General features: G+C 36.2%; 3 protein-coding genes across 3 annotated transcripts; all 3 read left to right on the top strand.

Annotated features, from left to right (window-relative positions):
- Positions 1-1,224: 1,224 nt before the first annotated feature.
- Positions 1,225-4,452, top strand: LOC129000686 (uncharacterized). Its single transcript, XM_054427650.1, has one exon. The coding sequence runs from the start codon at positions 1,225-1,227 to the stop codon at positions 4,450-4,452; it is 3,228 nt and encodes a 1,075-aa protein (XP_054283625.1).
- Positions 4,453-31,172: 26,720 nt separating this feature from the next.
- Positions 31,173-31,643, top strand: LOC129000678 (uncharacterized). Its single transcript, XM_054427642.1, has one exon. It carries the CDS (start codon positions 31,173-31,175, stop codon positions 31,641-31,643), a length of 471 nt encoding a protein of 156 aa, XP_054283617.1.
- Positions 31,644-42,450: 10,807 nt separating this feature from the next.
- On the top strand, positions 42,451-70,228 carry LOC128985100 (phosphoglycerate mutase 2). Its single transcript, XM_054404484.1, has 4 exons — positions 42,451-42,685; positions 51,460-51,692; positions 54,653-54,917; positions 69,307-70,228. The coding sequence occupies exons 1-4, from the start codon at positions 42,586-42,588 to the stop codon at positions 69,471-69,473; spliced, it is 765 nt and encodes a 254-aa protein (XP_054260459.1). The 5' UTR covers positions 42,451-42,585; the 3' UTR covers positions 69,474-70,228.
- Positions 70,229-72,089: the final 1,861 nt, after the last annotated feature.

The following is a 72,089-nucleotide window of genomic DNA, read 5'->3' as shown; positions in this document are numbered from 1 at the left end:
GGTATTATACTAAGTTTGATAAAACTGAACAAAAGGAGGTATTTAACTACTTCATGCCAAATACTACTAAAATCAGGCGATTAGGGACTTAAAAGAGTTGCAGGTCGAGTCTCACAGTCATTCATTCTCTTGGCTGTTGTTTGACTGTTGAGGAGTGAATATTATTTACCGATCAATAATTGGCTTTTCAAGCCAAAACTATACCAATTATTCATGATTTGTGAATTTGTCTCCTTAATATAAAATCCTATCGAAATCTGAATAACCGAGGGTATAAATAGAACCGCAGGAGCCTCTCAGTCATTGAGTCTTTGACTGTTGAGGAGTAAAGATCATTATACTACCTTTTCAAACCAAACCAAAACTCTACCAATTATTCATAATTTGTGAATTCGTCTCTTTAATACCACATTTTATCGGAATCTGAATATCCGAGGGTATAAATAGAGCCGCAGGAGTCTCTCAGTCACTAAGTCTTCGACTGCCAAGGAGTTAAGATCATTTGCACTACAGTTTCTGTACTCCAAATATATAATCGTTTGAGGATTTGTCTCTTTAATATTTTTTTAATAGTTTTTTGTATTTACATTACTTTTGTCTGGTTTATGAAATTTTGTTAGAAAATTGTTTTTACTTGCAGGAAAACAGAATTATTGAAAAAAACATGAAGAGAAAAACTTGTGACAAGTGTAAAAAGACTATTTCATCAAAAAACTTTTCGCGTCACTTGAAAAAATGTTCCGGGGAACAAGTAAACACCATCGAACCCCAGAGGCCATGTGATTTTTGTGGAACATTGATTACACTGTCAAATAGGACACGTCATCTTAAGCGTTGCACAGTGAAAAGTGAAAGTGAATATGCACCAGCTCCAAAGAAACTACGTCCATCGGATATACAACCTTCGACCAGCATCAACCAACCTACTGCCAGCTCCAATATTGACAACATCAGATCATCATTACTCATCGAGGACCATATCAACGCAAAACCGAAAATCCTAAACAAAGTTTGAAAATAATTGAGGTGGAAACAGCGTTCAAGAACAGGATGAAAACATATTTAATTGAAAATAAATCACCCATTAAAGATACAAAGCAGTTTTTTCAACTTTCAAGAAACTTACTAAGTGATAAGGTGCGTGAAAACTTGCAAAAGCACAACATTAAAATAAACTTTGTACTCTTGACTGAATACAAAAAAATAAGTAACGATGAAGAAATTATGCAAGAAATGAACTTCAAAACAAAAAACGTAACGTTATATCCTACTGATGACATCGAAGAACAGCTGCGAAGAAAGGAAGAAAAGGTTTTGAAAGAGATGGAGGAATTTCAATCGAAAGGCTCGGGCTGGACTCTAAGTAAAATTATTAACATTGAACTACGAATCAACCGCTATGTTCCTCTGAGAGGATCGTCCTACATCGATTTACCGACACCATTAAAACTAAAGAAAGCTATCATCAATATTCAAAACAACGACTATAAATGTTTCCTGTGGTCAGTGCTCGCAGCCATTCATCCAGTAGGGTTTAACGAGAACCCACATAGAGTACATAACTACAGACAATATGAACACGAGTTTGATAGTGTTCTACAAGGGATTGAATTTCCGATGGATTTAAACAATGTGAAGTTGTTTGAAAAGCGATCTGGGATATCTATCAATGTATACAGCTATGATGAAAAATTTACAGTGTACCCCCTACTTACAACCAACGAAGAAAAGGAGCTACATGTAGACTTGCTTTACTTAAAAGACGGAAGCAATTCACATTACTGTCTAATTAATGACCTTTGTAGACTCGTGCGCTCACAAAAAACAAAACACAAGAATAGTATTTGGCTATGTAGGAGATGTTTATTACACTTTGGAACAGAAGATTTGTTGGAGATGCACAAGGAATATTGCAAAAAGCATGAACCAGTAAAAATTATAATGCCAAATGAAGGAGAAGTATTAAAGTTTAAGGATTACAACAGAAGTATGAGAGTGCCATTCACAATTTATGCTGACTTCGAGTGTATGCTCAGCCCAATACAGTCTACCAGCAAAGAAGAAGAAGACATGGCAGGATCGTACACGAAGAAATACCAGAAACATGATGCAATTAGTTTTTCTTATTATATAGTAAATGAAGAACACAATTATGGAACGCCAGTAACATACTTTGGTGAGGATGCACCCCGCATGTTTGTAGATAGGATGCTCGAAGAGACGAAGAAAATACGACATCTATATTCTAAAGAAGCTGTCAAACCCATTATACTTTCAGAGGAGAATCTTAATACTATTTCAATGGCTACTCAATGTCACATTTGTGGAGGAGAGTTTACAACACAAGATCCATTAGTTAGGGATCATGATCATCTGTCAGGAAAATTCAGAGGTCCTGCACACAATAGCTGTAACTTAAACTTTAAAAAACCATCATTTATCCCAATATTTATCCATAACCTTTCTGGTTACGATACTCACATATTTATTAAAATGTTTGGATTAAACAATGAGACCATCGATGTTATCCCTAACAACGAAGAACGATATATTTCATATACTATTCATGTGAAAGGAGGTATTGATCTGAGATTCGTAGATTCATTGAAATTCATGTCGAGTAGCTTGGGGGAACTAGTCAAAAACTTGACACCCTCTCAGTTCAAACATACATCAAAATACTACTCAGGTAAACAGCTACAACTCCTGCTTCAAAAGGGTGTGTATCCGTATGATGCAATGGACTCATTAGATAAATATGAGCGTACATCATTACTACCAAAAACGGACTTTTACAACAAGTTGACCATGTCTGAAATTAAAGAAGAAGATTACCAGCATGCAAGTGAGATATGGAGGACTTTTGATATAAAGAATATGAAGGAATATACTCTCTTGTACAACAAGTCAGATGTACTGCAGTTAGCCGACGTCATGGAAAATTTTAGGAACGTGTGTATGCAGACCTACAAACTCGACCCTGCATGGTATTATACAGCTCCCGGTCTAGCGTGGAGTGCCATGTTCAAGACTACCAGGATAGAACTAGAACTTTTGACTGATTACAACATGATTTTGATGATTGGCAACGGAATTCGGGGAGGTCTATCACAAGTTTCAAACCGCTACGCAGCCGCCAACAATAAATATATGGATGAGAATAATTATGATAAAGATACTCCTTCATCATACCTAACATATCTTGATGCCAACAACTTATATGGATGGGCAATGTGTCAACACATGCCATATGCAGAATTCAAATGGGTTGAAGATGCCCACCTTATTGACGTAACAAAGGTTCCCGATGATAGTGACATTGGATATATCTTAGAAGTGGACTTGGAGTATCCAAAAGAATTGCACGATCTACACTCTGATTTCCCCCTAGCACCTGAACGCCAAGTTCCTCCAGGATCCAGACAAGAGAAATTGCTAGCAACATTATACGATAAAGAAAAATACGTCACACACTACAGAAACCTTAAACAATATGTGTCTCTCGGTTTGAAAGTAAAGAAAATCCATAGAGCAATCAGCTTTAAACAAAAGAACTGGCTCAAACCCTACATAGATTTAAATACCAACAAGAGAACAAGTGCTACAAACCAATTTGACAAGGACTTTTACAAACTAATGAATAATAGTGTTTTTGGAAAGACGATGGAAAATGTTAGAAATCGAGTAGACGTCCGGTTGGCAACGAAAGAAAAACAAGTGGACAAGTGGTTGGCACAACCCAACTTCAAGAGGAGGACGATTTTTACAAATCAACTGGCAGCTCTTCATATGAGCAAAACAAAACTATTATTTAACAAACCTATTTATTTGGGTATGAGTATCTTAGATATATCAAAGACGCTAATGTACGATTTCCACTACAATGTAATAAAAGCTCGATACAAGGACAAAGCTCAATTACAATATACTGATACAGACAGTCTGACCTATCACATACAAACCGAGGATTTCTATGATGACATGAAGAAGATGATAGATTACTTTGACACTAGCGATTATCCACCGAATCACCCCTGCTTCAGCACCGCAAACAAGAAGGTTATTGGAAAATTCAAAGATGAACTCAAAGGAAAAATCATGTATGAACACGCAGGGTTAAGATCAAAGATGTATGCAAGCAGATCTGAAGATGAACATCTCGTAAAAAAATTTAAAGGTATAACCAAATCAGTAGTGGAAAATACCATATCTTTTCAAGACTACAAGGACTGTTTAAAAACACGTGTTGACCGGTATTGCAAGATGAATATGATAAGAAGCTACAAGCATGATTTATACAGTGTTGAGCTAAACAAGATTGCATTATCAGCTAATGATAATAAAAGATACATCTTATCCAATGGGATAAGCTCTTTACCGTGGGGACACTCAAAAATCCCACAAGAAGAGTTCGTAGAGATAGAAGAAGAAGAATCACTTTCGACAGACTAAGCTTGAAGTAATTTTGCATAAGGGGGGTCTCCATAGCACAGGGTTATTTGGTCTAGACCTGTGTGAACCTCTTCCCCCCAATAAATAACTGGAATTATTAATAAAAAGAAGAAAATGTATATGAGAAAAATGTAAAAAAGAAGAAAAACAAGAAAGAAAAAGGGGAAAAAAATAATAAAAGAAGAAAAAGAGGGACCTCTAGCATGGATGTGAGGTTGACGTTTCTCTAGAGGCTTTTTAACTAACGAACCACCGACCAATAAACACAACAGGAAGAGTGTTTTTTTTTCTGAATTATTAAAACTTACAGTTTGAGATTTAAGATCTTAATTCTAAGTTTTTTGGGTTAAGTTTACTATAAAAAAAATGGGTGTGAAGAATGTAGGTTGTATTACTAAACCCTGCCATAGACACGATACTTCTAGCAATACCCCCACCGCAGCAAACCTGCATACTTAGCGAATTTCCATTTGCCTGATTGGATTTACACTAAAATGCCTCCTTCAAATTATCACATTTATTACCTACTTATTTAAATTGGATGATTTAAACGAGTTCTTAGGTTTACTGCAACAGGGAAGGTGAAAGAGTGTTATAATTTTATTTTTTATTAATAGTTTAGTACTAAATGAATGCATTTTCCAAATTTGATCAAAATATGTTCATAAACATGCAAACTATATCAGTTGGCTTTTTCTCCCTATAAATAACATAAGAATTATAAATTTAAACATTTTTGGACTTTTCTCCGTAACCAATAGGTGCATAATAATGCTTCAATATACTAAATTATTAGTTTTTAAGCTCAACAAAATGGTTTGGAAAGATATTTTGAAATTTTGGGTTTTTAGGGTCAAAAATAGGAAAACCTATTTTTACAACTTATCTGCTATATTGCCAGAAGAAAAACATTTTGGTGATTGGTAAGGATCAAACCCGTGAACCTCTGGCTCATACACAGCCAACTGTTAGGAAAAAACATTATTCAGATTATCCATCATCCCACGAAAACATAACATCTATGAAATGTCCATTTAACATTCAACAATTGGTGGCCTTTAGAAAGGCCGTTTTTAAGCTCCGTTTAAGTTTAAGTTCCGTTTAAACCTTCTTTCAGCCGTTTTTAACAGCGGATACCATAATTATCATTTGTTTGGCATTTGTAATGGACTACAGCATATAGATATATTAAATAGAATAAAAGTATAATGTTTTTAAGTATATTATACACTCGGTATCTATGTACATTAGGAAATTGAGGTTGTCATTTACCACTATAAACACAGGACCTGTAACTGGCATCGTGGCCCAATGGATATGACTTCAAACCCTCATCTAGGAGACCGGGGTTCGATACCTAGTCGAGGCACACTTTTTACCCATAATTTAACAAATAAACAAATATAGTTTAATAATTGATTTAATTTACAAAGGTACCTACGTATAAGTACGTAAAGTGAGGTTATGGCGTGAAAGCAAACAACCTACGTATGCAGTACATTAAGTAAGGTTAGTACTACACAGTACATACTAAACCGCACCCGCATACCACCTGCCCCCACCTCTCCACCAATCCCTCACCTCGTCCAAAGAGGGTCCTCTTCGGACGATGTAGAATCCCCGTATTCCATCTACTTATAACAATCAAAGTAAGGTGTACCTTTTGACACGCACCTGTACTAAAACATATAATGAACACATTTTGCATACAAAAGTTGAGTTATTATTAATTAAGTAATAGAATACTTTTTAATGAATAATTATTTAACACTAAGAAACAAGTTTTATGTTCATTCACTACTTATATAACACTGTATTTTATATGATCTGTTCGACGCTTTTAATTACTCTAGCGGTGATCAAATACTAATATAATACCTACGAGGTGTTAGCCCGTCCTACGTACGGGAATTTAGTAGTCAGTTAAAACCGTGTACAATTCAGATCAGCTAGTTTACACATATAAAGACAAAGTTTCTTGCAGTTTTAATGTGAAAAATCATCTTGTAGGCTAAACAAATGTTGTGTGACCAAATATGTTTTTATTCCATCATAGGCCTATACGATAGGGCCTATGCATTTTAAATCCGATAATTCTACAATAAAACAGCAATTCTGCAATGTTTACGATGTGAAAAGCGTTTAAGTGAGATTTGCAGCCGATTCGCACAGACGCACACTGATTATAAGTAGCCTACAGAAGAGAGAGTAATAGTCAATTGAGAAGTGTATAGACCTAGTCAACGATACCACCTTCCATATCATACCTGCCTCTTCCATAATTATTATCACTACAATACAACTACTATACACAATTTCCAGTAGATCTGAATAGAAACGGCCAAAAATAAAACGATAATATCCATTAAAATTCACAGTACACATAAATCGTCACACCTATCCTTTTATATCAATTTCACTGCATTAATTGCTAAATAAATAAGTGTAAACAAAGAAAAGTAAAAACAATAACAGTTTGTTTTGACTCAGCTGTTTGGTTCAAATAACATTCATTTGAAAAAAAAATAGGGGCCCATTTCATAATAAACTACAAGTTACAAGTTACAACTTGTAACTTGTAATTTCCATTAGATTTGCATTGGGCGATCAGCTGATTTACTAATAATATTAGTTTGTACTTTATTATGAAATGGCCCCAGGTCACATGTAACAGGAATATAAAAAGTAAACACTCTAATAAAGCTACTGACTTAATTGTCAATGTTTATTATCATACCGTTATCAGTTATATCCTTCATAATTACCCACCCTCATTGAATAAATGTACATAGTAATTTCCCATATTAGTTAATTTAAACTAATTGCAGTATCCTAGCTCAATGTTGACGTTGTGTTAATCTATGTCAACCATCTGTTTATCTTTGTATAAAACCCGGCTGAGGTTGTGGTGGTATTTTAAAATCGTGATTCCTGATTATTCTTGATCTTATTTTTATGACATCAATATTTCCGGGCCTAATCCAAACAAAGTTAAAACAGACAAACATTAATTGTAAACAAAAAGCTACCATGTAAACATTTTTATTTTTCTATTCTTTCCTTGAAAAGTGGAGCAGTAAAATAATTTGCATTCATCCTTTTTTATTAAGACTCGTGTACAGAGCCTCGATTTGTACTGTGGTTTAATTAATTTTGGTCTAAATTATTTTAAACTGTGGTCTAGTTATCTCTACTAATCGTACTTATTTCCTATAATCAATGACAAAATAAGAGTAAATAAAATAACCTCATAGTTCCATAGTTTATATTTAACCAGCTGTTGGTTAAAACAAATTATATTGCTCTAAAACAAATCGAAGATTACAAAGATTGCTTTAGAAAATAATTTGAACATCCTAGTATTTTACTAGGTATAATTTAATTAATCTGTCATCCTCTTACAGAAGAATTGAGCGTATCAATGATTAGCATTACACATAGTATAAATAAGTCAACCCTAAGTATGTCTTTACATTTTTATCCAAATGCTGAATTTGTGACACAAAAGCCGAATGTTTACAGCTGTTATGTTAAGCAAATTATTTTATGCCAAAAGCTAGTTTAGAATCTTAGCGTCGGCTGCTAGACTTTTTAAAAATTAAAACTTAATTTCTAAAAAACTGGGACTCTAAACTAAAATTATGGCTTCGACATTCCCTAGTTCTCAAAATTATCTTTCTTGCAACACAAAAATCATGAAAATCCGTCGAGTGGTTGATTCAGAATCGTGAAATAAAAAAACACTGTTTCGTTTTAATATTATATAGAAGATAATACTGTAAAACTGTAATATTCAAAAATATTTTTATCCATCCAAGACGCTCTCAACAGTTTTGTGCTATACTTCAGAGAGTTATGTAGTAAGCGTGTTGGTGTGTTAGTTATACTTAGTTGATGGTCTTCCAATGGAGGATAAGATATTTGAACCGAATAGAGATTGTGCGGCGTTGTTAGTAGACGTAATAATAAGTGGTTTTGCAAGAGACGGGGAGGATGTCGAGCAAAATGCTTGACAGATTATATATAACAACGAGTAACAGTAACTGAAACGATTAGGCCGGGCGTATGCTGAGACGCACGCGGCGCAACGCACGCAACGCAGCACAAGGCAGAAAACTGTGCCGTCATGTTATCTTACGGCGCCGCGTAGGCCTGTTTCACATCTACCCGGCTGCCGGGTGCCGGGTGTCGTTTAACCGGCAATGGGGTGGAGAAGTATATGGCACCGTTCACACATGCACGGCATGTGTCGTGACCGGTTAATCACTTGCCCGGCTGCCGGGTACTAGTCGAGGGATGCCGGGTGCCCCCTCGGCGAAGGCCGGCTGCCGGTGCCAGGTAAACAAGCCGGCTGGAGTAGTGGGTATAGCGGCCCAATGTGACTGTTCACATACAACCGGCACTGCCGTCTGTCGGATGCACCAAGAGTACTTTTAGTTCAGTTCTTTGTAGTTAATGTGTATTAATTTTGGGTATTTGTTCGCAAAGTTTTGGTCATGTCCATGAATAGACCATGAACTACTCACTAATTTAGTTCAAGAGCAGAATTATTTGAATTAAATATAATTTTTGCTAAATTTATTTTTTTATTTTATTTTATTACATAACATTGAATTAAATTTTACTCAAATTCAAACTGAATCAAATAAAAAAAATCAAATATAAATACAATTGCAATAAAGTTATTTCAAAGTACCTAACATTACAATTGCTCTATTACGTTCTATTTCCATCCCTACGACACACAAGTTTCACAAGCTGGAGTACAACTGCCGGAGTGCCGGTGTCGGCGTAATGTGAAAGGTGCACCCGTGCCGGTGCCGGCTAGAAGTCGGGTTAACGGCATGCCGGGGTAGAAGCCGGGTAGATGTGAAACGAGCCTAAGCTAAGACGCACGCGTGTATGTATCCGACACACGCGTGGGTCGGCATGTCAGTTGACGACGCATGTGACACAACTTGGTGCAGGCACGAATTTTAGAGTAAACAAATGTAAGGATCATAGACGACAACTAGCAAATAACGTCATTGGATCGATTGTAAACATATAATCGTAACATATGGTATTATTTATATTTTAGCTGTGAAATATATTGTTTAATAACAAACTTTGTTTATGTTTATTCTTTTGTTTTTTGTTTTCATTCAACATCAAAATGGCAACAAACGAGCGTCTTATCGGTGGGGCACACGGAAGATTTCTCAGGTGCCGTTTGACGTCACTAACTGCTGCGTCTGAAGAAACAGACAATTTTATAATTTTTCTATTATTAAATAAAACTGTCATAACCTAACCAAACTAACCAAACGTGCTGATAATGGAAAAATCCAATAAAGGTTTACTAATCTAAAAAATAGTTTTGTTCATAAAATAAAATTATAAATGCCTAAAATTCAATTTTAAATTTTTTTAATTATAAAATTAAACTGTCATAACCTAACCAAACCAACCAAACTTGTTGATATGAAACAAATTTTTGATAAAACGTAAGTGCTGTCGGTGGGATTCGAACCTGGTACATTCGGATTATCAGCCCACCACGCTATCCACTGCACCACCGAAGCCGATGGCTCAAAACCGTATCGTTGCGGTATTGGTGTTCCCTCAAAGTGACGTCAGCAGTTAGTGACGTCAAACGGCACCTGAGAAATCTTCCGTGTGCCGTTTCGGCGTCCTATTGAGTTGGTGCGCATTTTACCCGTGCTTATGATGTTAATCATACAGATTATAGCAAAAAAACGTACAAAGATGCTCTATGGACTAACATAGCCCAGGACATCATACGATAGGCTAAGGAAGCAAGATTCGAGTTTGGTTTATAAAATGCAGTAGACAAAATACTGTGAATGTTTTCTAATAAATCAGACAATTACATAATACTGTAACGGTTATAATATTACGAGATCAGAAAGAGAGCGTTCAGACGATTTCAAATGTCCCGCGCAAGGTCATTAGTTCTCCGAGCGGCCACGTACTGCGCTAGCGTCGCGACCCCTATAAAAGCGGCGCAGGACAAGGCTCAGGCGGACTTGAGTGCTGGGCGAATAGCTAGCAACATCTCCCTGGTAGGGCGAGGGCGGAATAGCCCGGTAATAACCAGTGGTGGAATAACCCTGAAAGCGTCGAATACTAGGATTAGGCTGTTGGCGGAATAGCTCTCGGACTCGGACCGCGTATATTGTGAGACGATAGGTCGAGGGCGGAATAGCCCGGTAAATAAACCAGTGGTGAAATAACCCTGGTAGCGTCGAATACGGGTCGCCGGAATAGTCGCCCCCGGAAACATCACCCCCCAGGCTAAACGTGACGTCACGAAACCAGACAACCAGCTGGTATAAAATCTATGTCCGCGACCGGAATCGTTCCCCCCCAAGGGCTTGACAAGTAATTTATCAAAATCTAGTTGATATGAACTAATTATGTTATTAATTTTAATTCAAACAAGTAGAAACGGAAAGGTCTTCCCCGGCAAGGCATCCCCTATGTACACCCCGGAATCGTCCCCCCCTGAAACGCTACCCCTAGTAGGGCTGGGCTGCTCGGCAGCCTACCTGCTGCCCGTCCTCCTCAGTCCATTGTTCTGAGGGTCGGCCGCTCGTTCATTATTATTGTCGCTTGGACAACAGCTTTTCCACAGAAGAAAATTGCAGACGCTGTGGTGGAATATCAATCAGTAGATTTAGATGTGTATGAACTTCTAAGACAACTAAATAATGCGGGCAAAGATTGACTTTAAAAAATGATTCTTTTATACTTAATTCATAACCAACGATAATGTGTAAAGTATACAATTTTTTCTGTTGCATTAAATGGTAGTTATACTTATCAACATCAGTAAACTTACCTTACACCCTATGGTAATTGTTAAGCAACACATTTGTTAAAAAATAGAATAATTTCTAATTATATTAAAAATGAATCGCATTGCTTCAGGTTTGGCCCCGAATTAATTAATAATTTGAAAATTAGAAACAGATTATTAAATAAGAATAAACATAATAATATCTTTTAGGGGATTAATCCCTTAAACTTATCGAAATAATTAATTGTTAGTAATTACAAATATGTAAATGATACTATTCTAAAGGTTATGCCAAAAAGTACCTTAATTCGGAAACAGCCTAGGCTAGTTTCATATCACTGGAATAGAGTCAAAATATAATGAAAGTATAATCAAAATATCAGAATCATTTTAAATCGAGAAGAGGACTTGCAATCAGTGTTGATATACCAATAAATTAGTTTTGTTATAAGATGTATATGTTTAGAAAACCTTTTTGCTACTGAAGTTTGCAAAATTATGTTTCATAATTACTAAGGGGAAAATATACGTGAGTTCAAATTTTTAATGTGTAATCAAAATTTGAAATGTTGAGCTGTAAACTTGTATTACATCGCTTAAACGATAGTAACATTCGTATATACTCCAATTAATGTATCACAAATTAAGTTTTTAGTGTCAAAAATGGGAAAACCCAATTTTTACCCCATAAAACCCCCCATAAACCCCCGTTCCCTTGGTTCGATCATGCTGGTTCGCGAACTCGTACGAATAAACGTAGGTTTACACGCTTGTACCAAATTTCATCAAATTTATGAATTTGAACGGATGGTGTTTTTGGCATCTAGGGACCTCAAAACGAAAAAGTAAATCGGTCCCGGGTCCAGGTCTCACCATGAGTACTACGGTAATAGCTTATTCCCTATAGGGGAAATTCGCTAACACAAATTTAGGATTTTGTAACAAAGTTTGGAAGACAGGTACTTAAATTGAGAAATAAATACACACAATGAGTACTAAATCGTCTATTAGGCCTATACATTTTTATTATGGAAAGAAAATACAAAAATATAACTGAATAACAATTTAATATTCTACAAAGTGTCAAGGAATTTATACAGTACCGGTACAAACTTCATTTACAATATAATTTAAAATAATAAAATATATCAAAATCAAAATCAAGAGCACAAAAAGAAGAAAAAAGCATAAAGATAAATTTTTTGTGTTACGCACTTTAAATTTGTGTGTTTCGTTTCTTATTCTTATTTTTATTTCTTTTTATAAATACACATTTTGCTACTGTAGTACCTTTACCTATTTGGTAGTGTTTGGACACCTTCTTATATGGGAAAAGGTTGAAAAATATGTTGATAATATTTCAAATTATCAAATCAAATACTTAGTCATTTTAACTACGTAAAAAATAATGTAAGTAAATAATTAAATATATTTTCTTAAATTGTTTTTTGGCAACAAATAAATCATTAAAAACCTGATAAACATTAAAGACCAAGAGCACAACAAATAAAGAAAGCAAAAAGAAAAATCATTTGTGTCCTAAATGAAAAATGGCTTTAATACAAAAAATAACGTTTTACTAAGTTGTAGAATATGCCTACGGTTATCTGTAAATATCAACCTATGCTCTTATTTAAGATTTCCTTCTGACTCCTTGAAGGATGTCCCCATTATATGACAGAAAACTGACAGTCTTTAAAACGTTGTTTTTAGGTGTGGTGTTTATGTACCAAATCTTATTGATTTATCTATTGCCGTTTTGAAAATATTAAGCCCATGCGGGACTTTATAAATACACCCTGTATATGTTGTTCAAAGGTTTATTGCGGACATTTTCCATCACGAATGTAAAAAACAATACACAACGTTTCGGAATCTGGAATCTGATCCCGTCCTCAGGTGAAAAAAACTTAACTAACACATTACAACTAACAATACACAAACGCCCAACCTAAGTTGGTCACCCTGTATATGTGACCGTGAGCGCGGTAACTCAGGCAACAACGCTGCGAGTTTAATGAGATTTGTTACAAACGTGTATTGTAATTTATGTAAGATTTAATACAATTGTTTTAAATGTAATGTTTTAAGACTTGACTTGGCATGTACAAAAACGCAAAGAGTGGAAATTAAACGGATAAGCAAGAATTCATGGGGGGGGGGTGGGTTTCATCGATTTCCACTAGAGTGTGCAATTAATTGTGATATATTATATTTTTAAACGTGACAGAGTTTTTTTTTTCATTTCAGGATTCTGAATCAACCACTTTCGCGATTTCGTGATTTTTGTGTTGAAATAAATATAATTTTCTAAGGAAGGGAATGTCAATGCCATGATTTAATTTTTTTAAGTTTAATTTTTTTTTGTCTAGCAGCCGACGCTAATAATTTAAAGTCGTTTCAGTGCTGTTTTAACTAACAGCTGGTTTCAAACTGTCATTGACGTTTTTATGTTACAAGTAGTTTACTTAAATATTGATCGTCGGTGTTTGCCCGCATACTGTTTCAATTTTAAATGTTGTTTTTCCTACCGTAACGGATCTTCGTATTCAGGAAATCTGTAGATTTGATTTGAACTATACATCTCTAATACTTCTACCCTTGGGTAAAATCAAGATTTGTCTGAAATCAAATCTGTGTAAGTAGGCCTATAAGCTTATGCCATGAAAGTTATGTCATGTTTGTAGAATGTGTGTAGTCTATATCGATATACCAAAATTTCGAGGGTTATAAAAATGTGAACCGGTGTAGCAGGTCTCTAGAAAACACTGGGGAAAATCCCCTACCATATTTTGAGCTGATTTTATTGTTAGTGCAACTTCAGAGTATACTTTTTACAAATTACATTAACATTTTCAAAATCTGTTTACAACTTAATGAAGCGTTCTGTTCACAAATCAACCCCTTCCAAATTAATTAAGTACATAGGCTAGATAACACTGATAATTATGAATTATGTTAATGTACGAATTATGGTAAAAAGATGAAACTGACTTTAGTAAATAACTAACTAAACTTTCCCTTGACTATGTTAAACAAACGTATTTGGCTCAGGTATTCTTGGGAGGGATACCTGAAGTGGGGAAGTCTAAGCTATTTTACAAAAAAATACTTCCCGCTATAAATACAGTTGTACTCTACGAATTAATAGTCTGCAAATTACAGACGAATTCCATAAATCAATACTCTGAGAATAGTGGATACTATACTTAGGATGTTCTCTTGCAAACTTTTATGTTATACGTATTAATATTCTGCGAACTACAGGTAGATTTAAATGTGTAACTTTCAAAACAATTGGCGACCGTTCATGGAATAACTGTACTACTTCAATGTCAATTTAGTTATTTAATATCAGCAGTGTGAAATCATGAAATAAAGTGAATGTGACACTGTTGCTTGCTTCTCTGTCAACGCAAACGTAAACAGTGTGAGCTTTTTCCTGTTTATTGCCGAAGAAACTAACCAATATTTACTTTCTAAATTCTTTTTACGGGAAAGAGTCCTTCACCAATATCAAATCAGGAATATTCTCAATGCATTTATTTTACCATAAAATCCAGACAATTATTTAAATGTATAAAAATTATATACAGCATTTATTGCTCAATGTTTACAATTTAAGAATTAGGAAATGTGAAAATATGTTTGTCAAAGTGTGTACTGTATTATGATGTTGAGTGGTTGAAGCATGCTCATATTAATACGAGTTGATTCCTTACTTAATTGTCACTATTACTATAAACATTTTATTTCATTTCCACGTGTTTCAAATACATTTTATACGTTGACGGAAAAAAAACTATATGTAATTTATACATCATTTGATGTATAAAATTAAGGAGAAATGTCTAGAGAAAGCACAATATCAAAGTGTTAATTTGTATTTATCTTAATATCCACAACATTTGCGTAATAATACCAAATCCTTTCCATTCTTGCGAGTTCAGTCGAGCGGTGGTAATATGGGACAGTCTCTACCCTTGTGAACAATAGCTGGCTCGAGTCACGAGCCCAAGCCCTACAGCAGGTATACCGGGGGAGATCATGGCAGGGGGGGACCTTTCCGGGGTGTGCATTTTGAAAACGATCGGGGTTAACGTATCCGGTTAACATCAATTCTAATCAGAACATCTGGTAATTGTATATGATAAGTGAATATAATTATCTAATTAATACGCAAACTCAAAAATAACTCGTCATATCGACGAGTGCATGCTGCAACTGAAATTGAGTGTCCGCGGCCGGAAACATCACCCCCCGGTCTCTGACGTCAATATGACGTAGGGGGGTGATGTTTCCGGGGGCGACCTTTCCGCGTCCCCGTCGAATACTAGGTGTTAGGCCGAGGGCGGAATAGCTCTCGGATCCGCGCATATACATCGCGAAACCGTAGGTCGAGGGCGGAATAGCCCGGTAATTAGCCAGTGGTGAAATAACTCTGGTGTCGTCGAAAAGTAGGTGTTAGGCCAGGGCGAAATAGCTCGTGGACCCGCGACAATCGATTCGGTTAGTTGTAAGTATAGTTGGTTTTAATTCCAAAAGTGAAACACGGTATATCCATTAAGTAGAGGTTTGTTTTTATTTTCGAAGTTAAGATTTTAGTTAATTACGACCAGTGTTTCACTCACGGAATTAACGCCAAATTAATAATTTGTTTAAATTAAGGCCTAACCCGGGCAGTGATGAATGTGTCATTTACTGAAAGCTGATGCTTTAACGACCATATCTGAGCCCATATTTTAAAACAAAATACTATTATTATTACCACTAACCCTGGACTAACTCAATTAGATTAGCTATCCGAGGCCGACAGTACAATTTTGTCCCAGGACGAAATTGCACCGTCACAAATGGCGCTGCGAACAGGGACTTGGTAATTATATAGTTGTCGATCGTTAATTTTTGCCATTTTTGGCTGGCGCCCGAACGATTTGCTTTTCAGTGAGTAAGAACGGTAAAAATCGAAAATGCGAGTTTTACAATTGTTCTTAAACATTTGGTCTTATCTTCTCTGGCCCGTATACTACGTAGTTACTCCGAGTAAAACTATTGCGGAAAAAACTCTCAGGACTACGTCGAGCACCGTGAGTAGTGCTACAAGTACGGGTGCAATATCGAAAACGACCAAATCGACCGAAACGACTAGTACTTCAACGGTTACTACTACTACGAGTACTGGGGCGATATCGAACACAACCAAACCGATTGAAACGACTACTACGACAGACGCAATGTTAGCTTTGCCGATAACGACACAAGCTGTAGAATTAAGTTCGAAAACTCCGCCGGAAGAAGATCCTAGGACGAGTTGGATAAGGTCGTTAAATAAAGACGAGCTTAAGCGAGAGATGGATAGGTATGGGTTAGATCACAGCCACCTCTAATACAGATTCGTCGGGAACAATGGACGAATTAAGACGCCGATTCTCGAAGTTTTGGAAAGAGGGAATTCCCCGAGGAAACCAGCAAACTCCAACTAATGAGTCGGAAGGAGAGACGATTTCTGTAGCGGGAAATCAGTTGTACGTTAGGCCTAACTCGATTGATGTGCCTAATAAAATACCAGGTCACGTGACCACGAGCGAGGTTAATAAAATTAAAGAAATTTTAGGAATGCCAGAATATGTACCGTTCGAGGAATTGTGTAAATCAATTGCAAATTTAACACGACGATCGACTACTTACGATACTAACTATCCAACACAACCAATGCGAGGCACGGGCGGAGTAACTTACAGCTCGGTGCCTATTATGAGTACGCAAACAGTTACGTCAAAAAAGGCCTACTGTTAGCAAGATGCGACATTTGACGGACGAATATAATACTACGCCATCAGTTTGTAGTATTGTTAGAAAATGGAATGTGAAGTTTGACGGACATAAAGATCCCATATCATTTCTCGAACGACTTGACGAGCTAATCGAAGCATACGGGATTAACGATAACGACATACTTAAAGCACTTCCCGAATTGCTTACCGGTACTGCACTTTTGTGGTATAGAAATGGAAAAGATTTCTGGCCAACATTCGCGACATTTAGAGATAGTTTCGCTCTACAATTTTTGCCACATGGCTATCACCGAAACCTTGATGAAGAGATAAGACGGCGAACACAGGGCGAAAAGGAGCCTTTTAGGGACTTTGTAGTTGCGATAACGACGTTAATGAGAAGGAAAGGCGGGCTTTCGTTACAACAAAAGCTTGACATTATTTTTACCAATATGCGACCGGACTACAAATTAACGATGAGGAGAGGAGAAATATTCTCTCTTGAGGAGATGATTACGCAGGCGACGCATGTTGAAAGTTATATGCGCGACAAAGCGTTATTATATCGTCCGCCACCGCCACCGTCGATGGCCCTGGTACCGGAAACAGCTTATCAGCCACGAAAGCAAATGGAAAAACATTTTGCCCAATCCGTCGTTAACGTATCAGAAATAATTACACACGAACGCGAGAATGAAAGAATGCGGGACGATGTAAATAAATCATTACATCAATTACAGAATAAAGCTTCTCATCGAAAATACGATTTTAACCAGCGGTGGAATAACCGCATGGTTAATCAAAATAGCGATAACTAAAATACACGTAGGCCGAATGCCGCGCATACCGCAAATATCGCGAGTATAGGAGAATGTAGATAGGTGAAACAAACTGCACGACGACCGATCACATGCTGGAATTGCGATAAAATAGGGCATTTATACCGAGATTGCCGACGCCCAAAAGTTTTAAAATGTTTTAACTGTAAAACTGTGGATATTAAAACAGTCAATTGTAGGTGCAATCTGGGAAACGAAACTCGGACTCTGGTGGTAGGAGCTCATACCCAGGTTACACAAAAACCCTCTAGTTGGAACGATTGGTTGGAGCGTATTAACATATTTCCGATGGGTTTTGGGTCAGTCAAAGATCCCACGGACAATCGGCCGTACGTTGCGATTTCTATTTATGGGGAAAACTATTTGGCTCTTTTGGATTCTGGGGCAGCTGTGAGCCTAATTAGTTCCAAAGTGGCGAAACACTTGGTAAGTTGTGAAATTAGGCCTAAGCCAGTTTCTATTGAGACTCGATTTGCGGACGGTACTACAGCGAAACAAACTGAGCTTTTCGAGTTTGAGGCTACGATTGACGATAGGAAAAACGTTTTAAATGCAGTCCATCTACCTTCGCTGACTAGCGATGCTGTTTTGGGGGTAGATACGCTACATAAACTAAGCTTGATCACGTACAACGTTAAAACTTGTCATTTGAAACAAGATGACGAATTTGAGGTCACGAATCGTAAAGAGACTGATAACAGAGTTGCCGATGCTTTGTTGCAAAATCCCGTTAAGCAACCTCTAGCTGAAGATGTACGAGTCACAATCTGTCCCGTAGTCGCGCATTTCAAGCCTTCGCTACAAACCTCAAAGGTCACCGAGCAACCAAACCCAGATCGTGGGTATCATACTTCGTTTGCAAAAGTAAGTAAATATCCGTCCTCATACGGAAAATATACTTCGGAATTAGGAGAGCCAGAGCGTGAGGCAAAACACGCCAAACGGATACGACGTTTTACGAAATTGTACGATGACACCCAAAAGAACCTCCGAACTGCCTTAAATAGACAGGCTAGCCTACGGAGAAGGGATGTGCGGAACAATGTTGGTCGGTCCGTTCTAAAGCGAACTCGCGTGCTCTCGTCGAAAACCGAAGCTATTACGAGTCGATTGGTGCCAAAATATGAAGGACCCTGTTATTGTCATAGGTATCGGTACAAAGTAAGCCCCCCGAATGGAAATAGAAAACAAGTATTTCACGTTAAGGATCTAAAACCGTTTCTAGAAAAGCATGAAGATTAATAGGAATCGATTAAATACGTATTTGACGGTAGAGAAAGAGTCTTTAACATCAAAAGAATATTGTTTTAGCGAATTTCCCATATAGGGAATAAGCTATTACCGTAGTACTCACGGTAAGACCTGGACCCGGGACCGATTTTTTTTTTCGTTTTGAGGTCCCTAGAGGTCAAAAACACCATCCGTTCAAATTCATATATATATATATATTTATATATATATATATATATATATATATATATATGTCCGTTAGCGCGATAACTCGAGCAAAAATGATCCGATTTTGATGAAATTTGGTACAAACGTGTAAACCTACGTTTATTCGAACGAGTTCGCGCACCAGCATGATCGGACCATGGGAACGGGGGTTTATGGGGGCTTTTATGGGGTAAAAATGGGTTTTTCCCATTTTTGACCCAAAAAACATAAAATTTTGCAATTTCTTTCGAAACTATTTTGTAGAGCTTAAAAAAACAAATAATTTAGTATATTGAAGCGTTATAATGCGCCTAATGGTTACGGAGAAAATTCCAAAAAATTGTAAATTTAAAATTCCCATGTTATTCTTATGGAGAATAAGTAAACTGTTGTAGTTTGCTTGTTTATAAACATATTTTGCCCAAATTTGGAAAATGTTTTTATTTCTTACTAACTATTAACATTTTACATAAAAAAACACTTTTACCCTCCCTGTTGCAGCAAACCTAAGTATGTTTAAACTGATTCTATTTAAATAGGGAATAAATGTGATATTTTTAAGGAGACATTTTAGTGTAAATCCATTTAGGGAAATGGAAATTCGCTTAGTCTGCAGGTTTGCTGCGGCGGGGGTATTATTTTATACGAGAGTTTTCCTTAATTAAGAATTAACTATGGAAGTGCGTGATAGTAGTTAATCTGGAATGCTCTAGAAAGAATATTCCAGATTTGTCTAGATTGTACTAAAATTATCGATGATCTTAGAGCATTTTACATCATTCAGGAGTGTTTTTTATTAATATACACACCAAACAAGGTAGTTATGTAGGTCTTGAACAGTATAAAATATTCCCCCCACTAATAATTTTATAATCGCCATTGTATTTTAAAACAATTTGTATTTTGTACTTGGTATGGGTATCGCGTAGTTCGCCGCTAGTATTTTAACACATTGTCAATAAAATATAGACAACTAGGGGTCCATAGCAGCAATTACTGCTTTATACGTACTCGTAGTTATGTGTACAAATTTAAAATAAATGCACACCTTTTTACACATTTAGTCGCGGTCTTCGCCCAACACGATACATTCAAACACCGCATAAACCTCTTATATACTAAAAAATCTTTTGCCAAACTTATGACAGACGAAATAACAACAAAATATAAACAGAAAACTAAAACATATGGAAGAAATTCCAACCACATGTTTTATTTAAAGCGTGGGGTTAAAATCACTGAGCTATAATTCTAACTGGAGGTAGCACTGAATGTCAACGATGCGTGTCGCCAGTCGCCATGTTTGCGTGAGGTGTGAGTTATAAAGAAGCCATGTTATTGGATGAAAAAACTCACTGCTATGCAAACCTAGTTATAGAAGCCATGTTATTGGATGAAAAAACCTGCTGCTATACCAACCTAACAAAATCAGCGACACGCTTTTGACAGATTTCTGCCATGGCAGTGCTACCTCCAGTTATAATTTTAGCTCAGTGGTTAAAATAGAGAAGTTTGCACAATACAGTACATACTTTTGGTCAAGTTTTTACCACGGGGTGAGCTCTCGTTTTTACCTAAAAACAGAACACTAAAAACAATGAACATACAAATACGCAATGTTTTCATCAGCTGGTATGTTTAAAATAGCTTATAGAAAAACAGTAGCAGTACTTCCATTAGAAAATGACCGGATCTCTGACGGCCTGTGGTGTAGAGCAGGGTTTTGACACTTCTGATATTCTGATATAATTTTTTCCCACCGTCCTTGGACCTTAAGCTTTCAAATGAGTCCTCAACAGCCTTTTACGTAGCTCGAGATATTGAATGGGGACCGATTCACTTACGGAATTAAATTGACAGATATTATATCTTTTACGTAATATGACTCAAATTAAATGCAAGCATTGACTATTGGATACGGAAGTAGATCCATATGGACCAGCTGTAGCATTTTTTTTTTTTTTAAAGAACGTAGTTGTGTGAGCCAGCCACAGAATGCGCTAGTGACTATATAAAATTATATTTTATACTTTATTTTTTGTTTTATTTATAGTCAAAGATATAAGACAATTATATACTTTGTAGTGAACCTATTTGTTGAATTATGAATCAAGAAACATGAATTTGTACTGAATACTTGTACGTAAATACATAACTTTCATTGTGCGCAAGGGATTTAATAGAATTTGTTTTTTTTATTTTTGTATGATTACAAAGTAATTCGATAGCTTGTGTATTAAAAATTACAATATTATAAATCATATTACTAATCGTCCCCATCATTATTATCAAATTACTTTCTGGAAGTATCAAACGTACCAATTTAATAACAAATATATTGTTATCATAAAAAGCTTACAAGACCTAAGAAATACATAGCCATATCCTAATCTTAAATAAAAAAACTACATTTTTAAATTTTAAAAAGCAACAAGAGACAAAACAAATGGCACCAACAATAATTTACAACAAACGATGTATTATTTTTAAGGATAGTATAAAGAACACTGTAACAAATAGAGTAAACACGTGAAATCTCACGTAAATGTTATTCTATAGGATTAACATAGATGCTTTGAGAGCCCTGGTCCTGGGGCGAAGCACTCACCACACACTGAGCTCAGCTTAAATAACATACAAAGATTAAAATGACAAAAAACGTTTAAAACATAGGGTGAGTTATAATCACTCAATAGAACTATATAGCAATAAAAATGATCATTGATGTATTTCTGTTGGTTTTTACTAAATAACCATTAGTTTTTACTAAGTGACAGATTTAAAAATACGATAGCAATATTTAAGCCAAATCAACTAAATTGCTAAGATAAGCTATTAGGCTAAATCATATTAGTGGTTGTATGAGGAAATACTTAGTCTCTTGCTCAAATTATTTATCCCGTAGAAGCCTGGAGAATTTCCCGTCCTCCTTCAACGACTCGCGGGTCAGATCACATGTTTCAAGGGGAGGTGGTAAGCTGCTCCCCCGTGCCTGGGACGCCAGCGAGTGCGTCGTGCGGGAAACGGACAGAGGAGCGCAAGTCGTAAAACTGTCAACCCCTCGGCCGAAGAATTCGTCGGGGTAGGACCAAGGAGCGCAGAGGTGCTTGCGCTCCTTGGTCCTACCCGTGCAAGGAACTAATCCCCTACTTACGAGGGTTGAACAAGACAATGCTTGAGTCGACCCTGTGAGTATATCCCATTAGTCGCGCCTCACTGACTACACCATTGATTCAGGCATATTTTTCTAGTGCAACTTATTACCAAACTAATGTATCAACAAATTACCAGGCCGTACACTTTCACTTTCGAATTTAAATTGCAATATAAAAGCTGATCCTTCAGTTGAATGTTAAACCACATTTAGATTTTTTTTTATTTTATAAAAATGGATTTTAAATAGGCTACTTTTTAATAATTGCGACTTGATCTTGTAGGTGCCTTTAGTCTTCATGGTGTAGATCTAAAATCAATGAATGGAAATTATTGTAAATTAGTAAGTTTATTCACTTTTAATAACTGCTTTAAACAAACATAATCTTTGAAAATAAAGGGGTATTGCACCGTTAGTTTTACCTTAGAAAAGGTGTTGAACCCTATTAAAATGTGCAAATTTGCAATGGGACCCCTCGCTATGAAATATACTAATTTTTATGCAGGAATGGTTTGTAAAATCCTTAGCTAATTTAAATCCACGAATACAATTAAATGCTTTCAACGTGTACCCACCATTGATTAAAAAACCTGAATTTTACATCTTAGTTTTATAGGTAAATTCAACAGACAGAAACCATCTCTTCTTTATGATATGTAAAATGCGCATATCCATTGAAGTACTTTATTTTTCCATCGATTGGTAAAAAGAAAAGGTAATACAAAACATACGTACCAATACAGTATATAGTTGATATACTTTGCAGTTTCTCAGACTCGAGAGCAAGGATCGGAGTCAGAATTTTACTATGTATATTGTATTTGTGTCAAAATGATGACTTTTTATGTAGACAAATTTTGTACTATTTCGAATCCCATATATTTTTTCCAAAAATACAATACGGGCCATTCTCAATTCATTTCACATTTCTTAGGAGGTAAGCTTTACTTTTTAATGTCAACAGTGATAACATAATATTACAAAAACAAGATTTTACAAAGGAACAATTTTTTTAAGTTACTTAGCCAACACTTTATATGGTGACATGAATCAAATTCCATATAATTTTAAAGTTATTGCAATTCCAAATCATCTTCCTAATTTAAACTCAATTTGTATTACTTTCTTTTAGTTTTCGAATTATCATCTATATTTGGCGTTTATGTTGTCACCATGTAAAACGTTTGTTAAATGACACAAATGATGTATAATATAACATTGTCAACACAATGTCTAAATAGCAACATGTCACAACGTCAAACAACATAATTCATTGTTACTGATGTTTGTATAGGCCTAAAAAATGTTTAAGGTTTGATGTTTTTCAAAAATAACTTTGTTCTCGCTGGATAAATAAGTTTGATTATGTTGCCCTGAAATTATCAGTTAGCCTTATTTAGATGAAACAGTTATTGTTAATTTAAAGAAAAATCACAGTATATTACCATAGATAAAACATACTCCCTTAGTAGATTAGTCATACTAATGGAACAGCTGAAGCCAATTTTATTGTTAGTTCTGTACGTCCAACTATAGAGGTTATGTTTTGTTTACAATTTGCTTCTTGTTATTGCAGTCATTTAAAACCTCGTTTAACCTAATAAAACGATATAATCATAAACAATAACTCGTCTCTTAGTTATATAACCAAATAGTAAAGCACAAATCATGAAAATAACCCTAAAATAATAGAAACAAAATGTTGTCTACACTAGCGATCAGTGTGGACGTACATGAACTAGACGCAAAAAACAAGCTTCAAAATTTACAATGGGATGAGGAGTCTACTTGTGTTGCTTAGTCTATGATATTACATTGTGGATGCTGACTAATGGTGCACTCTGATTAGGATTTATTTGCCCCAATGAAGTATTTTTACCCACGAATCTGTGACATTAGTTAGAAAATGTACCAATTGCACCGTTAACATTAACCGAGAATAGAACTTTCTTTAGGAATCTGCACCGGTAACGAATTTGTAAAATTGGTCACCTTATTAGATGTACAGCAAGAAATTAAAAAAAAACCCACGTCACTGATTGTAAGTTACTCATTACTTATTATCTCTTATTTGATTCTAGACTCAAAAGTTTATTTTTTTATAATAGATAATTTACTTTGTAACTGGTAACACTACTTGAATAAAGACAAGTTTTAATTTTTGTAGTTTACTCTTTTTTTTTAGAATTCCTTTTAGAGTATGTGCCGGTTATTGTTATTTGAATTTAGCATTAAAATAGAGTAATTATGTTTATATTCATTGGTAATCCGGAGGCTATAAAATCTACTTAAACGATGCTTAAACCATTACTTTGGAAATAGCCAAGTAAATTCTGATTAAACAAATTTGTGCTTGTCTAAACAGTTGGGAATAATTATAGGATCTTGAGGAGTAAATGTTTTCATTAGATACACTTTTTTGTCGGCAATACAACAGTTAAAAAAGTAAACGAAACAAAATAATCGATTTATTTTCAGACATTTCTAACTACATACTTTCAGAAAAACCTAAGTAATTCTTATACAAAAAGTATTTTTAAATTTAAACAAAGCCTATGTAAACAACACAACTTTTTGAAGTAAATTTAGCCCAGGCACATTGTCATTTGGCAAATATAACTTTCAGCAGTAGGCTCACCCACCTAATCTGGAAATGCACAACATAATATAATGTTGTTCTTAAGAATTAGTTTCAAGAATGGTATGCGTTGCTCCTAAATAGTACGAACGTCCGGTAATATTAAGTCATTCAATATCCTAACCTTTATCACGAGAGAAAATGTCAGGTGTTTCCACAGGACGGAGACGAAGGTTGAATCACGGGTCGATGATCAAAACAAATCACGTAGAATCATGCATGCTATAAGCAATTAATAGTCGTCATGCCTTCAAAGCTATTTCAAAATTGTATAAACTATACCTGCAAAACAAAATAATGTAAACATTTGATAGTTCTGAAACGCAGAGAGAAAGTTTAGCTGTCTCGAATAATCTAATATGATTTTAATTATAATAGAATAATGCAAATTTAGTTCCGTACTATTTAGTGATAAATATTTAATTTTTATTAAACTGCACTTAGAAAAATATGCAGTTTGTCTGCATTGAAAATGGGCTGATTAACGTAGGACAAAAACCAACTGTTTTTAAGATAACTACTTCGAATGCATAATACAGTATCTTGCATTGTCTCTGTTAACATATTTATAGTTTCAAAATTACTCCTTACATTTTCATTTTAAAGTAGTGTATTCAATGAGGCACGACTAATGGGATTTACTTGCAGGGTTGACCCAGCCATTGTCTCTTTTAATCCGTATAATTAGGGGATTAGTTCCTTGCATGGGTAGGACCGAGGCGCGCAAGGTACCTCTGCGCTCCTTGGTCCTACCCCTACGGATTTTATTTATGACCTCCCATTAGAGCAGGTATTGTGCGCTCCTTGGTCCGCGAATCGCGTCGTGCAAATTGCTTGTCTTGACTGTACTCTTCCATTCTCTTAAACCCTTCCTTGCGGGTGTGAGTAACTGTTCTCCCTTGGCTGTTGCATACATTTGATATACGTTCACTAAACTATTGAGTTACAGACTAGTTAGAGTTCAATTGTGTAATAGAATGTAAGTAATAAGTTGAGGTAAGAAATAAATTACAGCAACCCATTCTAGTTTACAAACACTATGCTACAATGATTGTCGTACCACTACGCAAATAGTGCATTATCAAATTTGGTTTTTGAGCCATGCCACACCGAAAGTACCATGCCCTGGGCGGGAGTTTTAGGATGATTTTTATCACAATTTGTTTTACATAATAATTACATCTTACCTAGGACATGTAAAGTTTCTGTAGCAAACTGTTTTAAGAAGTAATTTAATTTTTTTAATAGGGTTGAGACTACAGTAAACTATCCACTTTCACTTTTGTTTTCAACGTTATTTTTCGGTACACTACAAAGACTAATTACTTTTTAAATAAAAACATTCATTGGAATACTGAATTTCTTTAATCCAGTTACGAAAACTTCAAAACTAATGACATTTTTTACCTAGGCTTTATATAACGAGTCCAAATTTACATTGATTGTACAGTTTTGGTTGTTGCAAATTGAAACTGTTTATACAATAATTACAAATAATGTTTGTTTGTTTACGTCGACAACATAAAAAAATATGATAGCAAACATTAAATTTGCACCGTAAACATTCTTTTCGCACGGAAAAAAATCATGCATATTTCTGGTGATAACATAATACGAAAACAATTGATTTTGTGTGGTATGTCTGAGGTAAAACGTCCGTGCGCGGTACTCCCGCGGAAACAACTGATATACTAGAGCACAATCTACAGCATAATCATGACCCCGACGAAAGCAAATATTCAGTCCAAGCGATATCAAATAGCTGCAAAAGAAAAGCAACAGAACAGTTGTTTGAGAAACCCGAGAAAATCATTAAATTGGAATTAGAATTAAGTAGTGGAAAGGAAACAGTCAATGAAAAAGATATCTCGAAGGTCAGGAAGAATATTTACAATGCGAGAAGAAAATCTTTGCCTCCTCTACCTAAAACTTTACTTCAAACTCAACTGGCGCTGGATAGTATGAACATTGAAACCGGCCGGGGAGAGAACTTTCTATTAGACAACGATAAGTAAAATAAAATTGTGATATTGGGAACAGAGAGAAATATAGAAATGCTAAAAGACAGTGACTTTGCTAATGGATGGAACCTTCGACTATTGCTGTGACAATTTCAAGCAGATGTTTACAATTTTTGCAGCGAAGAATGGACACTACATCCCACTTCTGTTTACCCTACTTCCTGATTAGAAGGAAACAACATATGAAGTTCTTTTTAAGAAGATTCAATCTGCAATGGGTGACCACTGTACTTACCTTTGGTTGCAGATTTCATCTGACCCAGAGTTGGTAACTTGTTTACAAATTTCCTTAATGGATCTAAAGTATTATGACCGTACTAACGGTAGTAGGACCGTAGATGCTGTGTTAACAGTTACTGTAAGTACGCGTGTATAACCTTTAATTTTGGTATACTTAAAGGCAAAATTATTAATAACATTGATAAACACTATTGATTTTTATATCTACAAGATAATGAGTTACTATTATGATATACTCGGTATTTTGTTATAGAATATTTATATGTGTTTACCCTTTGTGAGTGAGCTGGTGTCATTCCTAGTATGTTAAGATCAATAGTGTGCAAGACAAGCCACGGGAGAATGGAGGGAAACAGTACAGGAAGAGAAAAAACTAAGTAAACCTTGCAAGAGAACGTTATTTGAGTGGTGCGATTTCGCGGAAATACTTCGTTCAAATTGCTAAAAATTTCGCAAATTTGCTATTCGCAAAAAAATGACGGACTTCGTTCATGCTTCGTACATGTGACAAACCTTAATCATTTTCAAGAGTTTATTTTGATATTTTACCTACAACCGTTTTTTTTTAAATGCCGTTACAGTTCAGTTCTTAAAATTAAAAAGTTTCACATAATAGCATTGTTTACTTACATAACATCATAGTTTTAGTTAACTACACGGGCAATGTATCAGTTTATTTTAGTTAACTACACGGGAACATTACTTGACCAATGAGGGTCAAGTATTAAGAGAAAAATTAAAATAATTTAAAAAAAGTTAAACAATTATTGTAATGCTTCGAACTTTAACTAACCATCTCTTTACCAATTGAAATGTTAACGATAGGTGTATTTAGTGATTGGTACAACGAGTCGTCGCATCTCTGTCAGTGGCATTGAGAGATTATACATAAACGAAAATATAACCTCTTCTGGAAATCGGGTTTAGTGATTATTAGTAATTAAAAACCGGTCGTAGGTAAAGTATTCCAAGAAACTCGAGTAAATAGTATTATTTCTATATTGATACAGTAACTAGTACGTGTTTTTAAAATGAGTTTTTATTTTTTTCATTTAGTATTATTGATTATAAAGAGGGTTTAATTATTTTCAAGGGTTTATTATAATGTTTGCTTTGGAAAGTACAGTGTTGATTTTAAATGGAGAATATCGACTTTTCTATATTGTTAACTAGTATATTTTATTTTTTATAATGAACATATTTTTTATAGTGAACAATCAAATGTATGCAACAGCCAAGGGAGAACAGTTTACTCACACCCTCAAGGAAGGGATTAAGAGATTAGGTAAGGAATGGAAGAGTACAGTCAAGACAAGCATTTTGCACGACGCACTCGCTGGCGTCCCAGGCACGGGGGAGCAGCTTACCTACGCCCGTTTCAAGCGACCCTATTATCTACCTACCAGACCCCCGGGTCAGTTTGAATAATCCAAAACTACCCTCTGACCGCGGATCAGTCTGTATGCAGCCGGGAGTTCGTGAGATGCGTTTCACAAACTAACAATACCACATGTTGGTATTGTTTAAATAAATAAACCCAGTTAATACAACTCAACGTCAACAACAGCCTTAATCCTCATATCAATACGATAGTACAATTTAATACTACAAAATTAACCAACAACCTAATAATTGCTTTAGTATAATTTTAGGTTTTACTTTCATATCTTTAACTATTTTAAAACCTATATATTGCCCCTAAACATTAATTTTTCATAAATTTACTAATATGAAAATCCTAAATTCACATTAGGCCTACATACAAAATACCCCCGCCGCAGCTACAACTAAACAGCCTTTTTAATTTACTCCTTGTATTTCCATTCACTATACATTATGTAACTTACTAAATAATAGAGTCTATATTTAAGTCATTATTTGATGGATCTAACAACTGTAAGGGTGATAGTATTTTGACCAATTAAACATTTTAGTCTTGAACTGGAAAAAAAATATGCCGCACAGTCAAGTTCTCTCAAAAACACGACGCAGCAATTAGGTGAACGATTCCATGAGGTGATGCGTTCTTAGCGACCTAGTGAACGACTCCATTAGGTGATTAGTTCTCTTGCGGTCTGTGAGGGTAAAAACTGCCAGATCTGTGAGGGTAGGGAGAACGGGAAGAAACCGACGCGGCGAGGGAGATCTCCCTCAGTCCTAATGTCGCACCCCTGAAATCATCCGCATGGCTGCGCCTGCGGACCCTGAACGGACCAGGTTAAATTCAGTCCTGTTGTCACACCACCGGGATTGGTGGGGATTGGGGATTTTTAATGACTCATCCACTTTTCTACAGGATAAACATTGAAATTAACATACTATCATGACTGAAGACATTTCAACAATTTTATCGACGTTTGTTCAACAACAGGCTATGCTTTTGAACAAGTTTAATGAAATCATACAAACCCATGCACAGAATCCAAAACCTTCAACACCCCAGAACGGAATCACATAATTCAATTTCGATTCATTTGATGAAAATCTTGAAGATTTCAATTCATATAGACAACGACTTGAAAATTACTTTCATTTGAAAAACATTACAGGAAACGAAGATGAAGTACAACAAATCAAAGAATTAATATTGATTAATTGTATTGGACCAAAACATTATCAGCTACTAGGTAGTCTTGTATCTCCAGACCTACCATCAAACAAAAGCTACGACGAATTGATTAAAATAGCTGAAAAACATTCATGTCCAAAACCCAATGTTTTTGTGCAACAACATACTTTTCTATCACGTGTTCAATGTCCGACAGAGTCCATATCTGAGTTTGTAGCTGCACTAAGAAGACTTACATTCACATACAATTTCAACTGCCCTTCTTGTGAATCTTCAGTGGTCGATTTGTTTTTACGTGCACAATTCATTCGAGGATTACGAGATGAAACAATCAGTGAAAAGATTCTTCAGCATCCAGAATTGACTTTTGAAGGTGCGTATGAACAGGCTCTGACTCTTGAAGCATCAAAAAAAGGTTGCAAAACATTTCATGGAACTGATTCAATTAATAATCAGTTCATAAGTTTCTAGAGTTTTTCGTACAAAAAACTATGATTGTGATAACTCATCAGCAAAACAAAGTCAAAATAATCGTAAGAACTTGTATGAGCGCCTAGGAATTGCAGGACTATGTGTGCGTTGTGGTGAGAGTAACCACTTGGCAAAATCGTGTGACAGGGACATTAACACCTTATTTTGTAGTTAATGCCATAAGCGTGGTCATATCTCTAAAGTTTGCATATCAACCTTAACAAGATCAAATCATCGCAAGGTAAATACCATAATTCAAGAAAACATAGAACATGATGAGTTTTCTATTGGAAGAATTGTTCCTGTCCGTATTGCGTCCACTACTTCACCAACGGAAAAATTCACGACGACACTGAACATTTAAAATGGTAAACTTACCTTTGAAATCGACACTGGGTGTCCAGTAACGATAATTAATAACAAAGACATTCTAAGAGTTTGCCCCAACAGAACTCTTCAGCCAACATCGACAAAATTTGAAACAGTTACCGGTGAAATCTTTAAACCTCTGGGTGTCGTCGAAGTTGAGGTATGGTACAACAACAAATCTACAAACCTGAACTTGTTTGTAGTTGATTACATTATTAATCCATTACTAGGTCGAGATTGGTTGCAAAAACTGAAAATTCCCATAGATTCTCAACTATCCACTTCCACCCTAGCTCCTCCAACAGTGAAGCCTGCTGTAACATGCTCCTCGCCACCTCCACCACCCTCTGTCAAACCTGTGAGCTACGGCTACTCCGCAGTTCCAGTTTAACTAATAACCTACGAAATGCCATTGAGACCAGTAACTTACACACCACCCGCCTCTGCTGTCTTCTACGAGTACTCTTACCCAGCTGTGAAACCTGTAGTGCCGATAGTTCTCAAAACACCAATTGTAGGCCTACCACTGAAACCAGTCCAGTACATGACTTTTGCTCCCCCATACTCTGAACATTCTACTCCAACTCCACTGAAGACTCTTAAGTATACAACAACAGTGCCTGCAGTTAGCTGTGAATATGTACCTCCTGCGCCGGTAAAACCATTGAAGCCCAATGTGTACTCAACTCCTTCTCCCCCGACAGTGAGCTACGAGTATTCCATTCCAAACTGTTACAAATCGACCACGTCAATTCTAAAACCCCTAGTTGATTTCCCTCCTGTTCAGTATTTAACTCCCGCTCCTGGTCATTTTGAATACTCTACTCCAGTTCCAGACAAAACCTACTACTTTTCAATGACTCCAGTAAGCTATTAAGCTATACACCTCACAAGTATCAGTTATGAGTTTTCCACACCAAGACTTCAACCTCTTGTTCTCTTTTTAGAGGGGAAGACTGTAACATATTTCAATTATACCTGGCTTATAATTTAATATTAACAATTATCTGAAACATCTGTCAAATGTTTATGTTTTCATTTTCTAACATAATAAATATACAGTTTTGTTCTAACATTTAAAGAATCACTTTTATTACTGAAATAATTTTTACTTTCCTTGCCTTGTAAAATGCCACTTAGAACTTGGAACAAAGAATTAAGGAATGGATAGTTAAACATAAATAGTTTGCCATGTTGGCTATGGCTGTTTCCAAATTGTTTGGACAAAGTTTGTGAACTTGTTCCTTGGGTCAAGACAAACATTAAATGCCATATAAGTATGGGTCTAAAATGCCCAGATTTCTGTTTATCGGTCTATTTGTGATTTTTAAGAATTATTTTATATCTTGGACATTTTTCAAGATAGAAATTTCAAAAAAAATTATTTGGTTTTCATAGGTATTGGAACAAAACTTTGTAAGCTCTTTTTACCTACTAAAATAAAATACACATTTATACAAATTTTGAAATTTCTATCTTGAAAAATGCCCAAGATATAAAACAATTCTTAAAAATCACAAACAGACCGACAAACAGAAATCTAGGCATTTTAGACCCATACTTATACGGCATTTTATGTTTGTCTTAGCCCAAGGAACAAGTCTACAAAATATGTCCAGACAATTTGGAAACACCCTGTATATATACATACATTTATAAATTAAAAGTAACACTTTGATGACTATTGAAAGTGCTCTTGAGTTTTTCACCGTGTACAGTTTTAAGATATTCAAGCTGATCTATTTTGACTATTTTTTATTTGTACACTTAAATATATAGCTGCTCAAAGCATGACGAACTCGCATTTTCTGTTTATAGAAAATAATTCCAACACAAGTTTATTTCATATCTTTTCCCCAATCACATAACCATAAAATACATCTATTAATTACTCATGATCATGGCCAGATTAGTTTTTGTGTTGTCTTTAAACTTTAAGCTGACAATTCCAGTGAAAGGTTAATTTCCTATGATTAATTCGATTCACCTTAAGCTAATTAGTTTTATTTTATTCATGGCATGTCTATCGTCTGTAAGTAAGTATAAACTAGTGTACCTGTTGCTCGAATTCGAGCAGGTGTGAAGTATTACAGGCGTTATTTTAAAACGAATAACAGTCATATTTCCGATGACTTTATAAGATTATAAGATCTAAGATTTTGGAAATACTCAAGATGTGCATATCAGTTCGATATAATCAATATATTTGTTGTAAATATCTATTCATTTTTCAAATAATGATCTTGTATTTTTTGTGTTTTCTATAAATGTTTTAAACTCATAGCCGCATTAGGTTGTCCATGATAACGATTATAAATTCTAAAAAACAACAATAGGCTATTTCTATTTCTTCTACTTGGTGGTGTTCTATGACTTTCCTATGTTTCCACCGTTTGCAAATAGGCTCTTTCAATGATTGCTCAAGAAATGCAGCACTCAGTTTTCTTTTTATATCAAACTAGCTCTTAGCCCGTCCTACGTACGGGAATCGAGTAGTCGATTAAAACTGAATATAATTCAGAATTGCTAGACAACAAGCATAAAGACAAATTCAGGAAGTTTTAATAGGGAAAATAATCTTATACACTACCACATGACCATCTATTTCTTTCATCTGATTATAGGCCTATACGATTATGCATTTTAAATCCAATTATTTTACAATAAAATTAATAATTTTAGCAATCGTGTTGATTTGAAAAGCCTTGAAGTGAGATGGCGGTCGATTTACTCACACTGGTACTCCACAGTAACTACTTACCAACTTTAATTGCATATTATCACTTGCTATGTACCTTATTTTACCTCAGTGGAAACTGATACCTTAACAGGATTTTAGCCTCCCATTTTCTATCCCTTGCCTCGGATAATGTTGATCCCAGTCAGAAGAAGTATATCATTGCTTGGTCCTCCAAGTGGTCGTCTTATTTGTGGTACTTATTGGAAAATATTTTTAAAAGATCTTCTCTCCTCCACGCATATCTGGGTGTTTAAACAATCCTCTTAGCTCTCTGATCTTCCGTATCTCAACCTCCGTTATCATAAATGGTCCGCATATTTTCTCTGCACTCTTATTTCTCAAACCCAGCAATAAGTTTTTTCTGTTCTTTGGTCAGTGCCTAAGTTTCTGAACCATACACTACTGGGATAATTTGGCATTATATTAATCCAATTTGGTATCTACTGACACCTGCAGCTTATTGGACCATTTTCTAGTGACCTACTACACCGGTTGACATTTAAATTGCCAACCAAAAATTTGGTATGCCAACATAGTCCTGACATAGTTTTATATAAAGGGTGGCTGAAAAGTAACTTGCACCCCCACTTAACTTTTCAACCATTTGAAATCAGATATTCAGATATTTGAAATTGGTTTGCGGAAACCTTCTTAGATATGAGGGGCTACAATAATTATGGTCAATTTTGAAAATTTTGCCCTTAGGGGTAGCTCAAAATTTTCAAATGACAAGAATAGTCGAGTTTGGTATCATTTTACAGGTCTTGACGAAACATGAACATTGACATAAAGAAAACCAAAATCGGCTCACTAATAACAAAATGGCGCCCTAAAACGTTTCAAATCCAAATAACCATGAGGGTGGCCAAAAATTAACTTGCACCCTCTTTAACTTTTTAACTATTTGAGATATTTGAAATCAGTTTGCGGCAAATTGTTTAGAAATGAAGGGCTACAATAATTATGGTCAGTTTTGAAAATTTTTCCCTTAGGGATAGCGGGGGTAGGGGGTAGCTCAAAATTTTCAAATAGCAACTATAGTCGAGTTTGGTATTATTTTGTAGGTCTTGACGAAACATAACAATTAACATAAAGAAAATAGAAATCGGACCATTAATAACAAAAAGGCAGCTAAAAATGATTAAGACAATGGTTATTCAAAGTAATTTTGCGTTGCCATTTTGTTATTAATGGTCCGATTTCTATTTTCTTTATGTTAATTGTTATGTTTCATCAAGACCTACAAAATGATACCAAACTCGACTATACTTGCTATTTGAAAATGTTGAGCTACCTACTATACTCCCGCTACCCCTAAGGGAAAAATTTTCAAAACTGACCATGATTATTGTAGCCCTTCATTTCCAAACAAGTTGCCGCAAACCGATTTCAAATATCTCAAATAGTTAAAAAGTTAAAGAGGGTGCAAGTTAATTTTTGGCCACCCTCATGGTTATTTGGCTTTAAAACGTTTTAGGGTGCCATTTTGTTATTAGTAAGCCGATTTTTGTTTTCTTTATGTCAATGTTCATGTTTCGTCAAGACCTGTAGAATGATACCAAACTTGAATATACTTGTCATTTGAACATTTTGAGCTACCCCCTACCCCCGCCACCCCTAGGGCAAAATTTTCAAAATTGACCATAAATATTGTGGCCCCTCATATCTAAGAAGGTTGCCGCAAACTGATTTCAAATATCTCAAATGATTGAAAAGTTAAGTGGGGGTGCAAGTTACTTTTCAGCCACCCTGTATAAAAGGCAAAGCCCTCACTGACTCACTCATCACTAATTCTCTTATTTTCCCATTTACCTAGGAGGCTGAAATTTGGTATGCCTACACTGATTCTTTAGGCATTAAATAGGAAAATTTAAGTTGTTTATATTATGATCGGACTCTCGGGCTCCGCCCAAGGCCCCTCCGCCCCAGTAGCTCTGGAGTTTCCCATGTTAACCTTATGAGTACTCATATTTAAATGGAATTAATGAATCTTAACAGCTGTTTGAATTAAACAAGTTGGTTCTGTTCTATGATGTTCAATAGCATTAAAGTTACAAGGATTACCAACAGGGTGCAGCACTATTATTAGCGAATTTCCCATATAGGGAATAAGCTATTAAATTCATTGTTGTCTTTACACTTGTGGTGAACGAAACGATTTATTACAAACTCTAACCTAAAACTAAGGCTAAGATTATACTAGGACGGTGGCGTCCGGGATGCTGGCGTCCGAGAGGCTAGCGTCCCACTTCGAGCCGAAAATGACGTGATTTGTGTTGGGATGCTAGCCTCTCGGACTGCCATTTTATTTCAATGCCTTGTCACTTTTTGTTTATATCTATTTAGTGTTATTACTAGGTTTAACGAGTACCCAGGTTTGCTGCTTTAATGAGGCTAATAAAGTGTGTTTTTAGTACAGTAAAATATTAATAGCTTAGTATAAAACAAATTGGCCAAGTTTGATCAAAATATATCCATACAGCACAAGCAAATTCCAACAGTTAACAATTTTTTCTATAATCATAACATGGGGATTTTTAATCTACACTTGTTTGAATTTTCTCCTTAACTAATAACCGTACAAAAACACTTTAATATAAGTTGGGAAATTTTTTATTTTAGACTACGGGTCAAAAATGACAAAACACCTTTTTTACCCCATGAAACCCCGTTCCCAAGGTCCGTTCATGCTGGTTTGCGAACCCATTCAAGTTTATCCCGCCCTTCACCTTTAAGCCAAATTTCATCAAAATTGGACAGAAATTTCTCAAGTTATCGCGTTTACGGACATTTATATAATATTTAAATCTATATATTGTACGGATGGTGTTTTTGGCCTCTGGGGACATCAAATCGAAAAAGCAGATCGGTTCCGGGTCCAGGTCTTACCATGCAACCTATGGTAATAGCTTATTCCCTATATTAGCGCACATGTCGAAAGATAGCGTCTCTGATGCTAGTAGCCTACTAGTAGTAGGCTATTATAATACGCCACATTTGAACCAATGCCCCACAACCGATTTTGTGCATCCCTGGAGGCAAAAAGTCAGCCGACGCTCAAATTTCAGCCTCACAGCTGGGAGGCACAAAATCGAGCGTCCGGTGGCTTTTTTAGCATCCGACGCTGGCATCCCTAGTATAATCGCCCCCATTTGATTTAATGCCCCGCTAGCGTCCCGGACGCCAGCGTCCTAGTATAATCCTACACTAATCGTTCGAGTCTGACTTTTTTTGTTCGTTATGAAAAGTAGGGAAGATCGGCAGACGACGGACGCTTTCAGCCTTACAGCAACGACAGTGTGCGGTGCTGACATTCGACGTTCGGCCGCATTCTTCTTATTTAATTTTTCGCCATTTAATGTTATCATTCATTTTAACCTAGATGATTGAAAACGTGAATTGAGTATTGGATAAAGATAAGAAGTTGTACCAATAGTCAAAGCTTGAAAGGTAGTTGAATATTAATTTATCTGAGTTCAGCGTTAGGAATCTGTAATTACAGTAATGTAATTCAATGATTACCGTAGCAAATTTTCAAAACTTTCAATATCAAATCGTATTCATATTTAGAGCATCTGATATCATATTTAAGAATACCACAACCCAATTGGCATGTTGCTAGCCACAAAACAACAACAAAATGGTTGTGTCTCAGACATGCAGAAGGGACGGATTTAATTCTTAGCACAACCATAAAAACGTTGCACATAAACTTTATTCTCACGTTGATCCCTTGTAAAATGCCACTGGCACTGGCGTGGAAAAAATGAGAACACTGAGAACCAATTCTTCTGGCGGTAGCAGTGACGGGACGCCGAGTCGGCAACATAGTTCGGTAGTGTACTTTGTGTAGGGTAACTGTTGCTTATACTGGGCAGGTATAATGCAGTCGTGTTGGGTGCAAGTTCTTAAACACTTCTTAGATAAAATAAGTTCTCTGGTTCAAAATCTTGGTCTGATTTTGGACATTTTCTGTTACATTGTTCTGGACATTGTCAGTTGAAAGGGGGTTTTCGTAAATCAATAATGCTTGAATGTGTTGTAATGTTGCGGTATTCCTTTGATATTAAACCCCAAGTCTCAATAACGCAAAAACATTACATTATACAAGTTTATTTAAAAAAAAATTGGCCTTTAAATAAACTGGGAAGCTTGAACACATTAAACTAGGCCCTAAAAATAGCTTAAAAACCACTCATTTAGCACGTTGTTTCCAAATTTTTCCCGGGTGGGAACCCCCAGATCCCCCTCCTTTGTTGGGGGGTGTTCCATACCCCCCAGGCCCCCCGGTGACATCCCCCAAAATATATCAAATCAAATCATTTATTGTCCATAAACATATATAAACAATGCATAGACAAAAGTAAAAAATGTCAAAATAAAAGTCACACAGGAAAAGAATACAATTTCAATGTATATAAAACAATAAGTTACCTCTTAGTGTACAAACCTGGGCTCAACTTAGATCACTCAAAATGTAGTTTTCCAAATTGTTATGCCGAATCGGTTGAATCTGAAACTTTTGATGAATACGGTTTTTTTTAACTAGCCAATTCTTCAAAGCAATTTTGAATTTAGTGTCTTCTAATTCCTTTATATTGTTTGGTAGGAGGTTGAAATAAATTGACCCCATCACAAAAGGACTTCGGCCAGTTTTGTTGAAATTCCTCCTCACACGGTGAAAATCATCCTTTCGTCTCGTGTCGTACCTGTGGATTTGACTATTTTTATTTGTGTGCTTTACATAATTTTTCACAAGCATAATTAATTGATAAAAAATGTATAGGTAGTCCATACAAAGTGAGGAGATTTAAATTAACAAAAATATCTTTACAAGACCTTTTGTACCATACTTTGGCTATCAGTCTGATTGCTCTTTTCTGGAGAACAAAAATTGTATGTAAATTACAGTCGGGAGAACTTCCCCAGAAAATAAGGCCATAAGACAAGAATGGAAATATGACACCAAAATAAATTCTTTTTAACCTATCTGTATCTAAATAAAAAGATATTCTTCTGAAGAGGCTGATTCCACTTAAAAGTCTAGATCTTACATGAGATATATGATTCTTAAAAGTTAAGGTCTGATGATCTATATATAGTCCCAAAAACTTACAGCACTCTTTACTTTCAAAGATCACATCATCCTTAACTAAATCTATCAGAGGAATGGCCGTACTACTCAATCCGAAAACTACAATTTCTGTCTTATCAAGGCTGACTTTGAAATTAATATTTTCAAAATATGAGCTGGCTTTATGTACAAATTCGGCCATGCCCTGCTTGAGTTCCTCAAAAGACTGAGCCCAGCATACACCTGACGTGTCGTAATCTTACTAATATTATAAATGTGAAAGTTTGTGTGTTTGTTTGTTTGTTTGTTTGAAGTTCAATCACGCATAAACCACTGGACGGATTTTGCTGAAATTTGGCATGATGATAGCTTACATTCCCGATTAACATATAGGCATATTCTTATCTCAAAAATCCTTTCGGGCTCCGCCCCAGTGGCTCTGTAATTCCCCATGTTAACCTTATGAGTATTCATATTTAAAGGGAATTAAAGAATTTAGTCAGCTGTTTCAACTAAAAAAGTTGGTTCTATGATATGGAAAAGCATTAAAAAGTTATAAGATTTACCAACAGGGTGCAGCACTATATTTTTTTGCATTTATGAAAACAGCTAATATGAACTAAGCAGCAACAAAAAACTGTGATTCGCAATGAGAACTGTCAAAGTAGGATTGTTTACAGTTATGTTTATGTTTTTCATTTCATGAATAATTTGTGATATTTTGCGAATTGTTGATAATTTATTTTTCTCTATTGTTTAGGTGAAGTGGTAGAACATTATGGCTATGGTAGATGTGTAATACTAGGCCTATAGAATACTGTAAATTTTAAAAAAGCAAATTTTATCAAACTTTTTCCTCCCTTATTGCAAACGCAAAGCTTGAGTATAACTGCAATAAGCATTTTATACTTATATTCCAACCCCGTACGAAGGACGGGTACTCTGCTAGTCATACACTAATTTAAACGTTTAAACAGACAACTTTTTTACCTAAAGCTAAAACATAGGTATATTTTAACTAACCTGAAAAAAGGGCAGTGTTATATCTTTTTATAAAATTATTCTAAAGGGTAATTATTATTCTGACTGTATTGGTAGACTCCCGAATTTCATAATTTCTATGTAACATAAAGGCATAATATGTTATTTATTATTGTCAAACTGTTCACAATTAATGTTAATTAAAAATCATAAAAATCTTCATTTAGTAGACAAAGATATTTGTGTTATAACGTGAAATACCTCCTACACATCAGCTTAAATCGTGTCTGAAAAAGGAAGGTTTGTGCGTTTAGCATGTATCTAACGGCGAGGCGGCCGCTGCCGGGACTGCAGTGATGTCATCGCGCGCAGTCCGCTCTGTCTGGCCCACCTCTTTTACTCCATACATCTTGGTGCTTAACAAAAATCACGTCATTTTCGGCACGAAGTAGGACGCTAGCCTCTCGGACGCCAGCGTCCTAGCATATAAAGACATGAAAAACGAGCTTCAATAGTTATTTGTGTAACTAGTGGTGAAAGTGGCACTTTGCTGCACACGAGAGCAATGTTTACGCACGAGCCGCAGGCGAGTGTGGAATGATCTCGAGTGCAGCAAAGGCCTTTTTCACTCGTGTTACACATTATATTTTTCCTACAGTCACTATAAAGCATATAAATAATTAGTCTTTCAAACACTATGCAACACGTTTTTAGGTTCAGCTGGTAACACAAATGGTGCCCTAGAGAAAGTAGTACCCGCGGTCCATATCACTCCGCTATTTTTCCTCGGCAAGAAATGTACTCCGCGTTTTGATAATATAGTTCAGTAAGTTTTTGTAATTTGAAGTGGTTTCCGCGCCTTAAAAAAATGCTTAAAAGGTTTTTTCTTGTTTATTAAGATCGTAGGAAGGTTTTAAAAACGTTTAAAAGAAGGTCCAGAAAGTTCAGAAATACCGAAACTATAAACACGAAATGACAGGTTAAACCGTAGTTATATTAATCAATCAGCTGCTCATAGTATAATTATCTTTAAGTGTTGCCAACCTATTTCCAAGCATACACGGATTACGTGCATAATGGAACCACGCTGTTTTGTGTTGTTTCGTTGGAATCCTGATGTGCGGCAAAGTATAAACCGTACGGCAAAGTATAAATATGCAGCAATTAGCAGCTTTCTGTACTATAAACAGTACAAGGAAGCCAACTTTGTCGGGTGACTGTAGGAAAAATTAATTACAATGGGATGAGAAGTCTACTTGTCCTAGTATAATCGTAACCTTTCAACAAAAACACTTTTTTTACCCTGCCTGTTGCAGCAAACCTAAGTACTCGTTAAACTAATTCTATTTAAATAGGGAATAAATGTTATATTTTTTAAGGAGACATCTTAGTGTAGGTCTAAATCCAATCAGGCAAATGGGAATTCGCTAAGTCTGCAGGTTTGCTGTGGCCAGGGTATTTTTACAATTATGATTTCAAATAAGTATTTCTGCTGTATACCTAAATAATTAAGGCTGGGGCTCCACTTGCCGTAAATCGTCGCGCTGCAAATTGTAGCGCGCTACACGCGACAGTTGGTGGCTCCACTAGCAGCAGAGTACGAACTACAATCTGCAGCGTCCTCACAATCCTCACATGCACCGTGGCTCCACTAGCAGTTTAGTGTAGCGCGGAGGTAAATTTGACCCTGGATCATGCCGCAAATTAACATTCGTAGTCTTGTTGTTATCAGTGTACTTTTATCAAGACGACGCCGATCACAGCATCCGAAAATGTTGGATGTTGGATCCATCCAATTTTAAGCAATAGAAAGTCCGAAGGGATGTTCTACACATTGCATACTAAACTACAAAAGTATTCAGACAGTATCAACACGTTTGAAGAAGAAGAATACCAAACTAAGAGAAGCAATTGGAGTAGGGGAACGGCTTTCAGTGACATTAATGCAATTTTAGTGTACTGAATTTTAACTAATTAATTTTATACAGTGAACCCTCGCTTCATCAATCCTGGGTGTGTCGAATTACCTACTCTTAATGGTCATTTTATCTCTATTTCTATTCTATTTCCATTTTTTATTTTTTATTGCACTCATTTACCCTCAGAAGTAATATGTCTAACCAAAGTAGGCCTACGCTGAATATCAATGAGTTTCTTGAGTTTTTGTTGTACATATTAATAATAATCTAAAACAACCATTAGGAACTTTTCATTATAGGGCTAATCATAACAATTTGACGACTGCTGCATTTAAAAACAAATTGAATGTGTTTACGTATTTGCTTCTCCAATCACTACTGTATTAATTTATAATATGTATAAAGTAGAAACCCCCTACACAACCTCTATAAAACAAGATCCCCACACTCCCGATATAATAAGTTATAAATTTATAATATAATAATTTCACAGTCTATAGTTCAGGCTCCATTGATTACAAATCAATCCACAAAAATCAAAAACTAAGGACACTAAAAAGTCGATACTGATTGTAGCGTGTGTCTCGTGCCTGTATGCTGGTCGGTTGTACGTACACTTTGACGCGGCACTACAATCTACAGCTAGTGGAGCCACCTGTTCGCTACAAAATGTAGCGTGAAAATGGTCCGAGTTCCATTCCCGCGCGACGCTACATTCTACGGCGCGCCGTAAAATGTAGCGCGCTGCAGACTGTCGCTAGTGGAGCCACCTTCGTTTGATCGCTGCCTTCCCATTTCTTCAACTGACCAGCTACAATTTGCAGCGCTGCAATCTACGGCAAGTGGAGCCGCGGCCTAAAAGTTACTGTAGTCACTAGTTCACTGTAGTCGTAAAAAAAGGAATCAAAGTTCATGGGCTGAGGCCAAAGTCTAGTTTGATTGAAAAGTGATTCGTTGCGATATCATGTTGGCAACTGTTCACACCCATACAAATAACCTTCAAGTTTTGTTATCAAGGTCAATTTCTGTGTTCTGCTGCTCCTTGGTCTCTAGGACTTTCAAACCAAGTGTTATTAATCGCAGTTTTTCAGGTTCTTGTACAAAAATGGCAAAATATACAATCGTTATGGTTCGTCATGGCGAAAGTGAATGGAATCAGAAAAATTTATTCTGTGGTTGGTATGATGCAAACTTAAGTCAAAAGGGTATGTATTATTAATTCTAACCTAACTTATTGTAAATGTGTTAGGCCTAGGCTTATCCTTATCATTTACGCAGAGGATACGCGTCCGGTAACAGGACTTGGATTAGGCGTCCGGCAGTTACTGTCATAACATAGGCCTAACCTAACCAACCAAACTTGCTGATAATAAAAAAAATCAAATGAAGGTTCAATTCTCTTCATAACATAAAATTATAAATGCCAAAAATTCTAACAAAAGATGTACAGTTAAGAAGAAATGGCTGCTCTTTACTTTAGGTCCTACACTTGTTCGAATGAAAATATCGTTTATTCGATTGTTTAATTTGATATATCGTTTGGTTAGTTAGGTTAGGTTAACCTGACCTAACTAACCAAACGGTATATCGAATGAAATAATTGAAATATCGATCGATATTTTCATTCGAATGAGTGTAGGACCTAAAGTAAATTGCAGCCGAAGAAATTACATTCAAAGCAACATCTGTGACAAAAAGTTAAAGAAACCGATGGGTTTCGAACCAGGGACCTCTTGGATATCAGCCGAGCACTCTATCCACTACACCACGAACAACGCTGGCCGAACATCGTATTGTTGTGGTAATGGCGTTGCGGGACCCCACAACCCGGTGACGTCACTACCGGACGCCTAATCCACGTCTGGTTACCGGACGCGTATCCTCTGTGTATCATTTCAGTGGGTTATACCGGTACACATAATTGTTTTTACAGTAAAAACTAAAACTAAAATTAAATTAAGTTATCATAACTTAACCTAACCAACCAAACTTGCTGATGGTGAAAAAATCGCATGAAGTTTTACAATCTAATCGAAAGTTTAAATCAATATAAGCGTCACAGCCCAGTTAAGAAACTGTAATCAAAATCGAATGAAGGTTTACTTAACCCTCTGAGTGTTATGTGTCGCTTTTGCGACTCACAAACGCTGTTTACGGCGACGGCTCTGGGACTGACTGAATCGGATTGAACTGGATCGAGTTAGGTATCGTTTTTTTCAGCAGATTCAGAGCTTTCTCCTGATGTCTGTTTCTATACGCTTTTCATTTTAGTTCGAAAATATTGTAGCAGACAGCTGACGTGCGTATTTGTAAACAGCTTGGTTAACCTCGCACCGATGACTGATGTGTTTTATTACGTTTATCATTGTTTTAGTGTTAAAAATCAAAAGTAGTGATATACGTGGTGCATTATAAGAAGATTTTTAAAGTGATTTTGAAGGGCTGGTTGATGATCCTGAAGAAGTAAGTAGTGATATTGATGTAAATTATCAGCCAGATTCCTAGCTATGGTTAGGCTATGCATTCTTAGCTAAACGCTATGTACTGAAATCTGTTTTTTGCCCATAACTTATTTATTTGCAAACCTACTTCCTTATATTATTATATTGAATCTCTCAATGAATCTCTGGCTCTGGCTCTCGCGGACCTAAGGAAAGCTTTCGACTGCGTCCCTCATGCCCTGCTTGTCGAAAAACTGAAAGCTTACAGAGTCTGTGGTGAGGTGCTTTCCACCTTCGCATCCTACCTGGCAGGTAGGAAACAAATCCTCACCCTGAATGGAGTCAACTCTTTCCCCCCAACCCGTCAACCATGGAGTGCCCCAAGGTTCGGTCATTGGACCGGTTCTCTTCTTGATCTTGATTAACGACCTAGGTGTGCAGTGAGACATACTTCTATTCGCAGACGATACCACCGTTTTTGCAAGAGGCAAAACACCTGACTTGGCCCAGGAATCGTTAACAGGAAAATTTGTTGTGGCCAAACAGTGGTTCCTCGACAATAAGCTGAGCTTAAACGAAGATAAGACACAAGAAATTGTATGTAGCCTCAGTTTAAGCCAATCATCAACTTCTCCGGAAGTTAAGTTACTGGGTTTTACCCTGGATGCTAAATTAAGCTGGAACAGTCACACGGCTAACATCTGCCTAAAACTAGCAAAAGTAACACGTCTCCTCAGGTGCCTAAAGCCTCTACTATCTAAGGAGCACCTATTAATGATATATTATGCACTGTTTGGCTACAATTTGGCGATCTAACCAATTGAGAAGAAGCACCAAACTCAGGATATTTGGAACAAATGTAACATCTGTACTTCTCTATGGTTGCCAAACTTGGAAAGTTACTAAAACGGTGTCATCTAAACTCCAAGTATTTATAAACCGGTGCCTTAGAAGAATTTTTAATGTCCGATGGCCAGATATGATTACCAACGAAGAGCTATGGAGGAGGGCACAAATACCACCCATTGCGGAAACAATAAAAAGACGGAAATATGGGTGGATTGGACACACTCTAAGGAAAGAGCAAAGCAACATAAGCCGTCAAGCTCTTGAGTGGAACCCGCAAGGAAGCAGGAGGAGGGGCAGACCGAGGATGACTTGGAGGAGATCAGTTGAGAGGGAACTGCAGGAAGAAGGCAAGAGCTGGGGAGAGGCAAAGCAGATGGCCCAGAATCGTGTCCGGTGGAGAGCATTTGTTGCGGCCCTACGTCCCCCTCGGGATTAAAGGAAATAAGAAGAAGAAGAAGATGCACTGTTTCACAGTCATGTTATGTATGGGCTTCAGTTGTGGGGACACGCACCGGGATGCAATAATATCCTACTCGAGCAGAAAAAAGCCTTGAGAATCATAGACTCGGCTGGTTTTCTCGACCACTGCAAACCTATATTTGCAAAACTCGAAGTCTGCACCGTGTTTAGCCAATACATTCTGCTTAGCCTGCTTTATGTCAGGGAAAACCTATCTTTACTTACTATGAGAGGGGACCTGCACCCATATAACACCCGAGGGAGGGAAAAGATTGATATCCCTTATTGTAGGCTGAGTAGAAAGAAGGAATGCTTCCCAGTCCTGGCAATAAAACTTTTCAACACGCTCCCAACTAGTGTGAGAAATCTGGAGGTCGGGAAGTTCAAGACTCGGGTAGAGCGATGGTTGAGGAAAAATCCTTTCTACTCCATTGAGGAATATTATAAAGCAGATACCCAAAATATATAAGGCCTAGCTCGGTAAAGACCTGCCGCCAAACACACAACCCAAAATATGTAAATAGTGTACAGTTTTTAAATAATTTATATTTTGTTGTACAGTCCTAAATATTAGTTTTAAAAGTATTACTGACGCCATCTATCCAGTACCACTGGTCAAAGATGAAGGGAAGAAGTATGAAGTAGGCTAAGTATTTTTGGAATCCTCATAAAATTCTGATTAAAGTGGCTATTTTAAAATATTTGTAGACCTATAAATTATAACAATTTATTGAGCGCAAACATAAATTGTTTTCATTTATTTTATAATTTTTGAGAAATGTTAACCCCACAAAAATTGTTGAGCATTTTTTTTTATGTTTCATATGTTACATTGAAGTCCATAATGATATATAAAACAGTATACTTTACATTGTTTTTAAGTTGTTCTAAGATACATTTTAATAAAACCCTGCGATTGCGGAATAAATGGGCTAACATTAAGACAAAAACTAGAGACACTTGGAGGGTTAAGGAATTGATATTAGCGTAGGTAGCCCAGTTAAGAAACTGTAGGGCCTACCAGTTCCTTCATTTTTTCATCCACCAAATGTCCATTGGAGTTGAAGTTGGATTCAGCTCGATATGTTGAAGAGGGATGTCAAATGTGTTTTTGCAGCTTTATGTGAAATCCAGGTGGAGGATTCGTCTTCGTCTTCTGAGTCCTCATTCAGTTTTCTAGCTAACATCGGCAACAATCTGGTCGTCCTTGAGCTCTTCACAAGTATGATCTTATTGATAGCTGTTTTAATTAAACACACAAATTAAATGCAAGTTATTTATATGAATTAAATTAAATTAAATTACATCTTCACAATTGTAAGAACATCCTACTTAGACAGAGACCATGAAAAGAAGGAAAAACTAAGTTTGTTTTTTCAGTTAGAAGAAAACCAATGATTAAACATATGTACCATAGTTGACAAGTACTTTACATGACATGATGAGATGAATGAGCTTACTATATCAACATCTTTCCCCCTAACAAAGTTTACAAACTGTATAAACTTAAATTAGTCTAACTTAACCTTCAAAACATAAATTGAATTTCTTTAAAGCAAGAGGATATACAAAACTAAGTTAAAGATATTTTCAAGATACTAGATGCCGTACAAATTTAATTCAAACAAAATGAAAATTTCACTGGGCCTAAAAAATAGGTTAATTACAAATTAGGCTTACTGACCTTCTTACAATAGAATTTTGTTAGTTGTTAAAGGTCAGTCTTTTAGGATTTTTTATAATCCTACCTGTTCTAGTTACATAACCATCTGTACTTATTTATTTATTTATTAATTTATTCCAACGGGAAACCCATTACATTGATACATTACAAAGAAATAACAATAAAAATCAAGGCAAGATGTGATACAAATACTACAAATAATCAACAACAACAGCAGCAACGTATTAATACAATAAGTCTAAATTCAACAGCAAAAAATGTGTACTATGAACATGTAACAATATAACATCACCATATACCATTTATCAAACCATTAACAACAAATAAATATTTAAAAAAGACAACAATATAAATAATTTGACTTTTGTAAAACTAATGAATACTGAATTGCTAACAAAAAATATAATCTAACTTATTCAATACTAACAAAGGTACAGATTGTGTCTACATGCATTACAAACTACTGTCACTGTGTCATTGTCGCAGGCTGTAGAGCTCGTCAGTTGCGACTCTTAGCAGGCTCCTCTTGACTGATGTGGAACTCAGCGAAAAAGTCGATGTGGTGTGAGGCTTTGTTCCCAAGTCTCTGGATTCTATTGAGGGTGCTGTTTGCATCATAGTTGGTGCTCACATGCCGTCTTCCAAAAAGGTCGGTAGATCTGGTTCCAGTACGAAAAAGGAAACCAATCTGGCCTAACAGCTCCGGACAGTCAAAGGAACCATTCACCAGCTTGTGCAGAAACACTGAACATCTCCTCTGACTTCCAAGCTTTGAAGGTTGAACAATGGCTCGAGATCTCTAATAGGAACTTCTCTGAAGGCAAACCCCATCCGACAGCCAAGGAGACGTAAGAACCTGTCTTGGATGGTCTGAAGCTCCCGAACCAGGGTAATCTGATGCGGCGACCATACTACGCAGTTATATTCAAGCAGCGGACGTACAAGGGCGCAATAGAGTGTCCTAAGAGAGCGGAGGTCATCAAAGTCTCTGGAAGAACGTGCTAACAGGCCAAGAGATCTAGACGCTTTCGCACAGATGTTTTGGATATGTAAATTGGGTCTCAAATCCTGAGCAAGCATTACACCAAGGTCACGGATACTTTCACAACGAGTCAATGGAATGTTATCCAGTTTGTAGTCGAAGATGATGGCAGATTTAGTTCTATGAAATGTAATCCAGTTGCATTTCTTCACATTGAGTGATATGTTGTTTATCTGGCACCAATTCACAATAACCTGGAGACTCTCCTGAAGCAACAATCAGCCGGTGAGGTAATTTTTCCATACACTTTCAAGTCATCTGCAAAAAGCAGACAGTCAGACCCAATAACCTCAACAATATCATTCACAAAGGTGTTAAAAAGATATTTTTAATTACATTGATTACTCTCATGATCAGGGTTCTCAGTGGTCTGAATAAGAGTGCTGGTTGGGTTCGGTTTAGGTGACTGATTTGGAGAAGCTGGGTTGGTCCTAGGACTATAGATCGGCCGCTTAGAAAACGACCTGCGCGCTAATGCTAAACCAATGCTAGAGGAGGTCGCTTTCTAAGCGGCCGAACTATAGTTGAAGGACTAGGACTGTTGGACTCCGGTGTGTTACAAGGCTCTACTGGTGGAGACAAGATAAAATACTTGCGGTTACACCTAAACAATCGTTCATTTTCATCTTTTACTAAAGTATGTGAGATAGGGGTACTAAGCCCTTCGAAACTATTTTACCCTTAGACCAACTAGAAACAACTGGATTTCTCTTTAATAATACATCGTCATTCACATTTAGCTCACTTAGTTGTTTTACATTAGAATTGTACTTTTTTAAGCTGAACTCAATGCCGCAATGCGTTTTTTATTTTCATATTTTGTTTTTGAAATATTAAAAGTTTTAAATATAAAAATTTAATATTTCATAAAGAAAATTTGATAACTTAATGTTTGAAATGTTGCCACCCGACCTGACGACCTGACCTGACGACGGACCCAACATCAAACCTGACATGTTGGGTGTTTCCCACACACTGTCGAGCATGTTATCCAACAAGGAGTTGAGAGCACGTAAAGGATTTTTACTCAAATAGCCTACATTAATTTCTATCAAAAGATATGTAAAGTAAAAAATGTAGTAGAATACATTTAATTATACTTAAAATTGATGATTCTGTCAAAAACTTCTGGTATTTCTACGTCATCCACGCTTTCTTCGTCCTCAATTGTTGTGGGTCTCTTATTGATTGACGAGATACATTTTCGCACACTCTCTTGATCCGTTATAAATATGATTAGGTTGTAATACCAAAGTCTGCGTTTATGTACGTAGAACGGGAGCAGGGCGATAGCGGGCCCGCTCCTGCTGTAAAAATTTTGTAAAAATTGTGCAAGTGATAGTGGTAGCAGTTGGTCAACAGAACATGGAGTGGGAGACACAGTCTTGCCAACTCAAACTCTGCCAAATAATTAACACAACAGTACTGGTCTATCCTACGAGTGCAATGGATCCCGTTATTATTTGTAGCGTTACCTTTTAATTAAAAAGAGAAAACGAAGACAAAAACGATGGGGTGTACACCCTATCAACCGTGCCAGGATAAGTTACGGATAACTGTTGATATCTGTTCCGTTGGAAAGTGTTGATCTTCTTCTGAAGACTCCATCACTCCGTACAAGACGAGCTAACAGTTGAGATAAAACATGAATGTATTCAAATGTGAATTGTAACTAAATTACTTTCAATATTTATTAATTACTGTATTAAAAAAATACATTTAAATGTTAATTAGGCCTAAATCAGTGAAGAAGATAAAAATGTATTCAAAAATAATATTCTAAAATTAAATGGTGAGTAGGTAGGAAATATTTCCTATGTACTGTCCAGTGTCCAGGTGTGAAGTAGCATTGTTGGAAGAAAAGCTAAAACAAAAGAAAGAAAATGTGCTTGTGGTGGAAGATATGTAGATAGAGATGGATGTGGAAGCCAAGTCTCCAGTGATTTAAATATTCAAAAGTCTATAAAATTAACATTCAGATCATATAGAAATATCAATTAGCCTATAAAGAGAAGTAAAAATTAAAAAAATTAAAAAATTAGAAATAAAAAAAGCCTATAAAGAAAGAAGATTCAACAAAAACTGGTAGTATTAAATTCAATAGACTTTTTAAAATCACCATTAATTTCCAACCACCATCACACCATTGTGAATAGACTAAATTCAAGTGACTTTCAAACTAAGAATTATAGCTTAAATTTTTGACTCTCATTATTAGCCTATCTCATATTATTTAGCCTACATTAGTACTGTATAGATTAAGTTAATAGCCTATCAGAATTTCATACCCGGCACGAACCAACCCCTAGATTAAGATCATTGCTCTCCAAATTGTCACCTAACCCATCTATAAAAAACCTAGACCAAAATATAATTTAACTGTCATAGCCCCATGAGATTGTTATAATAGCTATAGAACCTAAATACATCTTGTTGTAACTTTATTGGAATTTTGATTATCTATTTTAAGTAAATTTATATTTATGAAATCCATTAATAATGAGGAGTAGGTTGCACAGTAGTAAACAAATAACCTCTGACCGAATCCATAAGACAGTGCACTTGCGTGTAGGTCAAGTTAACCCTGGCTGCAGCCGCTTCCGCTCCCGCCGTGCATAAACAGTCTCATTTGAGTCAATGTAGTTGAAAACCGCTCACTCCCTAACAACCGCTGCGATTTCTAACTACACAGTGGTCGAATTAAAAACCGCAGCGGGAGGTCAACTGCAACCGCTATCACTCTTTGTGCATAAACAGCCCCATTTAACCCAATGGTGTTGAAAATGTCTCCCGCTACCGCTACCGCTCCCGCTCTTAGTGCAGTAACAGGGCCAAAGAGAAGGCTCGTATATCTCTTCTTGGCCTCTTCAGGTTTTCTTAGAACTTTGTACTTTCTTCAGCTCTCTACGGAACGAGGCTCTTAAATTTTCAATTTTATTTTTATCAAACTTTAACTCACACTCTGGATACAGTTCCTTGCACTTTTCCGTCAGGTTATTATACTCCTCTTTACACGCATGTTTGTTGCAATAGAGTTTACTTTTGACATCCCACAACACCTTCTGGTCTCTGTAGAGTTCAATTAATTCTGACCAGAACTGTTTATTATCATGAAATGACATTTTGGAAAAATGGGACAGTTATCACGCACAGCTCACTGCACACAAACAACAGTGCAGTTATCACAAGTCAACTGGAAACTGTGGCTAGTTGGGGGAGCGGTTCGACGGTTTCCCACACACGTTCCAACATGTCAGGCCTGAGTCGGGGGGTGCTACCGGACCGAGCATACTATGTGACATATCCGTCAAGCATGTCGGGTTGGAACCCACACACTGTCCAATATGTTCGACAAGACGTTGGATCCTGACATGTCCGTCCAATATGTTGGATAGTGTTTGCTTTACCATGAGACCTACAGGAATAGCTTATTTCCTATATGGAAAATTTGATTAAAGAATCTAAAAAGTAAATAAATCTAAAAAAAGATCATTTGTTGTACAGGGGAAGAAGAAGCTGCTTCAGCTGGCGTCGCTTTAAAAAATGCCAATCTGAAATTTGATATTGCTCACACATCTGTTCTAACGAGAGCTCAGAAAACGTTGGCCGCAGCCTTGAAAGGCATTGGCCAAGAAGACATTCCAATTCACAAAACCTGGCGTCTCAATGAAAGACATTATGGCGGGCTGACTGGGTTGAACAAAGCTGAAACTGCTGCCAAGTATGGAGAGGAACAGGTAATATACACTGTAAGGATAAGATTAACTAACTTTCCTCATTAGGATTTAAAGTTATGAACCTTTGATAGAGAACAAATTCCTGAATAGATTGTAATTGTGATGAAATTATGTCTGTTCCAAATCAGGAGAATAATATTTAAGTTACTAGAGGACCCATGCTGCTCTGCAGCTTTAAAATAAATATAATATCCGAGAAATAATCAAATTTATGAGAAAAAAACGTATAGACAAACATTACCAATACTGGAGCTATTAATTTTTAATCTGATAAAAACCTTATAAAAAATAATTTTTAGGTTGGTTTTTTACATTGTGTTTGCTTGAAACGTGTACGATTTGAATACTTAATAGCTTAGATGAAAGCCAGTATTTCACTGAAGGTTCTTAAACTGAAATATATAGGATTATAAAATTATAACTGGTGAAGGTAGGCCTACATCTCAAATTGAAGTAAGAATTAGAAAATAAATCACATTATGTGTTTTGGTAGAGTAATACAGTAGGTAAATATTTGCCGATGCTTTATGAAAAAACTTGGCGTGCATGCCTTCAATTTGAGACCTCAATCATAAAAATCGGTCAGGTAGAAGAGCCAAACGAACTCGGAAAAAAACCAAATTAAACTCACATAAGAAATACATGGGGAGCAAATTTCGTTAACGTGTAAGCCGAGTGGGATAATAGATAAATATATGCCAATGCTTGATGGCAAATCTGTGCGTGCATACCTTCAATTCGAGACCTCAATCATGAAAATTGGTCAGGTAGAAGAGAAGAGCCAAACGAACTCGGAAAAGAGAACCCAAATTTAACTCCCATAAGAAATACATGGGAACAAATTTCGTTTACATATATGCCGAGTGGGATTATAGATAAATACATGCCGAAGCTTGATTGCAAATCTGTGTGTGCATACCTTCAATTTGAGACCTCAATCATGAAAATCGGTCGGGTAGAAGAGCCAAACAAACTCGGAAAAGAGAACCCAAATTTAACTCCTATAAGAAATACAGGGGGTGCAAATTTTGTTTACGTATACACCGAGTGGGATAATAGATAATAATAATAATAATAATAATAGATTATATGCGAATGCTTGAAGGCAAATCTGTGTGTGCATACCTTTAATTTGAGACCTCAATCATGAAAATCGATCGGGTAGAAGAGGCAAACGTAGTCTTAAAAGAAAAACCAATTTTTTTAAATGTATAAGATAAGAAGAGTTTTTAGTATGTGACCGGAGTCAGCCACATCAAACTACCACATTTGTAGCCACAAATCAAATCAAATAATATTATTTATTGCCGTAAAAACACAGTAACATGCATGGCTTGAGTCACATTATTCAAGTACATAAATATAATACAACATTACACACAAGTACATCTTTATCACCTATTTATAACAAAATTGTCTACAGAATAAAAGCGGTTTTCTATTAAAAATATAATCTTTTGTTTGAATACATTGATGTCACTTTTTGACTTGAGCTTGTCGGGCAGCGAGTTAACAATATTGTAGCATTAAAACACATGGCTTTTAAAGAAGGAAGTTTTATGGTGTGGGATATTTAAATCGATTCTTTTTCTAATATAGTAATTGGAGTGAGGAATTAAAGGTCAAAAATATAATGGTTTTAATAAAAAAATATTAAAGTATCTATATAAATAAAATTAGAGTTTTGTCTGTACATTGCTTAGAATAATGAACTTTTTGGTTATTTTTACATTTCATAGGTCAGAGAAACCGAATCAAACCTTATCTCAATTTCTGTCTGTCTGTCTGTCTGTCTGTCTGTCTGTCTGTCTATCTGTCATTCTCTTGGTAACGCTAAAATACGCACTTTATTACAACTACTCCTCAATAACTATAGCACTGTCCCGCCTGAAACTTATTTTCCAAATACTATACATATATGAGATGGTTTTAGACGTATTTCATCGAATATGAGACAGTTAGATATTTAACAGTAAACCCTTGAAAATCAAGTTTTTGTCGATTTTTGACGTGGAATTTCTGGAAGCCCATGTTAACCTTATGAGAAATGAAATTATTGAATCTTAACAGCTGTTTCAATTAAACAAGTTGGTTCTGTTCTGTGATGTTCAATAGCATTAAAGTTACAAGGATTACCAACAGGGTGCAGCACTAGCACTATTATTTCTTTTACATTTATGACAACAGCTAATTTGCAACCTGGAGGCGAGTGAGCGTAGCGAACGAGCTAACCTGAAGGCAAGTGAGCGTAGCGAACGAGCTAACCTGAAGGAAAGTGAGCGCAGCGAACGAGCTCCAACATACAGGTGAGTGAGCGTAGCGAACGAACTTCAACCAGGACGTGATTGAGCCATGCAAACGAGATCAGATAGTAAAAATAAAAGTAAGCCTACCGTTATAGGATCGACCGGCAGACACAGAGGTAATTTAACCTTTTATTGATTGTCATACCGATCCGGAACAACAAAAAACAACATAAAATGAAGCTATGTATAATAGTTTGGCCAGCATATCTTAAAATATGCAAACCAACTGCTGTTCGTTATATAAGAAGGTTTCAACTGAATATTATAAGATCCCCGTGCGTAGAACGGGTACACAGCTAGTTGTAAATATAGATGCAAGGGAAATTGAGTATTCTTAATTTAATGAAAGCCCATTTACAAGATTCTCCAACCAATGCCATTAATAACCCGCACATCCTTTTTCTGGGGTGCAAAAATATGTTTTGTTGCAGATATTTCAGATTCCCACACCGTGACATCAGATACATCACACATTGAGTACAACTGACAATCTGTAAAGATGTTTACATCATTCTGTTGGGAAAGTTAGCAGTGGTTGAATTCAAAAATAGATTAAGAGACAAACTTGATGAACTGTTTAGTAAAACCTTGATCGACAAGATCATCACTTGTCAATTTAGTTACTTTACCTGTTAATTTTTATCTTCATATTAGGTGCAGATTTGGAGGAGAAGTTTTGATGTACCTCCCCCAGCCATGGAGAAAGACCACGCTTACTACGATGCAATTGTGAATGACCCTAGATACGAAAAAGAGCCACCTAAAGATAAATTTCCAATGTTTGAATCGTTGAAATTAACCATTGAACGGACACTGCCCTACTGGAATGATGTTATTATCCCTCAGCTAAAAGAAGGGAAAAAAATCCTAATAGCAGCTCATGGAAACAGTTTGCGAGGAATTGTTAAACATTTGGACAGTAAGTATAGGCTATGTTATATTTTATCCATACACTTAATAAGAAACTGATAGGGCCTAAAACTTAATCTTCGCACAAAGATCTTCTATTTTTACTTTCTCCCCCTATACATAGTATATGAAAACACCTGTTGTCCGATTTTGATGACATTTGGTATGTAGGTACTAATCCAAGGTATCTCCAGGCGTTTTTAGCAAATTTCTCATATAGGGAATAAGCTATTACCAGCATTTTGGATTGCAGATACCGTCCGTAATGTAATCGTTATAAATAGTTTCCACACTCTGAACTGCTTGCCTTTACTACTTTCATCACTACTTCCTATTCCTACGTCACGGACCTGTTTCCCTCCCTTCCCATAGCATATTAGGATTGCAGATACCTTAATCTAATCGTCATGTCTCCTGGGAGAGATGGCATATTCCCTGCTCTCTTGCAAGAAGGCATGGAGGTCCTAGTGGATCTTCTTGTTGCATTGTATAGGGGCAGTTATGTACTGGAATATATCCCAACTTGATGGAGAAGAGCTAGAGTGGTGTTCATACGAAAGAAAGGAAAAGAACCAACTCAGCCTAAATCCTACAGACCAATATGTCTAACCTCATTCATGGTAAAGGCTATGGAGAAGATCACTAACAGGCATGTGAGGGATGAGATTCTCATGAACTCAAGCCTGAATGTGAACCGACATACCTTTATGATGGGCAAATCGACTACAACAGCGCTTCATAGCCTGGTAGTAAAAATTGAATACACATTAGATCACAAGAAAATCCTAGCAGGAGTCTTCATGGACATCCAAGGAGCCTTTGATAATGTGTCCTATCAGTCAATATAGGAAGCACTGATAGACAGAGAAATTCCTCAAGAAATAGTGTGTTGGATAATGGCTCTGCCCCAAAGCAGAGAAATATCAGCCACGGTCGGAAACTCGTCAGTTACAATCGGGGCCAGAAGAGGGTGTCCGCAAGGAGGAGTTTTATCTCCTCTACTATAAAGTCAAACTAAAACAATGGCTGAGTAGGAAGTGTTTTTATTCCATTGAGGAATACTTTACTACTGAAATGGATTTTTAAGTATGAATCCGGCCGCCATGGAGTGTAAATATTGTAAATATTAGTTTATTTAATTTTTATAAAGTAAATTTTATCTGACAAGATCAATCCAGACATCTGGTCAACGATCGCCAGTTGGTAATGGTAATGGTAATGGTATGGTCACTTGTGGTTGACGGCTTGCTGAGAGAAGCTGAACAAACAGGCATTTGCAGATGATCTAGTGCTGACCGTGAGAGGGAAACACAAAGGTACCATTAAGGACCTTACCCAGCGGGCGGTAGATTACATCGACAATTGGTGTAACACAAAGGGTTTGACAATCAACCCCACAAAAACTGAAATAGTGACCTTCACGAGAAAAAGGAGAACCAAAATCTCCCCACCCCAAATTAGGGGAGTGAGGGTCAAGTCAGTCAAGGAGACTAAATATCTGGGTGTATACTTAGATCAGAAGTTGACTTGGAACAGGCACATAGATCATGTCATTGCCAAGGGAACAGGAGCCATGGGCGTCTGCAGAAGAACATTTGGCAAAAAATGGGGACTCAACCCTAGACTGATCTGGTGGATATATGAAACCATAGTAAAGCCTATGGTGGAATACGCAGCCCTGGTGTGGTGGCAGAAGGCAGAGCAAACTGGGGCAGCTGCAAAGCTGCAACAACTGCAAAGACTTGCCTGCACAGGGGTATGTGGCACAACAAGATCATGCCCAACAGTGGTGATGGAGTCAATTTTAGGCGCACTCCCACTCGGGTTGGATATAAAGAAAAGGGCAGCATTAACAGCCCTGAAGACTTGCAGTAAAGGAGAAATATCTCCTTCGAGAAAGACGGGTCACATGTCAATTCTAAGGGAAATCCCAAGTTTAGACATAGAGATGACGGTCTCAGATCGTATGATTAGGAAGTACGACTTTGATAAACCCTACCAAGTGGACATAGGAGACAGAGGAGAACGGCAGAAGGTAAGGGGTAAAACAGGAAAGTCGGCGATGGTGTTTTACACAGACGGACCGCGGAGGGAGGGCAGGTCGGGACTTGGAGTGTATGGGTTTGGAACCCACCTCTCAAAGGCCCTTGGCGAAACGCCGACTGTCTTCCAGGCGGAAGTCATGGCATTAGAGCATTGTGCGAGACTGCAACTGGATAAAGGCCTGAAGAGGAGAGGGGTGCTTATCCTCTCAGACAGCCAAGCTGCTCTCAAAGCAATCGAAGCCTGCGTGGTGGAATCTAAAGTTGTGCAGAGCTGCAGGAACACCCTCAAGGCCCTGAGCGAACACAACAGAGTCCAACTTGCATGGATCCCAGGTCACGCTGGGCTCGAAGGCAACGAAAGGGCTGACGTCCTGGCGGGTGAGGGGGCAAAATCCGAACTCGTCGGGCCTGAACCATGCTGCAGAGTCCCAGTGAGCAAAGGCCAATCAAATATCGTAGCCTGGGCAAAGGGACAACAAGAAAAGGTTTGGGAAAATACCCCAGGCCTAAGACAATCAAAGATGCTCATCAATCCTCTTAGTAAGGAATGGAGAAACGTCTTCGACCTCCAAAAAGGGGAAATAAGCCTCTTGATAAGTCTACTTACAGGGCATGGCTATGTAAGGAAGTACCTCAAGACAATAGGGCTTAGACAGACAGACCAGTGCAGATTCTGCCTCTGCGACAGAATCCGCTGAGCACATATGGCTGGAATGTCCGGCGATAGCCCAGAAGAGGTTGAAACACCTAGGAAAGGCATTCCCGATGCCTACTGAAATACGAGAAATGGGTGTGCACCAACAGATTGGCTTCGCAAGAAGACTTCGATTGGGTGACTAAGCAAAAAAGGGTGCTACAAAAGATCTTGTAGGTCGAGGTAGCAAGGGGTAATGATACCCCAGCCCCATGAGAGAAAAAAAAAATCGTCATAAACAGTTCACACACTCTGGATTACACTCCTTTACTACTTCCTTCACCACTTCCTACGTCGCGGACCTGTTTCCCTCCCTTCCAACGGCATTTTGGATTGCAGATATACTAATGTAATCGTTATAAATAGTTTCCTCACTCTGAACTGCTCCTTCATCACTACTTCCTACGTCACGGACCTGTTTCCCTCCCTTCCCATAGCATTTTAGGATTGCAAATACCTTAATCTAATCGTCATAAAGAGATCCCACACTCCGGCCAGCCCGCCTTTACTACTTCCTTCACCACTTTCTACGTCGCGGACCTGTTTCCATCCCTTCCCATAGCATTTAAGTATTGTAGATACTATAATCTAACAGCTACAAACGGTTCCCACACTCTGCACTGCCTGCCTTTACCACTTCCGTCACCATTCACTACGTCGTGGAGCTGTTTCCTTCCCTTCTCTTAGCATTTAAGTATTGCAGATACATTTTTTCAACTGCCACAAACGGCTTCCACACTCCACACTGCTCGCCTTTTCTACTTCCTTCACCACTTCCACGTCGCAGACCTTTTCCTCTCCCTTCCCATAGTATTTTAGTATTTTAGATACATAATCCAACTGCCACAGACGCTTTTCACACTCCGCAATGCTAACCTTAACTACAATGATCGAGTAATCTTCAGTGTAATCTTTGCTCAATAGTAACAACTGATGTTTTTCCTTATGTACTGTTTGTTATTTGCTAGTATAGCCTACTGTTGGTGGATCACTTTTTATGAACACATGTTACAACTTACAAGTCTTTTGTTTACTTTTTCCTTGTTATTCAATTCAACGAACATGGTTACTTAGCAACCCATAAGACTAATGTTAAAAAATGTTACTTACAGATTCATTAATCTACGTAATTAGATTTTTGTTGGCAGTTCTAACTGCAGTAAACTCGTTTTTAGGCCAGAAATAAACTACTTACAACATTTGAAGAAAATCGTCGGAGCCGTTACATACATGCATACATACATACAAGCAAACATTGCTCGTATTAGTGTATAGGATACTTTAATAATAAAATGGTTAATGAATTTTGGTTGACTTCTTTGGAATAATTTAAATATGACTGAAATAAAGAAAACTAATAAATACTTAACATCATTTACTTTAAACATTGCAAGTACAGTTGGATTTTTTTTTTAGCTAGAAGCTGTTTGGTGGAATATCTTTGAAGATGAACCTATTTGGCTATAGGGCAATCATGTGTTCATATGTGTCAAATTTTGAGGTTAAATCAAAACGAACAAACTAACTTAACAAAGTACCTATATTCTTGGAATTGACAATATAGTTAAATATACTTTAAACCTACTCAAGCCTACTTTTATACTCGGCCATTTAGAGAAAATTTACTGTGAACGCCCGTGTAATAGAGATGTGATTCCTAACGTGATAGCTAGGGAAATAGGAAAAACCAGGGATACATACAGGCTTTTAAATTAAAAACTCCAAATCAACTAATGAATAAGTTGTTATTTAATTATTGTCTCCAAATTATAAGTATTAAATACAATTATTAACAAGAACTGTATAAAACTCAATTTAATCATTTCATAATGTTAGCATTGAACTAAACAAAAACATTGAATTAAACAAACATAATAATACTTAATTCTGAACATCTGTGTATCTTAATAACATATGTAACAGTGGTCCCCCCCTTAAAGTTTTGTGCGTAGCATCTGGTCCACGTGTCGTCTCCAAGTTTGACCATCATCCATTTTAACGTAATAATGAAGATTACCATCTTTAATTTCAACTGTTCCCAAGGCCCACTTGTCTCTTCCTGAATAATTTCTTACTTGTACGCGGTCCCCAGGATTGAATCTTCGCATTATACCTTTTGGACTGGTAGGTTTGTGTTTTCCCCGAGGCTTTAGTAGACTTAGATAAGTGTGAATCTTTCTATTAAACATGAGGAAATATGAAGAGGTTCCCGTTGAATTAGGAGCTTGGCGGATCTGCATTAGAAATCTATGTATTTTTTTCATCGATGGTCCCAGGTTCCTTTTCCATACTTTTAAGTGATTTCTTTACAGTTTGAACAAAACGTTCAGCCTGCCCATTAGATGAAGGGTGATATGGTGCAGTTGTTTTATGTGTAATACCACACCGTTCAAGGAAGCTAGTAAACTCTAAGGAAGTAAACTGTCGTCCATTGTCTGACACAAGAAGATCTGGTAATCCAAAAGTAGAAAACATTTTTCGCAACTCCTTTACTGTCCAAGTAGCTGTAGTACATTTTGTAGGCAATACTTCTACCCATTTGGTAAATTCGTCAATGACTAACAGGAAGTAAAGTTCATTTGTAGGGCCAGCAAAATCAATGTGAATCCTTTCCCAAGGTCTAGTAGCTGGTATCCAAGGATGATTCACTTCTTTTTGTGGTGCATTTTGTTTTTCTCGACATGCTCTGCATGATGCAATCAATTCCTCGATATCTTTGTCTTGTCCTTTCCAATAACAAAAACTTCTGGCTAATGCTTTCGTTTTCAATACAACCATGTGTCCAAAGTGTAATTCATTCAAAACGATTTTAGTAAGAGACTTCGGAATCATAACCCTCCATCCCTTGAGGATACAACCTTCATGAAGACTCAGTTCACCATCGTGAAATCCAAGTTTTTCAACAGACTGGCCATTTTGTAAAGCGTGTACTATCTTATTCATTTCCGTGTCATGAGAAGTTTCTTTTGCTACCAACTTATGATCCAAACTCATTTGATTGATCTGACTTGTTAGGAAAACATCAATTTGGTCAATGCAGGTACTATTTTGTGTCTCAGTAGGAAATCTGGAGAGAAAATCAGCGTTTCCATGTTAATTTGATCTTCTGAACTCAATGCTGTAATCAAAGCCTGATAAATAATGAGAATAATTGAACAAGCGAGTTGCAGACATGGATGGAAGATTTTTTTCTGGGTTGAAGATTGTGACTAGTGGTTTGTGGTCGGTTACGAGGGTGAATTTGCGACCGTAACAATAAGTAAAGAACTTTTTAAGGCCCCAAATAATGCCAGTTGCTTCCTTGTCTATCTGACTATATTTTTCTTCAGGCTTCGTCAACGTTCGAGAGGCAAAAGCAATTGGTTTCTCAGTCCCATCAGGAAAACGGTGTGATATAACAGCGCCTAACCCAACAGGAGATGCGTCTGTTGCTAATACTAGCGGTAATTCTGGACTGTAGTGGCAAAGAACAGTATCACTGGAGATAACTTTCTTGATTTGTTCAAAACTCTGTTCACATTGTTCATTCCAAACGTATTTGTTCCCTTTCTGTAAAAGTTTATGTAATGGTTTCAGTAGAGTTGCTAGGTCTTTTATGAATCGGTTGTAATAGTTTACCAAACCTAAAAATGTCCGGAGTTCGCTTACATTCTCAGGTTTTCTTGCCTTTGCCATGGCAGCCACTTTGTCCATACATTTATGTATACCCTTTTCATCAATGACGTGGCCCAAATAATGTATTCTTCTCTGGAGAAACTTGCATTTGTCACGATTGAGTCTTAAACCTTTTTCTCTTAGTTTTCCTAAGACACTTTCCAAACGTAGAAGTAGTTCCTCTTCTGAATTTCCCTGAATGACTATATCGTCAAAGAAGCACTGTATTCCCTCTAGGCCTGCCAATGTCTTGTCCATTGTTTTCTGCCAAATGCCAGGAGCAACTTTAATACCAAACATTAATCTATGTACCCTGTACTGTCCCTTATGTGTGCTTAAGGTTTGAATATTTGCACTATCACTGTCCATTTCCAAATGAAGGTAAGCGTTTCTTAAATCTAGTGTACAAAATAATTTTCCACCATTCATGTTGACAAATATGTCTTCAATTTTGGGAATAGGGTGATGTTCATCTTGGATCTGCTTGTTTACTGTCACTTTGTAATCCGCGCATATTCTCACATCTCCGTTAGGCTTGACTACTGGAACGATTGGTGTTCCCCACTCAGATTCTTGAGTTTTCGAAATTATTCCTGCCTCTTCCAAGCGGTCATGTTCTTGTTCAACTTTCAGTTTTAATGCGTACGGCACAGGCCTAGCCTTCATAAATACTGAACGAGCCTCATCGACAAGTTGTAAGTGTCCAAGTTGATCTGGAATCTTACCGATACCTGGCTCAAACACATCCTTGAACTTCTCTAAAAGGTTGTCGAGACCACCTACTTTTGGGTATTGTTGTACTGCCTTTAGTTCAGCCCAGTCTAACTGTACTTCTCGCAACCAATCGCGACCTAATATTGCGTCAAGGTTGTCATCCACGATGTAAAGTTTGCCTGTAAATTCCTGATCTTTGTATGTGCAATGCACAAAAACAACTCCTTTTGGTTTGAAAACTTCTCGAGTGTATGTTCGTAGCTGCACTTGTGTATGAAAAATTTTCCTATTAATCTCAAGTTTCTTGAATGTAGAGTAAGGCAGAGTACTTATAGCAGAACCTGTATCCAGTTCCATTTGAACTGGTTTACCTTCAACTGATAAATCAAGCATAATTTTATCTCCATTTCTTCTATCTATTTTGAAAATCTCGTGTTGTTCATCTTGACAGTCTTCTTCTTCGGCTTGGTGAATTTTCGTTCTTGTAGATCCTAAACATACTCTGGCTAAGTGTCCCTGTTTCTTGCATTTGTTACATATCTTTGAAGCAAACTCGCAGTTATTTGCCCTATGGTTTTGAGAACCACATCTGTAACATTTTCCTTTAAGGCTCTCAAAAAGAGGTGAAGGCCTTTTCTGGTTTGACGTCATGTGCGATTTAGTTGATACATTTTTGTATTTATCCTCAATCTGATGTACTGTACTAGGCCTATTAGTTTTAGTTGCATAGTATTCAGATAGATCACTCTCGTGGTTTGCAATTTCCATCGCTTCCGCTGCTTTGACGACATCTTGAAACGATACAAATGAATCATCCTGAAGCAATTTGGCTCTAATATCTTTACTAACCCCCTTATGAACTGCATTCGCAAAAGTGTATTAGCAATTGATTTCTGGCAAGACTCACAGTTAAACTCACAATTAGATGTAAGTTTTTGCAATTCCACTGAATAAATCTTAACTGTTTCATTGGGCTCCTGTACTCTAGACATGAATTTGTGCTGTAAAGCCCAAGTACTTGGCTGTGGATCAACATAATCTGTCAACATTCTTACCAATTCTGTATATGATTTATCCAGAGGTACTTCTGGAGCACATAAATCATAAACCTTCTGATGTAGGCTAGGGGTTAAAGAATGAAGTAATGTGTATACCTTATCTGTAGGATGCATTCCTTGTCCATGTAAGTGAATGAAGACTTCTAGGCGTCTTATGAAATTCTTGAATGTCTCGTCATCTTGGAAGGGGGTGAAAGAAATTGTTGATGTAAGCGGTCGCAATTTCTGAGTATCAACACTGTATGGTCTGATCTGCTGTAGTTCTTCTGTTTCGTTGACTCTTTCCAATTCACTTAATTGGAGTTGTAATACATCAACTATTTTGAAATACATATCCTCCATGTCAGTCCTGTATGTGATTTCAGTGTCATGTTCTTCTTCATCTGTTTTTACTTCAATGTTGTGCTGGATAAGCTCGAATCGTTCCCAATATGCATGTATCACTGAGAGTCTTGTTCTGATACTATCAACTTTAATACCAGACAATTCTTCTAGCATTCTCTCAGCTCTAGTCAACTGACCTTTAACAACAGCCCTTGCTTTCTTCAGTTCACTCAATGTTTCATTTCCTTGTAAGGAGGCCATAATCAAATTATTTGTACTGGTAAATGTAATAAGTGTAAAATAGAAACGTAGAAATAATTAATTGTCCTCGTCGCCAATTATTAAATACAATTATTAACAAGAACTGTATAAAACTCAATTTAATCATTTCATAATGTTAGCATTGAACTAAACAAAAACATTGAATTAAACAAACATAATAATACTTAATTCTGAACATCTGTGTATCTTAATAACATATGTAACAATAAGTTTTGAAATAGTTAATTACATGAGCAAATATTAAAATATTGAATCTTCTTGCACAATCAGTTTTGATCATTATATTAATAGAATAATGTGGTCTCTGTGACTGGGATGCACATAAAATAACTGTTTGGGACATACGGTAATGATGATTTACGTTTAGTTTTGAAATCTCTTAACATCTAAATCCCCTTCCCTTTTGGGTTTCAAGTTAGGGACCAGAACTAAATACTCTCGAGATGACGAGATAAATCTTTATAGACAACGTTTTGACCCATTTAAATGATTATTCACAGCTAATTAAATTATTGCTGATGATTCAATAATGCAATCAGATAAGTTCACCTTGTACAAACAGGATAACATTATCGATAGGCCAAGCAAGCAAGATTCAAGTTGGGTTTATAAAATGCAGTCGCCTAAATACTGAATGTTTTATAATTAGACAATGAAATATACTAATATTAATTAATTTTATCTTAAATGGGCATTCTTTCGTAAGTAATACAACACCCCTAATGCCCCTAAATGCCTAATTGGCAATATGCCGGTTTGTTTGTTTTGATTTAACCTCAAAATTTGACACATATGAACACATGATCGCACTACAGCCAAGTAGGCCCATCTTTAAAGATATTCCACCAGATATACTTAACAGCTTCTAGCAAAAAAAATCCCAAAAGTTGCAATAACTTCTGAACCGTAATTTTTGTACACTAATGGGAGTTATACCATCTTGTTTAAAGTCAAAAGTAGTAGGTATAAAATTCTAAATTTTAATCAAAATCGCTTGGGCCAATTTTGAGAAAATTAGATTCTTTTGTTATTTTATGGGTGTTTGGTTGATTGGTACCTACATACCAAATGTCATCAAAATCAGACCACAGGTGTGATATGTAACTCTGTTCACATCCACACATACATCACTTTGAAAACCACTCATTTGGGTTCAGGGGGACCCAAAATGGATATATCCACCCAAAACTCAAACTCAAACAATTTGACAAAAACAATACTTTCTCCATAAACTATGTATAGGGGGAGAAACTAAAAGTCCACTTTATTGCCTTACCAGTAGCAGCAAACATGATTACTTGTTAAACATAATCTACAGGATGTCCCACGAGAGGTGTCTCAAATTGATTACGGAAAAACGGCTTAACGTACAAGGATGAAATAAAATTATTTCCTGCTCAATTGACCCCAAGGAATAACGTAAAAATATTTTTAACTTTTTTCCAATACAGGGTGTGCCAAAAACTGAGGGTCACTAGTTCGAATCTCGTAATTTTCATATGTAAACATGTGTCATGTTATACATAATTTTAAAGGTATTTAATAGACAAACATTTTGGGGTAAACAGAAATTAATTATCTTTTTCCAATTCAAAATGGCAGCAGTTTTTTTTTTTAATCTATATCATTTAAATACTCTGTGTTTCCTATACCAATGCATTTAGCCCTTCTCTGGTTGAATTTTCTTACTCGTTATGTAATTAGCTTTACAGCTAAAAATCATACAAGTTACAATACAATACAAGTTATGTAATTAGCGACAAGTAACAGTTTTTTGAAATATTAATAATTCCAAAAAATGTTTTTTTTTTAATTTACAAATGTTCATTGTTCAAAATATTCAAATAGCAACATATGTCAAGTGGCACATCATTTTATAGGTTTTTAAATTCCTAATAACTTTGTAACTTACACTTTTACTTCGTATCTCTTTTAGTTTTTGTGTAAATAACAAAAAACCTAAATTTCCCATATCATATGCATGTTATTTGGGTTTGACGTGGTTTAACACTAAATGAAATGGGACCTTTGGTGTTAAACCCAAATAACATGCATTTGATATAGGAAAATTAGGTTTTTTGTTATTTACACAAAAACTAAAAGAGATACTAAGTAAGTGTAAATTACAAAGTTGTTAGGAATTAAAAACTTAAAAAATGATGTGCCACTTGACATATGTTGCTATTTGAATATTTTTAACAATGAGCATTTGCAAATTTTCAAAAATAAATTTTTTTTGGAATTTTTAATCTATATATTTAATACACAGTTGTAACACTGTTTTCTCAGTAATTACTGGACCGATCTGGCGATCTACAAGATTTATGTCTCAAATTAAAGGGGATAGTGTGTAGATTTGCCGAACTTCCTTAGAATTTACATTTTTTCTAAGGGCTACGACCTACAGCCCTTTAAAGGTCGAGTCAATACAATTCTTATTGAAGAATATAATACACAGTTTATAAATTATTCGTCAGCTGTTTAATGTTTGTCAGACATTTGTTATTATTTTTATAACCTCACTTTCAGTATGCAATTATTAACCTTGGAGTTTCTGTTTATAAACACACGATTTTGATCAAGGAAAGTGTATTTGTTAACTTATTTTTGAAATGTTTTAGTTTTCCTGCAAAGTGATCTGAAGGAAAGTGGTAATTGAGTTTAAGTTTGAGTATGGAATGTGAAATAATACCCATAGTAGGGAACGGAAACTTATTCAATATAATTTATTCTCTACGGCCACCAGAATAATCATGGGGAAATCCGCTTGCAAGTTGTACATATAATTGCTAATGAGTGGGAAACATACAAACATTTTATAGTAGGTGACGAATCTTACTCAAGATCAGTGTTAGACGTTCAGTGGTACCAAACTTTACCTTCTCGAGATGGCGAGTACGCTGGGATACGTGGAACTACAATATATCAGTGAATTTTTTTTCAAGTACACAGGGAAGTTGCTTGAGAAACTGTGACTTACCATTCGGTTCTGGCGAAGAAGTAGGCTATCTGACTTGATGTTTAATGGCAATGTTTTAGTTTTCCTGCAAAGTGATCTGAAGGAAAGTGGTAATTGAGTTTAAGTTTGAGTATGGAATGTGAAATAATACCCATAGTAGGGAACGGAAACTTATTGTTTTGATCAATATAATTTATTCTCTATAGCCACCAGAACAATCATAGGGAAATCCGCTTGCAAGTTGTACAGATAATTGCTAATGATTGGTAAACATACAAACATTTTATCGTAAGTGATTAAGCTTACTCAAGATCAGTGTTCGACGTCCAAATTTTACATTCTCGAGATGGCGAGTAAGCTGGGATATTTGGAACTACAATTTATCAGTGAACTATACCCTAACTATATTTTTTCGAGTAGGCCTACACAGGGAAGTTGCTTGAGAAACTGTGACTTACGATTTCGGTTCTGGCGAAGAAGTATCTGACTTGATGTTTAATGGCAATGTTGACTCGGGTCATTATAGCGTTATAAAACTTTATCATTAACCCCAGGTTGGAAAAGTACAAAAATAAAAGAAAAGGTAATCATTAACCGGGCGTAAAGAGACATACAGAACGAAAAAAATATTTAGAGAACCATCAAACTGACTTGGCTCAATCAATTTGACTTGGCTAATGCATGTATATGTCGATCTGGCCTAATAAATGACTTATTGACTTATTATCATTAAACTAAAAAGGTAAAGAGCAGTGATTGTGTTAAATGTGCTCTGGAAGTCCCTTCTAAAAAATACAAATTTTTTTGAATTGGATTTGTTAGTACTGCAAATCTATGAATTTTGAGTCAGAACAGACTAACTGGGACACAAATATTTTTTCCTTATGTTGTCACAAGGGGAAGGTAAAATGAACTCCTTATCAACATTTTGAGTTTATTGAAAATCTTATCAACAGCGACTATAAAAAAAAGTATTAAGGGTCAAAAGAGACAAAAAACTATTTGAGTAAAACCTTTGACTATTAATACAACAACTTCTGTATCCAATAGTCAATGGTAAAATATAATACAAATCTGCATTTGAAATGGCCAGTTCTAAGTCTCACTTGAATCAACATCTTTCTGGTAGTGGTAGTCTACATAGTTTTAAAATCCACGACTCCTTTTCCATCAAATTGGACCGTTAATACCCTCTAACATTGAACAAAGTATGCCCAACTTTATATATACGACGTAAACACACCTTTTACTCACAGTATGGGTCAAAGATTCGTAAAATGCGACCAACTGCTGATGCGTGATTTACATGTAGGCTAAGTGACTATCTTTATTCCATACAACAAATGTAATGAAAAAAAACTACGAATATAGGAACATTCTTGAGCAAATTATCTAAATAGCATAAATAGCTGCTTATTAGGTTATCAGCATTGCCCAGATCATAGGGGCAATACTATTTATTTTTCAAATGAAACTCGAATTAATATAAAACATTCATTTGGTTAAAATAATATATCGGTTTGATTAACATAAAATAGTTTATACAGGCAAACTATCAGTTCTATTTCATGTAAAAAATTAAACAACCCCTAAATAAAATACAAAGATAAACAGTATTTGTTAATTATTATTTCTTTATTGCTGACAATATTCCCGTGGCGGAGCACGGGCGGTTAACTAGTCTATATATTTAATACGCTAGGCATATTTTTGTCATAATTGTTTTGGAGCGGTGGTGCTACCGATCACCATGTCCAAGGTGTCGTTAGAAAGGTCTTAGCATGTAGTTTTGCCATCAAACAAAAAAACTTTGGAATTCCATCAGGGCTCTGCCCTGATGTTATTCTTAGGGAGAAAATGTTTGTTTAGATTTGAACAGATGAATACTTTGGAATTGACACTAATATTTGAAACAGCTGGTTATACTAAAATTGGAGACATCTGCTATAAGGACTTATTGGATTAGTTGAAAAGATTGATGTTTCACTGTTTTAAACCAGTTTTTATTTGCACAAAATCAAAACATAACTAAAAAAACTTGACATTATGGAGACTACAAGACGTCGACCAGGACGGCCAATAGGAGGAGGCCGACGAACTTTAACTGGTAGACGCAAACTAAATACAAATAATACTATTGTCGTTGATAGCCAAATGTGTGGCACCAACATCAGGCTGTACAAGGACGGTTTTCTTTCTTCATACGAAGAGCGTCATATAATTTACACAAAAGTAATAAATAAACATTTAAACACGACACAAACACGGATACGAGACATTTATGGTAACTGATCAGTTAAGAAAACATACGACGCTAACCTGGCGGAGTTTGAGTGACTCTGGACTCAAACTCCGCCGGGTTAGCGTCGTCTGTTTTGGTTGTTAGTGGTTAGAGCACGGGACTTCAATCCCTTAGGTCCCGAGTTCGATCCCCACCAAGTCACCAATGGATTTTATCCAAGTGATAATGAAGCAACCCCTAGGTCTATCCTGAAGTAATGTGAAAGTTGAATTGTATTTTAAAACATAGGCAATTGCTACTACAATCAATCATTCAATCTTTATTTGCCATATGGATACATAACATATTATTGATAAAGTCAGGATTTACAGTTTTCAGACCAAGTCTTAACATACTACTTGTAAGAACACTCTCTCCTTATTTTTAGATATGACTGAAGAAGCTATCATGGGTCTTAATCTCCCCACTGGAATTCCATTTGTCTATGAGCTTGATGAGAACTTTAAGCCTGTCGTTTCAATGAAGTTCTTGGGAGACGAAGAAACGGTAAAGAAAGCTATGGAAGCTGTGGCTGCACAAGGAAAGGCCAAGTAACATTATCTGTAAATGAATTTAAAGGGAATAAGTTAACCCGTTATAAAGCTTTTATTCCAATGGATATAAATATGTGTAATGTACATTGTAGGTTTTGTTAAGCTTATCAAAAATTTTAATGTTGTTCAAAGGTTTATTGCGGACATTTTCCATCACGAATGTAAAAAACAATACACAACGTTTCGGGATCTGGAATCTGATCCCGTCTTCAGGTGAAAAAACTTAACTAACACATTACAACTAACAATACACAAACGCCCAACCTAAGTTGGAATACACTACCGAGGGTAGTAGTCAAAAAATATGCACTGTATAGCAGTCAAGTCATGATACAACATGCAATTAATAACAAATCACAAAACACTATAATCTATAAAAGGTTTACGTACAAAAAACTCACATAATGGAACACTAACAACCTTTGAACAACATTAACTCACCATCACCAACAATGAACTTCAAACAAAGGACAAAAATTTTAAATTATTATTTGTTAGGAGAATATACATTTCTATTAAAAGTTATTGACATAAAATGTCTAACACTGTAATTTATTGAAATCTATGTTTGCATACTATTTTGAAATGTATTTTAAACAATATTTTGTATGAATTATTTGGGGTAATATTTTTAGTTTAATTAGTTTTGAGTACCTGTACCTATTTTAATTATTCCCAGAGGATTTTCTTTAGATTACTCATACTTAATGTGAACATATACAAATGCATCAAAATAATACACTAATTTGACAAAAATCTGCCTATGATTTGTATTTACCCTTGCTATTAAGAAGTAATACATTTATTTTGTGTTATGCACCGTGTACCAGTTTGGAATCGTTTGATCCAATAGTTAAATAGCCGATCGTTTGATCCAACATTTACATTGCAGATCGGATTATCCAAAGATCGGTAGATCCAAAAGTACAGTCATAACCAGAAGTACAATTTTACATTGTGGAGTAAACTTATGAACTAGACTGTACGTTTCACTTTGGATCATTCGATCGGGTTGTTTGATCCAAAACTATAATGTGAGATCGGTTGATCCAAAAGTATGAACTATATCAATACCGTAGCTAGGAAAAACAATACCGAAAATGTGAACTCAAACGGACAACAGAGTCAAAAATGGCAGCCGTTCAAAGATATCTTGAATCTGCCATTTTGAATCTTAGAACTTTTGCCATTTTTTACACAGTTGTTATTTTGAGCCCAAATTTGTGGCATTGTATTCTACTAATTAAGACCTTTAATTTTGATGTGCATATCAACCTATGCTTACATCGAAGATTTTCTTCTTATTCCTTGTGGGTCGTCTCCCTGGAGGAGAGAAAAATTGATAATTGCTTAAAAAGGTAGGTTTTTATGATTAATATCTAGATACAAAACTGTACCACCATGGTAAAAAAAGTAGGCCTACTAAGCCGATCCGGGACTTTTTTAACACACTTGCCAATGTGCTTTTTTCTTAGGCTCTTTAGCGTTCCGACTGAAACCATCAAACATTTTTTTAATCGTGTTCAATTGTAAAAATGTTACTGTCTTGGATTTTATTTTCATATTTTTAAAGTGTGTTCTATCTTAATGTTTGGTGATGTCTAATTAAGTGCGCCGTTAGCTTCTGAGGGGTAAGTTTTGATATTTTTCTAGAATTTAAGTTAGTTGCACTGAGCACATTTTCACTGGCCCTTTTGGTCTAGGACTGGGGGACGTCAGACAATTTTGTTCCTTAGTTTGTCTCTATACAGGGTGAGTCGCTAAACTTACTGAGTGCATTGATTTTTAACAGCTTTTAGCGAATTTCCTATAGTAGTACTCATGGTAAGAACTGGACCCGGGACCGATTTAATTTTTAATTTTGAGGTCCCTAGAGGCCAAAAACACCATCCGTTCAAATTCATATATATATATATTTATATATATATGTTTTATATTATATTTATAATATATATCCGTTGGCGTGATAACTCGAGCAAAAATGATCCGATTTTGATGAAATTTGGTACAAACGTTTAGACCTACGTTTATACGAACGAGTTCGCGACCAGCATAATCGGACCATGGGAACAAGGGTTTATGGGGGGTTTTATAGGGTAAATTGAGGTCTTCCCATTTTTGACCCTAAAAACAAAAAAAATTTGCAATTTCTTTCCAAACCGTTTTGTAAAGCTTAAAAAAAGAAATAATTTAGTATATTGAAGCGCTGTTGTATGCCTAATGGTTATGAAGAAAATTCAAAAATAGTGTAATTTAAAAATCTCATGTTATTCTTATGGAGGAATAGAAAAATTGTTGTAGTTTACTTGTTTATGGATATATATTGATAACATTTGGCAAATTTATTTATTTCATCCTATACTATTGACGTATGGTCAAAATACACTTTTAGCGAATTTCCCATATAGGGAATAAGCTATTACCGTAGGTCTCATGGTAAGACCTAGACCCGGGACCGATTTACTTTTTCGTTTTGAGGTCCCCAGAGGCCAAAAACACCATACGTTCAAATTCATATATATATATATATATATATATATTATTTATATATGTGTCCGTTAGCGCGATAACTCGAGCAAAATTGATCCGATATTGATAAAATTTGGTACAAACGTGT

Source organism: Macrosteles quadrilineatus, unplaced genomic scaffold (genome assembly GCF_028750875.1).
Source record: "Macrosteles quadrilineatus isolate MER2022 unplaced genomic scaffold, UCM_ALF_1.0 Scaffold_1__1_contigs__length_201487025, whole genome shotgun sequence".
Taxonomy (NCBI): Eukaryota; Metazoa; Arthropoda; class Insecta; order Hemiptera; family Cicadellidae; genus Macrosteles; species Macrosteles quadrilineatus.
This window is presented reverse-complemented; position numbering and strand designations above follow the sequence as displayed.

Excerpts from the sequence above, each read along its gene's own strand:
- LOC129000678 (XM_054427642.1), top strand. The coding sequence starts at position 31,173 with ATGCCATTGAGACCAGTAACTTACACACCACCCGCCTCTGCTGTCTTC.
- LOC129000686 (XM_054427650.1), top strand. The coding sequence starts at position 1,225 with ATGCAAGAAATGAACTTCAAAACAAAAAACGTAACGTTATATCCTACT.
- LOC128985100 (XM_054404484.1), top strand. The coding sequence starts at position 42,586 with ATGGCAAAATATACAATCGTTATGGTTCGTCATGGCGAAAGTGAATGG. Across the intron at positions 51,693-54,652 it reads CCAAGTATGGAGAGGAACAG|GTGCAGATTTGGAGGAGAAG; the intron begins GTAATATACACT and ends TCTTCATATTAG. Across the intron at positions 54,918-69,306 it reads AATTGTTAAACATTTGGACA|ATATGACTGAAGAAGCTATC; the intron begins GTAAGTATAGGC and ends CCTTATTTTTAG.